Here is a 67,058-nt window from a genome sequence, read left to right on the forward strand (position 1 = left end):
AGGACCCTTTAGAGATCTCATACAAAAGGCAAGACCTTCGATGACCCAGCACTCTCACAGAAATGTACTGGATGGTCAGCTGTGGTTTTTGCTCAAGTCTCTAGAGTGGGACTTAAAGCCACAATCTTCTGAATTAAAGGTGAGACAGCCAAGTAGTTAAGGGAAGTGATGACCTAATCATATTATCACTGGACTCTTAATCCATAAACCGAGGTGATAAAACATAGAACATAGAAAAGTACAGCACAGAACAGGCCCTTAAGCCCATGATGTTATGCCAAGGATTAATCTTAATGTAAAATATAACAACTTAACCTACGCACCCCTCAACTCACTGCTATCCATGTGCATGTCCAGCAGTTGCTTAAATGTCCCTAATGACTCTGCTTCCACCACCACCGCTGGCAACGCATTCCATGCATTCACAACTCTCTGCGTAAAGAATCGACCTCTGACATCTCCTCTCTACCTTTCTCTGAATATCTTAAAACTATGACCCCTCGTACCAGTCAATCCTGCCCTGGGGAAAAGTCTCTAGCTATTGACTCTATCTATTCCTCCCATTATCTTGTATACCTCGATCAGGTCTCCTCTCTTCCTCCTTCTCTCCAGAGAGAAATGCCTGAGCTTATTCAACCTTTCTTCATAAGGCAAGCCCTCCAGTCCAGACAGCATCCTGGTGAACCTTCTTTGCACCCTCTCCAAAGCCTCTGTATCTTTCCGATAGTAGGGCGACCTGAACTGGACACAATATTCCAAATGCGGTCTCATTAGGGACTTGTAGAGCTGCAGCAAAACCTCGTGATTCTTAAACTCGATCCCCCTGTTGATGAAAGCCAAAACACCATATGCTTTCTTAACAACCCTATCCACTTGGGTGGCAACTTTGAGGGATCTATGTACTTGCACACCCAGATCCCTCTGTTCCTCCACACTGCCAAGAATCCTGTCTTTAATCCTATATTCAGCATTCGAGTTCAACCTCCCAAAATGCATCACTTCGCATTTATCCAGGTTGAAGTCCATCTGCCATTTCTCAGCCCATGTCTGCATCCTGTCTATCTCGCGCTGCAGCCTGCAATAGTAATGTTCTGGGGACCCGAGTTTGAGTCCCGCTGTGGCAAATGATGGAATTTAAATTGGATAGACATATGGAAATAAGAAACGAATAATGGCAGTGTCGATTGTCAGGAAAACAACCCATTTGGTTCATTAATTCCCTTCAGGGGAGGAAACTTCCATCCTTACCTTGTCTGGCCTACATGTGACTCCAGATTCAATGTGGTTGACTCTTAACTGCCCTCTGGGCAAGTAGGGATAGGCAATAAATGCTAGCGTGTCCAGAGAAACCCTCATCCTATGAATGGATTATTGTGACACAACTACAACAGAAAAATACCTGAAAAACATGCAATATAAGAAGTTGAAATCAATAATATTGCATTACCATTCTTATTGAAGCCTTGTGTGCCTATATATTATATATCCAGGAAACATTGGAACGATATGTATGGAATATAGAAACGAGAGATAATAGAAACTATCCTTCATATATATAAATTCAGGCTTTCCACCAAATGCCAGCAAAACGTTTCCACTCTGCACATCTTTGGTTAATAGAGACTATCGCTATTCAATGTGCTGACCTTCAGTTCAAAGCAATATTATTAGTTGTCGCTGTTGCTAACGGCAACTTATGTGGTGAACATAATTGCAGCAATTTGTAAAACACCATGGTGACCTGGATTACAGCTAGATAAATACTTATTTCTTTCACCGTATCATCAATTTCAGAAATAGCTGAAGTCAAAGGCTGCTGGACAAATGAACAAACAATCTGTATTTGTTTTGTCTGAACAGAATGTAAAATTGATACTGACAATCAGAAAAAGCAACCTCTTCTGCAATGTTTAAGCTGATCTATTGCAATTAGGAGCATCTGCAATAAATCCTCATATTTCATCTCAGAGATCAAACATCCATACTTCAAGTCTTTGTCGGTCTCCAGTTTTTTTAACCCTATGAATATGCAGAAATTTTACAGCTTCTGAATGTTGCACTTTAGCATGTAGAATCTTACAGCACAGAAGGGAAACCATTCACCCCATTGAACGTGTGAGCAAGAGAGCTGTCATATTAGTCATCATCCCTGTCTGCCTACCCTTGCAAACGTTTCCCTTGCAAATAGTTGTCCAATTCTCTTTGGAAAGTCATTACCAAATCTGCTACCACCACCCCTTCAGGCTGTGCATAACATGATGTAATATCAAGGAAGGTACTGTACATTGTGAAGTGAAACGAAAGACACATTCTGAATATTAACTGATTTTTTTGTTCGCAGCATTTAATGGTTAACCTGTAAAGTTTGAACATTTTAAAGGGTTAATTGTACTCTTATGTCACCTTCCATCACTCAATTGAACCGAGTATAAGAAATAGACTCTTGCTCTTGGCCAGATACTCAAACCATCTAGAAATACAAAGAAAAATATGAAAATACAGTCACACTTCGTTTTAATGGCAGCACGGTGGCTCAGTGGTTAGCATTGCAGCCTCACAGCACCAGGGACCCAGGTTCAATTCCAGCCTCGGGCGACTGTCTGTGTGGTGTTTGTACATTCTCCCTGTGTTTGTGCGGGTTTCCTCTGGATGCTCTGATTTCCTTCTACACTCCAAAGATGTGCAGGTCAGGTGAATTGGCCATCTAAATTGCCCATAGTGTTAGGTACATTAGTCAGAGGGAGCCGGGTCTGGGTGGGTTGCTCTTTGGAGGGTTGTGTGGACTTGTTGGGCCAAAGGGCCTGTTTCCACTCTGTAGGGAATTTAATCTAATTCAGTCATGGGATGTGGGCATCACTGGATAGACCAATGTTTATTGCCCATCCCTAATTGTCAAGAATTAACCACATTGCTGTGGGTCTGGAGTCACATTTAGGCCAGACCAGGTAAGGATAGCAAATTTTCTTCCCCAAGAGTTATTTGTGAACTAATGTTTTTTTCTTAATATGACAATCGACATGGTCTCCAGCTTTTACTGAATTCAGGTTTCACTCAATGCCACAGTGGGATTTGAATTCCCATCCCAGAACATTAGAGTGGGTTTCTCGATTACTAGCCCAATAACAATATCACTATACCACCACCTTCTTCCATTTTGTATATTTAAAGTTGGCTTTGTCTTTTTGCTGGACGTTTTATACATCCCGTCAAATTCCAGATCAAAATTAGTCTCATTTATCTTGTGTAAAATTATGCAATCAAATTCCTTTTTTAGAAAATTAAAGACCAATTTATGAATCAGCACAGAACTGGATCAAGATTACGTAGCAGCAAGAGGAGAAGACTCTGCATTGCAAACTCTCTTTTCACCCTTTATTTTTAACCTTTCTCTGTCGTCAACCTTGACCAGACATCAGGAAACAGGAAGGACTGTGAAATCATTATATTAGTGACCTCAAGATTATAATATGAGAATTTGGGAATGAGAGGGTCAGTGTTCAGATCACATCTCACATTCACAAGCTTCCTACAGTCCATGAACTTGCTACCCTCAAACTGTTTGTCCAGGAAAATAGGTTAGGGCAAACGAACTGATTGCAAATACATCACTAAATTCACTTTTTGGCAAATTGAGCAGCATTGAGAGTTGGCTTAGCTAAAAGTTAGAGTTTGGGATGAGCAATGAACACTGGTCTTTCACCATTTAAATCTTCATTGGCGAACAAAGGACAATATTTCACAGCAATTTCATTTTCAACACGACAGCCACTTTTTTGCTATGGTTCAACTATACGCAGAAGATTAAATCAGTTTATTGTGAAAATAAATAGAAATGGTCTGAAAAGAAACCATTTATTTTTAAGTCAATTGTTTTGTCTTACATGGCTGGAGCATTTTTATATTATACTCTGCTTTAAGTAAGTGGATTCTTGTCTTGTCAACACTGGTGTTTGAAGCCTGATGTTTGTCGTCATCCGTTTTGTGAAGAACATTCAGAGTGTCTGAGTGGTAATCACAGTCATACTGTGAGCTCTTTTTTCAGTCAGCACCTCATTAACTGCTTTACATCCCAAGTTCTCCCCAAAGAATACTCAGCTCTTAACCCATTAAAATAATAACCTGCTATATGGAAAGTAGTACTGTCAAGTAATAACTTACAGCTGTTTGTGTAACTCCAAAAAAAAAGTGACACTCTTCCTCTTCTAGACCGAGCATGCTGCCATTTGTTAAAACGTTTTAATTTCAACATTATCAAATGTGTTTACACTTAAGGTGCCAGTAATGAAGTGTTTACATTACTGGGCTTGTAATTAATAGAGGGAATGTCAACTAAAATCCCAGTTTGAGAATTTGAGTTTAGTTTTAAAATTTAACAAAATATAAAAACTAGTAACAGTAAACAAAAAATGACCTTCAACTATCATAATTCCCCAACCCCTCTAACATTAGGGGGAGATGATAGCTTAGTGGCATTATCGCTGGACTGTCAACCTAAATAACATCTGGGGACCTGGGTTTGAATCCTGCTCATAGCAAACAATGGAATTTGAATTCAATTTTAAAAATCTGGAATTAGGAGTCTAAGGATTACCATGATCTATTGTTGGGAAAACACCCATCAGGAAAAAGTGAGGGCTGGAGATCAGAGTCAAGAGAGTGGTGCTGGAGCAGGTCAGCCAGCATCTGTGGAGGAGAAGAGCTTACGCCTGAAATGTCAATTCTCCTTTTCCTCAGATGCTGCCTGACCTGCTGTGCTTTCTCACTCTTGACACAAAACACCCATCAGGTGCAGTAATGTCCTTTGAGGAAGGAAACTGCCATGCTTACATGGTATGGCCCGCATGAGACTCCAGACCCACAGCAATGTAGTTGACTGTTACCTGCCTTCTGGGTTATTGGGGATAGGTAATAAATTTTGCCTGGTTAGCGACAACCTCATCTTGTGAATGAATATACGGAAAAAAATGTACTTTGGGGGGGAAATGAATATGGTGTTCCAGCTGGCCCTTTACATGGCTACAGACCGCAGCAAAGTGGTAATGCTTTTATTTGCCACTAAATGGCCCACTAACCCAGTCTCTTTATAATTTCTGTTGATGGACTAAACTTAGTGAGTTGCTTTTAAAGACTGACAACACAGAGAGAGAATGGAGTGAATGGCTTCCTTCTCTGCTACAACCATTCAACGAGTCAAATTTTCATTTGAAATGATTGAACTAGAGGACTCTGATTAAAAATTGGGAGCCACCCTTTTAGGGTGGAGAGAGATGTGCAAATTTGTGACTCTCTATAAAATAAAAAGAGGAGTGGGGATGTTGGAGGTCTGAAACAAAGAAAAACAGAAATCGATGGAGAAACTCAACAGGTCTGGCAGCATTGGGAGAGGGAAAATAGAGTTAATGTTTGCATCTAGTGACCCTTCTTCAGGATACAGAAGAAGGGCCACGGGACTCGTGAAACATTAAGTGCTTTCTCTCCACAGATGCTGACAGACCTGTTGCATTTCTATAGCAATTTCTGTTTACGTTTGTGATTTTCCAATTTGGGGCAGAGGAAATGAAGTGATTGAACATTTTTAAAGTTAAAAATCACACCTCACCAGGTTATAGTCCAACAGGTTTATTTGGAAGTACTAGCTTTCAGAGCGCTGCTCCTTCATCAGACAGTTGTCTGACGAAGGAGCAGCGCTCTGAAAGCAATGCTTCCAAATAAACCTGTTGGACTATAACCTGGCGAGGTGTGATTTTTAATTTTGTTCAACCCAGTCCCAACACCGGCTCCTCCACATTGTGAATATTTTTAAGGCAGGGATAGATTGATTCCCTTGTCTAATAAACATTGAATGTTACTAGGAGTAGGTGGGATTGTGGAATTTGAAACACAAACAGATCAGCAGACTCAAGAGGCTGAGTGGCCTACTCCTCATTCACATGTGTAAAAGAAAAATATCTTCTCCGTGCATTTCTTGCCCAAAATCCTAAATCTGTGTCCCCTTTGTCCTTGTATCATCAGCTCAAGGAAATAGGATCTACAGGGAAAAACTATCTCGCACACCTCCATCAAATTTTCTCTCAACCCCATTTATTCAAAGAAGAACAAAACATAACTTCCCAACTTAACCTTCTGATTCAAAAGAAAACCCGATCTAGAGGAGTTTAATTGATAAAAATGTGAGGTATTGCATTTTGGTAAGGCAAATCAGGGCAGGACTTATACACTTAATGGTAAGATCCTGGGGAGTGTTGCTGAACAAAGAGACCTTGGAGTCCAACTTCATAGTTCCTTGAAAGTGGTAGGCAGGTAGACTGGTCGACAGTGATAGGTAGACAGGGTAGTGAAGGCGGAGTTTGGTACGCTTGCTTTTATTGGTCAGTGCATTGAGTATAGGAAGTCATGGTGCGGCTGTACAGGACATTCGTTAGGCCACTTCTGGAATACTGCGTTCAATTCTGGTCTTCTTGCTAGGAAAGATGTTACTAAACTTGAAAGGTTGCAGAAAAGATTCACAAGCATGTTGCCGGGGTTGGAGGTTTGAGCTATAGGGATAAGCTGAGGCTATTTTCCCTGGAGCGTCAGAGGTTGAAGGGTGAACTTACAGAGGTTTTATAAAATCATGAGAGGCATAGATAGGTTAAACAGACAAGGTCTATTCCCCAGGATAGGGGAGTCCAAAACTAGAGGGCATGGGTTGAGGTGAGAGAGGAAAGATATGAAAGGCACCTAGGGAAACTTTTCCATGCAGAGAATGGTGCATGTATGGGATAAGCTGCCAGAGCAAGTGGTAGAGGCTGGTACAATGACAACATTTAAAAGGCATCTGGATAGGTACATGAATAGGAAGGGCTCAGAGGCAAGGGGGCATATAGGATTAGGTTAATGTAGGATATCTGGTCAGCATGGGCAAGTTGGACAGAAGGATCTGTTTCTGTGCTGTACATCTTTATGACTCTATGACACCATCATGGAAACTCGCTTCTGCAGATTCTCAAGGATTTCTGCATTTTTCTTAATTACTGGCTGCTCACATGATGCTTACAATTCAAGAATAATATTTAAGAAGAAATACCATGATCAGTTGAACAAGTTCAAATCATTCATACAATCATAACCAATCTTTGTGTATGATAAAAGTCATTACTTTCTTGATCCCTACAATAGAGTCTGTTTGTCTCAATTCAAACATAATTAGTTTAGAAATAAGAAATGTCAAAAAATCGAGTACAGTAAATCTTAGCGAACAAAGCTGCTGTCGTTAATTAATCAAATAATTGTTTTGACAAGTAACTGGCACAGGAACAATACAAAATTATACACACATCTAATCAGCTTGTTCTTCTAAAGCCAACGTTAGGTCTTAATAACAGTATACCTAAATTGTAAATGTAATTGTTGCTTATGAGTTTGACAACTGACACATATAAAACTGCCAGGGGACTTGTGAATACTAACAAGCTGGATGTCATTCAGTATGACCTGAATACATTACTCTGAACACTGTTAACATTTTCATCAGCCAATTCTGCTGAGAAAGGTGTCCACAGACTCGGGAGAATGCTTAGTTCTGTTTGCCAAAGGGTTAACTCAATGTTTTTGTTTAGTTTGCTGAGGGTTTGTATCCTGGGTTTTGTCGTGATTCTTATCCTGTCTTTAATTAATATTACTGCATAGCTATACAAAAAAAACCTTGCAGCTAAAATAAATTCAACCCACTCATAACTTTAGCAAAAGAGAAAGCAGCTGAGCATTTATTCATTTAATTTAATACTGTATGCAATGTGCAGTTAGAAATAAACAAAATAAACAAGATGACAAACTTGGCTGTTAATCATGACTGAACACCTGAGTAAAGATAGAAAGGACATGTAGTTACATAATGCCTTTCACAACCTCAAAATTCTAAATTGCCGAACAGTCAATGAAGCATTTGACAGATGTTATTATTGTCATGTATGAATGGCAATAGCCAATTGCCACACAGCAAGATCCCACAAACAGTATCAGTGGTCATTTCTGCCTTTTAATAATGCCAATTTGAGGATTAAATATTCAGGATTCAGAGAAGTCAGGTGAGGAGTGATTGGGGTAGAAATGTCCTAGATTCAAATCCCTCTTCTGTTATTTCTAGTTTGTTTAACGCCCAGACTTGCAAAGTGCAGTATGATGGAGAATGAGCCAGTCTCTATTTCTTTTCAGCTCACAGATACCTCCTTGTGGTCAGAACAGGGATTGGCACCAACATCAGTAATGAAGTTAATCACTGATGTGCCATGTTGCATTCTCCCTGAGCAGAAATAGTGATGGGGAGCATTTGGAAACAAATTAAAATCCAGGCTCAGCCATCCTGCAAAAAATGTCTTCTAGCATCGTTTGTAAGTGATTGCATTATTTATGAATGGACCAAATTCATAAATAAACTCAAACACCAAGGTCATAAACTTCAGCTGTGGCGTGCAGCTGTTTTCAGAGCTACATTAGCTGGGTAACAAAGAAAATGAGTTGGTGCCTGCTACTGTAGGTAGAGTGTGATGTCAAACATTCTATTCGACCTACACCACTCAGCCCCCTGAAGTCAGTGCTAATTCAACACTGAACCAATCTCCATGCAATGTTTATGCTCCAGTTACGTTTTCTCTTATCTTTCCTTGAACTTTCTCTGTAGTTCATTCTCTTTCATTAACTTCTCCACTTAACAGCACCTATATAGAATTATATAATTCCCACACTGTGAAAGCAGCCCATTCGGTCCATTGGATCCACAGTGACCCTCTGAAGAGCATCCCACCCAGACCTGCCCTTCACCCTACCCTTTTAATGCTGCATTTCCCATGGCTAATCCACTTAGCCTGAATATCCCTGGATACTATGGGCTATTTAACATATCCAATCCACCCAGCCAATACGACACAATTGACAGATGATCCACCTGTATGATTCAATTTAACCACTTCCTGTCATAGTGAGTTTGGGAGAGATGATGGTACAGTGGTAATGTTATGGGAATCTGGACACATGGAATCAAATCTTCATGCCTTCTGTCAGAGGGTGCTTAATCTGTGGAATACATTGCTGCAGAGGTCAATTTTTTGAGTACATTTAAGACTACTTCATAGCTTCTTGCTTAGGAAGAGGATCAAGGATGATGGGAAGAAGGCAGGAGAGTAGGGTTAAGAAACATATTGGCCAGGATTGAATGGCAGAGAATGACAGAGAAGCTGAATGGCCTAATTCTGCTCCTATGACTTATGGTCTTACCAATAGTGTACAGGGAAATGGGGATAGTGTAGCTGGAAGAAATTGAAATGTTTGATCAGCATTACTGTATCGATGAGCTCAATAGCATACTTCTGTTCCTCAATACATTCTTCATGATCAACTGAGTTCTCCCTTCCCTCAAAGTGACAGACTTATCTATTTATCTTGTATTGACATCACAAGGAGAGGCAGTGGGAGGCTTTATAAAACATCAGTAAGAAAGTAGTGAAGGTGGAAACACAATTACACAATACATCAACTCAGAGCACAAAAAATGAACAGTTTAAGGACTTCTAAACTATAAATTGCCTTTTACAAAAGTTCTGAAATACAATTAAAATACATTCATTAATAGAATACCACTTCATTGAAATAAATATTTCTTACACTCTGGGATACTGTAGCTTAAAGTCCTTAACAATTTGTGATGACGCTTCCAGCATCTACAAAACAAGGCAATGTAGCAAAGATGTACTATTTTTAAAAAGCAGTTAAGAAGTCTATTAATATTGGTAATTATGTCAGAGAGGTTTTACTTTTTTCTATATAGTGGAAATAATGCACTCCTTAAACACATAGAATATATTGGGTCAGTGAAGTTAAACAAAGATGAGAAATATGTCATTTCATAATAGTACTAATGGTGAATGAGTCACAGTTTTGAATTTCATAAGGACTGATCAAAAATCAATGTTACCAAGTGACACCAAAAGGACATGCTTCCATTACAAAACGAAATCAGGTTAACAGGGCTCAAAGGAATAATGGATTTATTCAAGCTAATGTCATCTTTAGCCTACAAATCTAAACATAAACCATCAAAGTACACAGGAAATATGCGTGCAATAAAGCAAAAGAAATTCACGATCCATATCCAAGCACTTTTAGCATCCATCACCGAGCTGTGCAAATATACATATGAATTCATGTGTTCAAGACAAATTACAGCAATTTGAGGGACATGTTTGCCATATATTGAGCCTATCAGCAGATTACAGTAAAAAAAAAGATATGATTACGTTTGTCGGGATGACGAAAGTACAATTTGACAATCTCGTTCAAAATGATTCCCACTTTATCAGCTAGTCTTTCAGATTAACATTGGCAAAGAGTAGGCTTAATGTGCTGTCATAACTGAGATAAAGTTAAGAAATAATTAACAAATGGCATTGAATGCTGAATTTCTTCTGTCATCAATGAATGTGTCAACAAAAGCTATATTGTCCCATAAGTAATTATAATATGGACAGAGAACTCCAACTTAAAAAAATAATATTAATTTGGTCAAAAAGTTGAAGGTTGGCATCAATTATTTACTGCAGTTGAGAGAGAAAAAAACACCATGTTATATATATACAAATATTATTCCTTAAAATTAAACTCAACAGCTGCTCCAACATCTTTGAATTGTCTGGAATTGAGGGCAATTAGGATTCTTTGAAAACCAGAGCTGGCAAAGGTTTTCACTGTTAAAAAGCAGCACATTGACATCACATCTTTTTTCTCAAGTATTTCATTACAGGTGAAAGCCAAGTCAAACCAGGGCAGTATACATTTGATGGTTCGTAACATCACACTGTTCTATTCTACTGAACACTTTCCAAAATGAATAAAAATCAACAGAAATCACAATGCTAAATAATCATGGTGGGTGCTGTCTCGTCCTACCACCCATTAAGTTGTGACACCAATAAATATTGTGTTTTATTAGACTTTACAAAGCATGAGGATTACTTGAGTGGGCAGAACTGCATTAATATTCAAGTAATGACTAATTTTGTTTTGTATATGAGTAGTGGTTATTTATGTCATCTTTGTTTGCAAATCCTCCCATGGCCGTGTCCATCCTTACCGCTTAAAGTATTTTCTAGTCAAATAACCCTCCAAGATCTATGCATTCTTCCTATTTTGATCTCTTGTGCACCCTCTGTTTTAATCTTTGCACCAAAGGTGGCCGTGCCTTCAGTTATCTGGGCCCTAGCTGTGGAATTCACTCTTATCATTTTCTACATCTTGAATATGATCCCTTTAAAATTCTTCTTTAATTCAACTACATTGACCAAGGTTTTGTTATTTGTCCTAATATCTCAAGTGGGAGAAAGTGAGGACTGCAGATACTAGAGATCAGAATAGAAAAGTGTGGTGCTGGAAAAGCACAGCAAGTCAAGCAGCATCCAAGGATAGAAGAATCGATGTTTCGGGCATAAGCTCTTCAACAGGAACGATGGCATTCCTGATAAAGGGCTTATGCCCAAAATGCCGATTCTCCTGCTCCTCAGATGCTGCCTGACCTGCTGTGCTTTTCCTGCGCCACACTTTTTGACTAATACCTCAAGTGGTCCAGTATCACATTTTAAGATTTCACTCATGTGAAATAACTTGAGACACTTGATATTATTTCCCTTCTACATATTGCACACTTTTCGATTGCACACCTCAGGACTCTTAGCTGAAGTTGAATCTAGGATCCAATACCTAGAGGTCCTGGAATCGCTGAAGCTTACAGTACAGAAAATGGCCATTTAGGCCTTGTGTGTGTACCGGCTCCTGAGCTACCCAGCTAGCCACAGTCTCCAGCCTTATCTCCATAACCATCTAAATTTATTACCTTCAAATACAGGTCCAGCTCACTTTAAAAACCTCCCATAGCTTTTGGCCCATCAAGTCTACACCAACCAATTGAAGAGCACCCCACCCAGACCACCTCCACATCTCTGTTATAGACCAGGCCAAATCTCCTCAAAAGGTACCAAGGAGATAGCCTTTTTATTTAATTTACAGGCAAGTATGAGTGCAACAAAGCTAGTCCCTTTTTTTCCTAAAAGCTGTTCCTTGGCTCAAGGAGACTCTGTCCTTGATTTTTTTTCAGAGGGCTAATAAACCAGGCCAGGGTCCAATCAGTCTGGTTTGCTACAGAGATGAAAAGTATTTTGAAAGGCCTTTTGTTTATATGTCAACAGATGAGACTCCAGGCCAAAGTGGTCATGTTTTAGAAGTGGCCTGTATAAAGACAGGGGAGTGATCAGCTCTCTCGCTGAGCTGAGCAGTTTAGTTCAGTCTTGATCTGGTAAGGAGTTCATCAGGGAGCTGCGTAGAAACTCTCTCTCTGTCTTTCTGTCCTTCAACTTCAACCTGTAAGCATGTGTTCCATTTATACTGTTTTTTTTAAAGTGAGTTTGTTATTGGAACTGTTGTGTATATTCAGAACAGCATAATTAAGGCTAGTTGGATCGACTGAGTTCTGTAGGTGTTCTTTATTCTGTTCTTTGTGTTTCATTGCGTAATTTTGTGAATATATTTTTGTCTGTTTTAAAATCTAGTAGTCAATCTAGGTAACTTAATCCGGGTAATTTTCACTGTACACTTACCAAAACAAATTGCAAAGTTATGGTCTGAGGTGCCTGCTTAAGAATGTTTTGAGTGGTCTTGCCTAGTCCATAACATAAGGCACTGTGTTCCAGATGTGATTTTATTGGTCTACCACAAGGCTTTAAGCAAAACACGCTTTATTCTTACAATATAATTAAAATATTTTTTTATATGGTTATAACTTTACTCTGTTGAAATATTTAATAAAATAGTATTTAATTTAACTAAAAATCATCGTAGTAGCAGCAACCCATAAGTGCACCCTTGGCAAAGGCAAATTTAACAAAACAGGTTTTCCTCACATGCTATTCCAACCCAGGAGAAAGGAACTCTGAAGAAAACAATCTAGCAGCAGAGAGAGACCAACCTGTATCTGTCAGCTTCAGCAGCTCACTCCAAATGCCAACTGGAAGTAAAACTAAAACCCTGGGTCAGTGCAAGCCTGACTCTACCCACCCATGCTCCTTTTGTCCAATTAAAAGAACACTGAAGGAAGTCAAAGTTGTTTATCTGCTGCTTCTGAAGCAGATGTCGCATCACTACTGTGGCAACATCTCTCAGCAAGAGGAACAGCACTGAACAAATCTCTCTCAAAGGCACAGTACCATCATACCCCAACCCTGTAACCCTGCATGAGGTTTTTTACCATAGCTAACCCTGTAACCCTGCATGAGGTTTTTTACCATAGCTAACCCTGTAACCCTGCATGAGGTTTTTTACCATAGCTAACCCTGTAACCCTGCATGAGGTTTTTTACCATAGCTAACCCTGTAACCCTGCATGAGGTTTTTTACCATAGCTAACCCACCTAACCATGCACATCCCTTGATACTATGGGCAATTTTTAGCATGGCCAATCCGCCTATATGAACATCTTTGGACTGTGGGAGGAAACTCATGCAGACACAAGGAGAATGTGCAAATTCCACACAGACAGTCGCCAGAAGGTGGAATCAAATCAGAGTCCCTGGCGCTAAGGCAGAAATGGTGGGTGGCACGGTGACAGAGTGGTTAGCACTGCTGCCTCACAGTGCCAGAGACCCGGGTTCATTTCCCACCTCAGGCGACTGTGTGGAGTTTGCACGTTCTCCCCGTGTCTGCATGGGTTTCCTCCGGGTGCTCCGGTTTCCTCCCACAGTCCAAAAGATGTGCAGGTCAGGTGAATTGGCCATGCTAAATTGCCCATAGTGTTAGGTAAGGGGTAAATGTAGGGGTATGGGTGGGTTGCGCTTCAGCGGGGCGGTGTGGACTTGTTGGGCCGAAGGGCCTGTTTCCACACTGTAAGTAATCTAATCTAATCTAAATGTGAACCACTGAGCCACCATGCTGCCCTTCTTTCTTCATTACCCTAAATTGTTCATAATTTTGAATGCTTCAATAAGGTCACCTCTTAATCTTCTCTGGTCCAAGGTGCTAGCGAGATTTAGGGTGGCACAGTGGTTAGCATTGCTGCCTCACAGTTACAGGGACCCAAGTTTAATTCCAGCCTCAGGTGGCTGCGTGCGTGGAGTCATAGGGATGTATAGCATGGAAACAGACCCTTCGGTCCAACCAGATATCCCACCCCAATCAAGTCCCACCTGCTAGCACCAGGCCCATATCCTCCAAACCCTTCCTATTCATATATCCATCCTGATGCCTTTTAAATGTTGCAATTGTACTAGTCTCCACTACCCCCTCTGGCGCCACATACACACCACCCTCTGTGTGAAAACGTTGCCCCTCAAGTCTCTTCTATATCTTTCCACTCGCACCCTAAAGCTATGTCCTCCAGTTCTGGACTCCCCCACCTCAGGGAAAAGACCTTGTCTATTTACCCTATTTATGCTCCTCATGATTTCAGAGTTTGCACATTCTCCCTGTGTCTATGTGGGTTTCCTCCGGGTGCTCCTGCTTCATCCTACAATCTTAGGATGTGCAAGTTAGGTGGATTGGCTATGCTGAATTACCCATCGTGTTCAGGGATGTGTAGGTTAGAGGCGTTAGCCATGGGAACTGCAGGGATAGGGATGGATCTGGGTGGCATGCCTTTGGTAGGGTTGCTGTGGATTTGTTGGGCTGAATGACCTGTTTCCACACTGGTGATCCTATATCAAAATGTTTCGCTTCTTTGATACTTAAAAGGTAAGTTACTGGGGAGTACAGGTCGGCCATTCAACCCCTTGAATCTACTCTGCCATTTAATAGGATCGGTTTTTACTTCAAATTCCACATTCAAATTTACACCCAATACCCTTTCAGTCCCCCAGTGAACAAGAATTGATTCATCTTCCCCTTAAAAATTCTCCACCATATGGAGGTGCTGTGTACCTGATGCAGGAATGAGGCTCTGAAAGCTTGTTTTCAAATGGACTATATCCTGACTGTATCCTGGTGTCATGTGATTTTTGACCACATTTTGAGTCAGAGTTGCAGAGTCCAACAACCCTCTGAAAAAAAAGTCTCCTTATCTCTGTCCCAAAACGGCAATCCCAAATTTTACAAGTGTCTTCTCCAGTGCTAGACTCACTCTAATCTAGAACCTTTGCCACATCCACCTTGCCAATAATGCTCAGGACCTTACACACTTCATAAAGTCACCCCTCCCTCTCCAGTGAAAACCAATAAAAGCCAAAATACTGTGGATGCTAGAAATCTTAATCAAAGGCAATCAGCTGCTAGAAAAACCCAGCAGTATCTGTGGGGTGAGAAACAAAGTTAATGCCTGGTGGGACTCTTCTGTAGTGAAAACAAGCCCAGTCAGTCCAAATCTCCCTCATAAGACAACTTTTTCATTTCATGCAAACTTCTAAAGCTGATTATCACAGAGTTATTCCCGTGCAGGAAGTAGCCATTCTGCCCATCGAGCCTGTACTGGCTCTGTCCCAATATCCTGGCCTTCTGCTGGTACACCATAACTATCCAAACAATCATCCAATGCTCTCTTGGATGTCTTAATTGAACCTGCCTCCACCACATTTCCAGGAATTTGCATTCTACATCTTAACTACTTGCCACATGAAGAACGTTTTGTCTCACATCACCCTTTTCTTTGTTTGCACCTCCTCCATTGCATTCACATGTTTCCAAGTGGACCAAAGCAACAGTGTTAATAATGTGGTCTCACTAATGTCCTGTACAGCTGAAATGTAACATCCTTACTGGTATGTGCAATTTCCCCTGTAATAAAGAATAGGATTCCATGAAACGCCTTAACCACTTGCTTTATCTTGCACATTACACACTTGATCATGCAGTTGTTCTCCATTAATTTTTAAATTCTTCCTTCCAAAGTAAGCAACTTCACTTTTTCTCACATTGTAACTCAATTTATAAATATCTTGCCCACTCGATCTATCCATATAAGTCTTCGACCTCCTAGTTGCTCTTCCCTGCATGCTTGCCAACCTTCAAAGTTAACCATTGTGCCTTCACTCATCATCTAAGCAATTGATATGTACTGTAGAAGGCTGAGATTCCAAACACAGACCCCAATCATTATACTCAGTTGACCAGAAAATCAACTACTCATGCGTACTCTGCCTTCTGAGGGCTAGTTATTTTAAAATTTCTCCTCATAAGTTACCACCTCTTCCATGTGCTTCAACTTTACTCAATAACTTCAGACTTTGTTCAATGCCTTCTGGAAATTCACTTTACGGGGTCACCTATCGAAATGCATGCTACTCCTTCAAAGAACTCCAATGAGCTAGTTAAACATCACTTCCCCTTCACAAAACTAAAATTAACTCTTCCCAACAATCTTGGTTTTTTTTCCCACCAAGTGGCCAGTCCTCTTAATGACCGATTATAACACCTTCTCCATGACAGATAGCAAGCTAAATGACCTCAACAGTCGCAATTTCCTCTAGTAGCAGCTTGAAGTACTCAGGCTCATCATAATTTAAAGTTAAAGACATTCTCAATTCTGAAATGCAAACCAAATGCTATAGAAATTCAGCAGGTCTGGACGCTTCCGAGGAGGGAGAAAGAATTAACCTTGAGAGCCTGATATGACTCTTCTTCATAACTAAAGAGATCAAAACACTATAAGGTATAGGAGTAGAATTAGTTCATTTTGACCCATCAAGTCTGCTCCACCATTCAATCATGGCTGAGATGTTTCTCAAATCCATCTTCCTCCCTTCTCCCTTTAACCTTTGATCCCCTTACTAATCCAGAACCTATCTCTGTCTTAAATACACTCAATGACTTGGCTTCCACTACTGTCTGCAGCAATGAGTTCCACACATTCACCATCCTCTAGCTAAAGAAATTCCTCCACATCTCAGTTTCCAATGGTTGCCCCTTCACTCTGATGCTGTGCCCTCAAGTGCTCGTCTGTCATACTAGGGGAAACATATTTTCTACATACACATGATCGAGGCCTCTCAGTATTCTATAAAATTCAATTAAGTATCTCTTCATCCTTCTAAACTTTACCACGGACAGACCCAAAGTCCTCAACCACTCATCATATGACAAGGTCTTCACCTCAGGATCATTCTTGTGAACCTCCTTTGCACCCCCTCCAAGGACAGCACATCCTTCCTGAAAAATGGGGCCCAAACAGCGCACAATATTCCAAATGCAATTTGACCACAGCCTTAGACAGCCTCTTGTATACCAATGCTTTTGTATTTTAGCCGTCTCAAAATGAATTTGAACTTTGCAGAGATAGCATCTCTGTTTCTCTCCTCATACACGCCACCAGACCCAAAGTTTCTGGAGCACCTTGTTTTTATTTTGGATCTCCAGCACCCACAGCATTCTTTTTATTTGACTCATTCATTCTTATCCTGGCTGCCTGCTTAACAGCCTTGACTCTCTGGTAGCACTTATACCTTCGAATGAAGCCTCAGAATCCACTACTTCATTGAGGTACGATGAGAATGCCGCACAGCTGAATGTGCAACCACTGGAAAAAGATGTTAAGCTGAGGACAACAAAGTCCTCTCCAGTGGGCTTCGAAGATGGTAAGATTCAAACACAAGGCGAGGTTCTTCTGGTATTATAGACACATTATATCCATCAACATCAGCACCAGATCATTTGACAAATTTTTGTAAGGTATCCATGCACGATTTGACTCCACACATTCTCAAGTGAGAATATCAATGGTTCAAAAACAGACCAAAAAAGATTATGAATGAAGATAGAGTTTTCTTTAAAACATTAAAAACAAACACTCAAATTTTTGAACATCAGTTGTTGAGTTCAATGATCACATAATCAGTAAAAATAAAGCACAATACAGAGACAAAATGATGAATTAAAATGAGGATTGATCTGATCAGGATGCACTCATGCTGATCAATAAGCACACTCAAGCACCTGAGCCAGCGTGGTAAAGTACCATTAGGCTGATCTCTAGCATAAAATGGTCAAGTTGTCAAAAAGCAACAAAAAAAACTTGGATTTCTCGGAAATGGATTTATTGGAAAGCTAACCACACTATGTATTCAAAATAGTAAAGGAATGAAGGTGGCAAATATGGACTTACATAACCTAAAGGGCAGCACAGTGGCTCAGCGGTTAGCACTGCTGCCCCGCTGCACCAGCGACCCGGGTTCGATTCCTGCCACGGGCAACTGTCCGAGTGGAGTTTGCACATTTTCCGTGTCTGCGTGGATTTCCTCTGGGTGCTCCGCTTTCCTCCCACAGTCCAAAGATGTGCAGGTCAGGTGAATTGGCTATGCTAAATTGCCCATAGTGTTAGAGGCACTAGTGAGGTGAGGGGTAAACATAGGGTCTAGGTGGGTTACTCTCCGGAGAGTCGGTGTGGACTTGTTGGGCCAAAGGGCCTGTTTCCATACTGTAGGGAATCTACTCTGAAGTAAGATCACACAGAGTTAAAAAGGGTCAATTGAAGCTTAATATCGAACTGTTCATAAAGGAATGGAGAGTTGCAGGGGAGAGGTTCTGGAACCATTTTGGAAACAATTCAAAGTTACGATGGAGAGGAGGGAATTGTACAGCCTGTCTGATCGGGTGAAATGAGATAGTATAAGTGTCCTCTCTCATCCTTAATTGCTTTGAAATCTTGTTTTCATGCACAACTGTAAGCAATGCACTGTTCAGAAACAGTTTGGCTCAACGAGACCATGCCAGTGCTTATACTCTGTACCCACCTTCTCCTACCTTTCTTCACCAAACCCATATCAACACCAGTTCTATCTAAATTCCCTTTAAATGCACTATGTTTCTCACAGGCAGAAGCTGCATGCAGATTGGACATACTTTTAACTTTTACTTAGCCATTTACTGATGAGTTTTAAAACACATTTAACGCTGACCAAGTTCCACCAAAGATTTCAGATGGAATGAAAGTGTATTAAAATATTCCAACTTGCTAACTGATGTTGAGACCAATACAGTAATTTATATCTACCATGCTTTGAAAAACATGAATTACTATCCGCAAATTTCAAGAAATAGTTCTTGTTTAAATTCACAATCTCTAATTCCTCACAACTTACTTTTAAATTTGCAGAATTTGAAAGGTTTTTGAGAAAGCAGGATACATTCACTTTAAACTTTTACCTTGCCTAATGATAAATAAACAACTCATGTCACAAAACTCAGCAGTTTTGGCAGAATAGTGAATAGTTAAAAAGAAGTATCAGCATATGCACTATTTAAGTAGAATTCTAATATATTTTGAAATAGAGAAATGTGCATTAGGGCTACCTGCTAGAAGCTTGTAAGACTGTAAAATGAATAAAGTGGAAAGCATGCGATGCTCCCCACCTCCCTCCCCCCGCCAACCCCCACAGTACATTCAAATCTCTAGCATCCACAGTGCTTTGTTTTTATCGGACACCACCCAGACTTTGACAGAACATTTTAAATAAATTTTATGTCGGAAATGATCAATAAACTGCTTAAAGCCATCTTTATCTGGATGTAGGTTTGCTCGCTGAGTTGGAAGGTTCGGTTTCAGACATTTCGTCACCATATTTGGTAAAATCATCAGTGAGCCTCCGGGTGAAGCACTGGTGGTATGGCCCACTTTTTATTTATGTGTTTAGGTTTCCTTGGATTGGTGATGTCATTTCCTATGGTGACATCATTTCCTGCTCTTTTTCTCAGGGGGTGGTAAATGGGATCCAAGTCAATGTTTGTTGATGGAGTTCCGGTTGGAATGCCATACCTCTAGGAATTCTCTTGCATGTCTGTTTGACTTGTCCTAGGATGGATGTGTTGTCCCAGTCGAAGTGGTGTCCTTCCTCATCTCTATGTAAAAATACTAGTGAGAGTGGGTCATGTCTTTTTGCGGCTAGTTGATGTTCATGTATCCTGTTGACGAGTTTTCTGCCTGTTTGTCCAAGGTAGTCTTTGTTACAGTTCTTGCAAGGTATTTTGTAAATGACATTAATTTTGCTTGTTGTCTGTATGGGGTCCTTCAAGTTAATTAGCTGCTGTTTTAGTGTGTTGGTGGGTTTGTGGGTTACCATGACGCCAAGAGATCTGAGTAGTCTGGCAATCATTCCCGAGATGTCTTTGATGTAGGGGAGAGATGCTAGGGTTTCTGGATGTGTTTTGTCTGCTTGTTTGGGTTTGTTGCTGAGAAATCGGTGGACTGTGTTCATTGGGTACCCATTCTTTTTGAATACACCCTATAGGTGATTTTCCTCTGCTCTGCATAGTTCCTTTGTGCTGCAGTGTGTGGTGACTCTTTGAAATAATGTTCTAATGCAGCTTTGTTTGTGGATGTTGGGATGAATGCTTTTGTAGTTCAGTATTTGGTCATACATGTTGTTTTCCTGTAAACGCTGGTTTGATGTTCCCCATTGGCTGTTCACTCTACTGGTGACATCTAGGAATGGCAGAGTGTTATTGTTTTCTTCCTCTTTAGTGAATTTTATGCCAGTAATAACATTATTGATGGTCTTGGAGGTTTCCTCTAATTTGTTTCATTTGATGATGACAAAGGTGTAATCCACTTAGCGGACCCAAAGTTTGGGTTGGATGGTTGCCAGAGCTGTTTGTTTGAATCTCTGCATTACTGTCTCTGCTAAGAACCATGATATCAGAGATCCCATGGGGGTTCCATTGGTCTGTCTATAGGTTTTGTTGTTGAAGGTGAAGTATGTGGTAAGGCAGAGGTCCACTAGCTTGACGATACTGTCCTTGCTAATGAAATTAATGGTGTTTGGTGTGTGTGTCTTTGGGTCTTCTAATGGTGTAGTCAGTGTTTCTTTGGCCAGATTGATGTTGATGGATGTGAACAGGGCTGTTACATCAAAGGAGACAATTATTTCATCCTCTTCTATCTTTGTGTCTTTGCTGGTCTTCAGGAATTCTTGGGTGGAGTGGATGGAGTGGTGTGAGTCTTCTACTAAATGTATTAGTCGTTGGTGTAGCGCCTTGGCAAATCTGTAGCCAAGTAGCGAGACTATGGGTCTGAGGAGGGCTCCTGGTTAGTGAATTTTGGGTAATCCGTAGAAGCATGGTATGTTGGATCGATATGGTTTCATTTTTTGGAAGTTGATCTTATTTATTTCTCCAGATTTCTGAAGTTTTTTGAGTAGGGATTTGATTCGGTTCTCTAGTTGAGTCCATCGCCACTTGGTATCTGCAAGCAGTGCGTTCGCTTTCTCAATGTAGTCTCTTTGATTTAAAATGACTGTCAAGCATCCTTTGTCTGCAGTAGGATAATTTTTTTTTGTCCTTCTAGTGCTTTCTTTTCTTGTGTATTCAGTGTGTTTCCTTCCTTCTTCTTGCTTAATGTTGGTGCAACTCTCTGTCCTATGGTTTGCTGGGTTTCTTCTGAGAGTTTGTTGTCTTTCAGTGTTGTTTCTAATGCTGCTAAGAAGTCTGCATCCTGGAAGTTGTAATTTAATCCTCTTACTAAGACAGCTTTTTTTGGCACAAAATTTCCAGGTTGTGTTTACGGAGTCTGTTGTGGGCATCAGTGACCATTTCTCTAAGCATTCTGTGGTCGTTTTGCTCAGCTATTCTTTTGGCTGGTGAGGTATTATGGGGAGGGTTGTACTTAAGACACTTAAGTAGTACCTGTTTCCTTAGACATATGTGCAGGAAGTACAGCTGTTCGCGGGTGACCCTGAGAAAAAAATGGGAAATGACATCACCAACCCAAGGAAACCTACACACTTACATAAAAAGCGGGCCATACCACCAATGCTTCAGCTAGAGGCTCACTGATGTTACCTAGAATGGTGACAAAACATCGGAAACCAAACCTTCCAGCTCAGCGATCAAACCTACATCTAGAACCTCAACCTGAGCTAAAAATCTTCTCAAAACTCACTGCCATCTTTACCATTATACTTGAACTTCCTTCAAATGCAGAAATGCCTTAAAGTTCTTTGAAATGATGAATGCAAAACAACGGCCTTTATTGACATGTAAATAATTTTAATATACTCCAATAGAAAAGAGCAAACTGCAGAATTCATAAAAGATTCTGCTATGCAAAAAAATAAATCCAAAACCTGCATTCATTGTTTTTTTTAAAGACCATGATCACTGTACAATTCTGAACAGGCATAGCAGCAGATATAGTAAAATGGAATGGCCCATTGCTAGACAGTACTACAGAAATCATTGCCACTATTTTCACATTTTCGTAAATTCAATAGGGTGACAAAAATTACATTAAAATATCAAGAGGCAAACTTATATACAGCCCTGCAAGATGGAACTTTCATGCCAATATGTTTAATACCACAAGACATGACTTTTACAACAGCGATTCTGCAGTATTCAAGTAGTTAATTAGTGGTGCAGAGTGTGAGTATTGCTAAAAAAAGAAACATGCCGAAGGTTTTTAACTTGCACTCAGGACAGAAGATCACTAAATTTCAAAAGGGAACAACGTTTTAGACTGCACAGGGTGATTAGTCAGCGAAGGAGATTTCTTGTCAGCCTCGCACTACCCTTTCCACTCGAGCATTATAAATTGTAGGTCCCACTGAGAACTGGTATTCTTGCTTCTGTCCTGGTGAGCACAAGATACAAAGCTTTTCCAAAATGTTTCTCATTTTCAGCAGTATTCAAGTAGTACTGGTTTGACTTTTAAAATGCAATCCCACAACTGAAAACATTCACTATTCCAGTTACTGGACAAAGTAACTCCTATGCTCACAACTGCGCTTGGGCTGGGAGCAAAACATTCATATCCAATGCTCCCCTGAAGACACCAGTCTCATGAATCTATCCCATGGGGTTAACGTCAGCCACACTGCAACACCTACCCTACCTCAGTTGTTGGTTCTTCTGATACAGCCATGTACTGAAATAACTCCACTCTGATATGCAAACTATTATTATTCTCAAATTGCCAGCTTATTACTCTCGCTCTCGCACAGAGATTTTACATACAATTCATTTCCCAAGTTTCACCTGCAGAACTGTTCAAAGAAAACACCAAATCACCCAACTCTTCATCCCAAGCAACAAATAACTCCACCAGAAGGAATAATTAATTTCCCATACATCTAGATGAAAAATTACAGTACAGACAAATCCACACGCAAAACAAAAGGGTTTTGTTTCATCTTTGTCATCTAAAACATCTCAACACATTAGTAAGTCATTTTGCTTAACGTACAAAAGGTATCAGTTACAAGGCCGCAAAGGTTTTAACAACAATGTAACTAGGAAAAAGGCCACCAACTTCTGCTCTTTGGAGCACAGCAATTATCTTTTTAAAATTGAAAGCTGACAGGATCGATTAATGCCTCTGCATCATTTTTCCTTCACACATGAAGGTGTGCAAGAATAATCAATTCCCTTGTGCTTAATATTGTATCCAACACACTTGTTTTGACACTTTTCCTTCATGTTGTTAACGCAATAACCTACAGAAAGTGCTGGACAAACTCTGGTCACTGGACTCAAAATGCATTTCCTCTCCTCAAATGGTGCCAGACATGCTGGGATTCTCCAGCACTTTTTGTTTCAGATCTCCAGCATTCGCAGCTCTTCATTTTCTATTAAGCTACTTTACAGTTCCTCTTATATAGCACTGCATGTAAAATACTGACCTACCACAAAATTTATAGTAAATATTGCACACAGCATATTATTCATCTATCTCCCCTTTACTATACAGCATACATAGCATTGTTGTGGCAAAGAAAAGCAAATCTGGGGTCCAGGGAGACATGAGGGAAAAGATTAGACAAAGAGTCACTGGACTCGAATGGTTAACTGGTTTTCTCTCGACAGATGCTGCCAGTCAGCAATGTTAGAGGAAGGAGAGTCATCGTCATGGCAAATTAAAGACTTTCTCATTAAAAAGCAGCGTTGGCACTGTCTCAGAAGGTTGGACTCATCGATTTGGTTTCCATTCTCAGCCCATATGGCGCCATTCATTACATATAGTGATGGTTCATTGGAGTTATAACTTCCTACTGACCGTAATATTGGAAAGCAGGTTGTGATGGGAGTTGAAATGAAACTTCCTCAATGACCAAGAGTGAATACCACAGCTGGGAAACAGGCGTCAAGCCAATATGAAGGTCTGGGTCTTCAACATAGTCTCTTCAGATTATTCCCCAGTGACAATATCACAAGTGGTCTGTTTGGAGGGAAACTTGACTTTGAAAGTTTTACGTCAAAAAGAAATGCGACTCTCAACAAAATTCTGTTCCAACTATTATATTTTCCCCACTGTAATTATGAGGTGAGACAGGTATTTTCAATAACTGAAATATTCCTTTTTGACTTTCCTTCTCCATCAATTCTTCTCTGATAGAAATCATTGGACTTGGAAGGAATTTCTATGTCATAGCCTTTGCATACGCCGGGATCCCATGTGTGCAATGTGGATAAATGCATAATTTCTATAAAAATGTTAAAAGCTAACTGAGCTAATCATGCAATTTGGTAATGGCAGATAATTACTCCACTGGTGGCAACAATTATTAAACACTGCCAAACTATCCAAAGATTTCACATAATATTTTGCAAGTAAAGCATCAAAACGTGAATTATCTTAATACACATATGTATATTACACAGGCAATATTTCAAATACCACAGTGATGCACAAATAAGGAAATATATTTCCACTAAAATAGTGCACTTCATTTTAGTGCTATGGGAGAATATATTGTTTCAAAAGCACATTGTTGTTGCCAGGTCATTTAGATACGTTATTAACTACATTAGTTTTCTGTACAAATCAGTGTTCAGCAGCTTCATTAAACTTATCGAGATGTCTTAAAAACACAAAATAAGGTACAGAATGTTAAGTTGGAAATGGAAATCATCCCCTTTTGTCTCAAGCTTTCAGCTCCAGTCTTTCGGCTGGATAGTGTTATCATGGATTATCTTTTAAATTCAACACATTTTACAGTTGGTCACATTAAGATGTCTACATCTGCTTCATGGTCTTCCTCTGCCACTTTCACAGAGAGCACTTCCTCATTTAGAAATAAGCCACTCAGTCTCTCTTTCCTTGCTTGTCGCTGCTCTTTCAACTGACGCTTCCGCATGGCTTTCTGTTGCAGCTTACGCTGTTTGGATCGCTTCTGTTGAACAATTGGGAAGGATTGGGTTGAGAAAAGGTAGGAAGAAAGATACGAGTCGTCTCAGCACATTCATCCTTTGTTTTTTAAAAAAATGATTGTCAGCTATTTAAGCCACAGAGTACTCTGTGGACTAGGTTTATTGACTGTCCAAAGATTAGAGATTGCAAATTGCATGTGTGTCTTTCAATAGTCCATTATTTTACATTAAAGTTAAGGCAATAAAAAGCAGAGTATCTCATTGATCAACTTGTCCTGTGCACTGCAGGTAAAACTTGATAGTCCAATGTGACGGACAAAGCTCAGAAAACATGCTGTTCTAAACCACTTCTTCCATGTCGCACCACACAACTCTCACTTTCAGAGCGTACAAACCCCATGTATTCTTCTTTTAAAATAAACCGATAAACAAATCTGATTTCTCCATCCGAAGGAGATCATGATATGCTCCTGCTACTCAAAAGTGCAGTGCTTTGGTTTTCATGACATTGGCTCACATGTTTGAGTTTGGTGCCAAAGGAAGAAGGGTGTTGATTCAGATTTTTCTGACGAAACAAATTTCGCAGCATCTTTCCTGACGGATCTTCACCATATTACTTGTGCAATCAAGGAGAAAGAACCTGTGGGAACATTTGCATGTTTTTCCCGACTTGCTCACACTCATCCTTTTAACTCAGCGATAGAAGTCCAGTTTTTAAACAATTATTGATTTAGCAACATTGCAATACAAATATATTCTTTAAACAAAGGAGTCGGGATCACTAACAATTTTCCCCAACGTACGGATATGAAAGAAAGGTAGTGAAACATTGAATTTATTCGGTCAGATTTTAGTGTCTGAAACTGCACAGTTCTGTACAAATGCTCATTGCTACACAGACATCAAAAAGACAAACTGGATTACATACAGCACCAATGAAAATTAAAAGCACGAATGACCCATGAGCAACATCTAAACTTGTAAATATGATGGTTTGGAATTAATGAACCCCATACCTTTGAGTCTCTTATTCTCTCAGCTGCACTTGAGGACAAGTTACTGTCGCTGTGTGCCCGGCTCATGTTGGCACTTGAAGCAGATGCAGAATTACAGCCACTGGATCCAGTGCTGCTAGCTGAGCTTACCATGCTGCCACTGCTGCTACTGGCTCCACTCAAACCGCTGACCCCACAGCCAGCGTAACTACCTCTTCTCCAGCTTTCACGTACAGAGCGCTGGCGGGCACCATGTTCTTTGATGTAATTTCTTACCTAAACAAGATACAATTGGTTAATTGGAGCAGGACACTTACCACCATGGTCATGAATAGAATTTATGCTATTTTAACTATCTGCTGTGGCTTTTAAAACAAAAAGCTTCTATTTTGAACACTGCAAAACTATTCATACTTCACAAGTTTCACATAATAACTGTTGCTCAAGAATCAAAACATGATTTATCTTGATACATATGTATACTTCACAGACAATATTTCAAATACAGCAGCGATGTACAAGTAATGAAACACATTTCCACTAAAATGGTACACTTCACTTTACTGCTATAGGAATAGAACACAAACCGGAACAACACACGGAACATGCCTTTTGGCCCACGATTATATGCTGAACATGACGCCAAATTAAATTACTCCCTTCTGCCTGCCCTTGGTCCACATCCCTCCATTCCTTGCATATTCATGTGTTTATCTAAAAGCCCCTTAAACGCCCTATCGTGTCTGCCTCCACCACCATCCCTGGCAGCGCGTTCTAGACTCTTACCACTCTCTGTACAAAAACCTTTCCCCCCCTCATCTTAAATACATGCCCATTAGAACAGATATAGTTTCAGAAGGCACATTGTTATTGCCAGATTATTCAGATACATTGGTGATTATACAAAGTTTTCTACCCAAAAATTAGTATTCACACTTAAAACATCTAAGCTTTCAATTCAACCTGTCTGGATGACTTGCAGCTTCACTTTCCAAGCAGGCTTTTCCATCACTGTTAGCTCAACAAAATATCAATTGAACGGAATTGTTTTCTGTCTGTATTACATGCTAAAACAAAACAGATGCATAGGAACATCACCACCTGTAAGTTCCCCTCAGGGCTGCACAATGCCATTCCTTCATTATCACTGGTTAAAATGCTGGAACTCCTTTTCTAACAACATTGTGGATTTGCCTGCACTCCAAGGACTGAACTGGTTCAAGAAGGTGACTTACTACCACCTTTTTTCAGGGTAATTAGGGATAGGTAATAAGTGCTTGCCCAGACAGTGATAGCTATATTACAAATTTCAGATTAATTTATTTTCAAATCATGGTAGTAATGTTTTATAATTTTCAGGTTGAAAACCTCTTCAAAACCAAATATTATCAGTAAGTTATTGTGAAATACTGCAACAAATACTAACTGGAACTGCTGAGATTCAGTTCCAGATCAAATAATATTTGGTCCCTTCCTGCAGGTCACACAACTTACAAACTACTCTACAAACTACCAAAGACTTCCAAACCAAACCAATCCCGCTCCCCCCTCCCCCACCCCTCCAGACCAGCGTCACCCCATTCCACCACCTTAAAATGTTTTTGAGAAATGCTAGAAAATACTGCACTTGTCGGCAGAGTGGCAGAATTTACATATTTGTAAGCAGGAAATTCCAGAAACTTGAACAGAAATTTGCGGCAATAAGAGATTTAATTCTACTCACAAACACAGCACAAGCAAACCTTTACAAATAGTGGTAGCTTAAAAACAAACAGATAATAGTTACAATTATTTACAATATATATTAATGATCTGGATGAGGGAAGTGATCAAGTTTGCTGGTGACCAAAACAGATGGGAAGGCAAGTGGTGGGGCTGACACAGAATCTGCAAAGGGATATAGACAGGTGGGAAAAACTTGGTAAATGGAATATTTGTGGGAAAACGTGAGGTAATGCAATGTGGCAGAAAAAAAAACAGGAGCTGAATATTATTTAAATGGGGCAAAACTGCAGAAAGTTGCAGCACAGAGGGATTTAGAGGGCCTTGTGCATGAACCTTAACAAGTTAGTGTACAGGTTCAGCAGGGAATAGAGAAACAAATGAAAAGTTGGGTCTTTATTTTAAATGGAATGGAGCATAAAAATAGGTAAGGCTTGGTAAAACTATACAAGGCACCAGGTGACATTTTCAAACACTCCTCCAAAGGTTTACATAAAAATTAGATTACTGCAATTGTTTGTTTAACTTGTCAACTGGATATAAAATTAACTTAATGGTATGAGACAGAGAATGGCAATGGAGGGTTGTTTTTCAGACTGGAGGCCTGGGACCAGCAGCGTTCCACTTTTGTAGGGATAGGCAATAAGTGCTTGCCCAGACAGTGATAGCTATATTACAAATTTCAGATTAATTTCTTTTCAAATCATGTTTTATAATTTTCAGGTTGAAAACCTCTTCAAAACCAAATATTATCAGTAAGTTATTGTGAAATACTGCGACTGGATCCACTTTTGTTTGTCATTTATATAAACGATTTGGATGAGATCTTTGATTACTCTAGGTCAAGTTGCCATAAGGAGGGAGGAAGTGTTGGGTATTCTAAAAGGCATTAACATGAACAAGTGCCCAGGTCCGAATGGGATCTATCCCAGGTTACTGAGTGAAGCAAGAGAGGAAATAGCTGGGGCCTTAATAGATACCTTTGCAGCATCCTTGAACATGGGTGAGGTTCGGGAGGACTGGTGAATTGTTAACGTCTTGTTTAAGAAGAGTAGCAGGGATAATCCAGGTAATTACAGATCTATGAGCTTGACGTCAGTGGCAGGGAAGCTGCTGGAGCAGATACTGAGGGATAGGATATATTCCCATTTGGAAGAAAATGGGCTTATCAGCAATAGGCAACATGGTTTTGAGCAGGGAAGATCATATCTTACAAACCTAATAGAACTGTTTGAGGAGGTGACAAAGTTGATTGTTGAGGGAAGGGATGTCGATGGCATATGCATGGACTTTAGTATGACATCTGATAAGGTTCCCCATAAGTAGGGTGATGGAAGAAGGTAAAGTCTCATGGGGTCCAGGGTATCCTAGCTATATGGATAGAGAACTGGCTGGGCAACAGGAGACAGGGAGTAGTAGTGGAAGGGAGTTTCTCAAAATGGAGAACGGTGACCAGAGGTGTTCCACAGAGATCCGTGCTGGGACCACTGTTATTTGTGATACACATAAATGATTTGGAAGAAGGTGTAGATTGTCTTATTAGCAAGCTTGCAGATGACACTAAGATTGATGGAATAGCAATAGTGAAGGGAACTGTCAGAAAATGCAGCAGAATATAGATAGATTGGAGAGTTGGGCAGAGAAATGGCAGATGGAGTTCAATCCAGGCAAATGTGAGGTGAAGCATTTTGGAAGATGCAATTCAAGAGCCAACTATACAGTAAATGGAAAAGCCCTGGGGAAAATCGATGCACAGCGAGATCTGGGCATTCAGGTCCATTGTTCCCTGAAGGTGGCAGCGCAGGTCGATAGAGTGGTCAAGAAAACATAAGGCATGCTTTCCTTCATCGGATGGGGTATTGACTGGAAGAGTAGGCAGGTCATGTTACAGTTATAGAAGACTTTAGTTCAGCCATATTTGAAATACTCAGTACAGTTCTGGTCACCATATTACCAAAAGGATGTGGATGCTTTGGAGAGGGTGCAGAGGTGGTTCACAGGATGTTGCCTGGTATGGAGGGTGCTAGCTACAAACAGAGGTTGAGTAGATTAGGATTATTTTCATTGCAAAGGTGGTGGTTGAGGGGAGGCCCTGATTGAGGTCTACAAAATCATGAGGAGTATAGATGGACTGGATAGCAAGAAGCTTTTTCCCAGAAGCGGGGACTTAATTACTAGGGGTCACGAGTTCAAGGTGAGAGGGGTGAAGTGTAAGGGAGATTTGGGTGGAAAGTTCTTTATGCAGAGAGTGATGGGTGCCTGGAACACGTCGCCAGAGGAGATGGTAGGGGCGGGAACGAAAGCAACATTTAAGATGTACCCAGACAGATACATGAATAAGCAGGGAGCAAAGGAACACAGACCCTTAGAAAATAGGTGGCAGGTTTAGATACAGGATCTGGATCAGCGCAGGCTTGGAGGCCCGATGGGCCTGTTCCTGTGCTGTAATTTCTTTGTTCTTTGAGAATAAAGGAGGCATGATTAGTTCGCAAATGCCACCAAAATTGATGTATTCGAACAGTGAAAAAGGTTATTTAAGATTACAAAGTCATCGTGAACAATTGGGTCAATGTGCTGATGACTGGCAGACGGAATTTAATTTGGATAAATGTGAGGTATGGAATTTTGCTAAAACAAATAACGGCAAGACTTGTACGATTAATGGTCAAGCCTTGGATAGTGTTGTAGAGCAGAAATACAGAGGGGTTCAGGTACATAATTCTTTGAAATTTCAATCACATGCATACAGGATGGTTAAGAAGGCAGTTAGCACGCTTGCCTTCATTGGTCAGACCATTGAGTATGGGAATTGAGATGTCATATTAAGGTTGTACAGGACGTTGGTGAGGTTTCGTTTGGAGTGTGCTGTGTGCAGTTATGGTCGCTATGTTATAAGAAGGATATTATTAAACTGGACATGGTTCAGAAACGATTTACTAATACGTTGCCAGGAATGGGGGGTTTGAGTTATTAGGAGAAGTGGGGTAGGCTGGGACTTTTTTTCACTGGAGCATAAGAGATTGAGGGGTGAGCTTATTGATGTTTACAAAATGAGGGCATAGACAAAGTGAATGACAAGGGTCATTTCCACGGAGTGGGGGAGTTCAAAACTGGGGTATATTTTTAAGGAGAGAGGCATGAGGGGCAACCTTTTGACACAGACAATGGTTCATGTGTCGAATCAACTGCCAGAAAAAGTGGTGGATACAGGGTACAGTTACAATGTTTAAAAGACATTTGGGTAAGTCCACAAAAAGGTGATTTGGGGAGATATGGGCCAGGCACAAGCAGGTGGGACTAGTTTAGTTTGGGAACATGGTCAGTGTGGAGTGGTTGAACTGAAGGCTCTGTTTCCATGCTGTATTACTCTATGACTCTAATTGGACGTGATTGCAAACGGTGATGTACAATTTGCATTCACTTGCTAATACAAAGTTTAATTCTAAATTGCAAGCATAAGGAGAATATTGACTTTGAGCCAGTGACACTCAGACTTATATTACAGAATTGAATGTGAGAGCCAGAGAAAACAAATGAAATAAAAGAAGGCTGTCATCTTCATAAAAAAATTTTAAATACAGCATCTGTTTGAGTGCATTAATCCTTTACAGGAATATACACTTATGGCTTTCATTAAACACACTTAAATCTGATCTTCATAGTTACCTGTTTTAGCTTTTCATCTGTTAGACAGTTCAGCTCAATTATAAATTCACTGTCTGTAGGGGAAATCTGAGCATTTGGATCAATAATTTTAATAATGTCCAGCTGTTCCCGCAGACCCATCTCTGTACTGACTTTACGACTCAGGTATTCAATATATTCAACCTGAAATGAGTAGAAATGATAAGGAGGAAAACATTTACAATCACTCGCAATTAAGATAAATTGTTCAATACATGTTCTATTTGCATTCGGTCGGATAGAGACAAAATTTCATTTTTATGATTTACTTTCTTCTCTTTGTAGTCATGCTTTTGAATTTTAAATCAGTTCTGGGAACTGGTTGATTACTGGATGCAACATTTATCATTGTTTGAGCAATGTCCCAGTTAATGAAAGTGAGCAAGGAATCGAAGTTGATAAATAACAAAGAGCCTTCACAATCAATGTTTTGCTCTAGAACTGGTGCAATGTTTAACTTATGGAACATTCTTATTAAAGATTTTTGAGACATTGTAGAAAATACTGCACTTGTCTGTAGAATGGCAAAATGTACATATTTGTAAACAAGAAACTGCAGAGATTTGAATTGGCACTGCAGCAATGAGAAACTAAATACTAACCATAAACAAACAGCACACATAAAGCCCGACAAAAAGTGGAAGTAAAAAACCAGAAAGAAAATAGTTACAATTATTTATAATTATATATTAATGGCTTAGATGAGGGAAGTGAATGCACTGTTGCCAAGTTTGCCAATCACACAAAAAGGCAATTGGTGAGGTCTGCAGAACTCGCGGACTGTTAATCCAGAGACCCAGGTAATGTTCTGGGGACCAGAGTTCAAATCCAGCCACAGCAGATGGTGGAATTTGAGTTCAATAAAAATCTGGAATTAAGAGTTTCATTCACCATGAAAACCATTGTCAATTGTCAGGAAAAACCCATCTAGTTCACTAATGTCCATTAGTAAAGAAACTGCCATCCTTATCTGGTCTCCATGTGACTCCAGACTCAGAACAATGTGATTGGCTCTTAACTGCCGTCTGGGCCATTAGGGATGGGCAATAAATGCTGGCAGAGCTAAATACACCCTCATCCAAAAAATGAATTTTTAAAAAGTGCAGCAAGCAATAAGCAAAATAAATGTTGGTGTTCATTTCAAAGGAATGGTGCATGAAAACTGGGAAATCATGCTAAAACTACACAATGCACTTGTTGGACCACATCTGTGAACAATTTTGATCCCTTTATCTTAGGAGAGCTATATGGGCACTGGAAGCAGTGCACAGAAGGTTCACTGGATTGATCCAGGTATGGAGGAAGTGAGGACTGCAGATGCTGGAGATCAGAGTCGAGAGTGTGGCGCTGGAAAAGCACAGCAGGTCAGACAGTACCCAAGGAGCAGGAGAATCGGCGTTTCAGGAAAGAAACCTTCATCAGGAATGAGGTTTGAGAGCCGTGAGGGTGGAGAGATGGATGAGAGGGAAGTGAGGCTGGGGGGAGAAAAGGTAGTTGAGAGTGCGATAGGTAGACAGAAATGGGGCTAATGATGATAGGTCAAAGAGGAGGGTGGAACGGATCGTTGGGAAGGAAGATGGACAGGTAGGACAGCTCATGAGGGCAGTGCCGAGTTGGAAGTTTGGAACTGGGATAAAGTGAGGGGGGGGGGGGAAAATGAGGAAACTGGTGAAATCCACAATGATGCCGGGGGTTTGGAGGGTGTTGAGACAGAAAATGAGGCATTCTTCTTCCAGGCATCAGGTGGTTAGGGAGTGGTGATGGAGGTGGCCCAGGACCTGAATATCCTTGGCGGAGCAGGAGAGGGAGTTTAAGTGCCCAGCCATGGGGGGGTGCGGTATTGGTTGGTGCGGGGGTCCCAGAGATGTTCTCTGAAGCACTCTGCAAGTATGGAGGGACTATCATATGAAGAAGGGTGGAGTTGGTTAGGCCTATACCCTTTGGAGTTTAGAAGAATGAATGCTGACCTTATTGAAACATAGAGCTTGACAAGGGAGATACAGAAAGCATTTTTTGCCTTGTGGGAGAGCCTGGGACCAGAGGGGATACATTCAGAGTCAGAGGTTGCCCTGTTAAGACAAATGAGAAGAATTTCTTCTCTCAAGAGAATAGCGAAGCTGTGAAATTCTTTACTACACAGGGTACAGAGGCTGGGTTGTTAAGCTGAGATAGACAGATTTCAGAGCATTAAGGGAACTAAGGGTTATAGATATAAGTGTTATGACATGGGGTAAACTCTCCTGCTTAATTTAAAACCAGCAACGCAGAAAAGGTTTATCCCATGCAATAATCTGTAAAAATCAAGTGGCCAAGAACTATTTAAAGTAAAAATTAACAGCTTTATTTCTGAAAGTATAACAGAATAATTAACTAACCATTATTTACAACTCCCTTCTCTAACCTACCTTTTACTTTCCCTTCTATAATACTAGTCCGATAAACACCCAATTAAGATTTACAAATTTTTGAGAAGATTTGTAGCTCAGGTTGAGGTTCTGGATGTAGTTTTGCTCGCTGAGCTGGAAGGTTCATTTTCATTAATATTAGTATTGTAGTATGCACAGCCTCTTCTCGTTATATTGTTGGGTCACATGGTAGAGGATGAGGGCACAAGAAAAGAGAAATCAAATAATTTAGACATGCAAGCCCTTTAGCCTGTTGATAATACCAGCTTCTTCGTCTTTGAACTCATTTATACAGTCCGGAGGACTGTTAATCACTGCTGGACTTTCCCATACAACAAAATAAATTATTCCAATAGTCTCTTTCATGGGGCGGCACGGTGGCTCAGTGGTTAGCACTGCTGCCTCATAGCACCAGGGTCCCAGGTTCGATTCCAGTCTCGGGTGACTGTCCATGAGGAGTTTGCACATTCTCCCTGTGTCTGTATGGGTTTCCTCTGGGTGCTCTGGTTTCCTCCCACAGTTCAAAGATGTGCAGGTCAGGTGAATTGGCCATGCTAAATTGCCCATAGTGTTAGGTGCATCAGTCAGAGGGAAATGGGTCTGAGTGGGTTACTCTTTGGAGGGTCGGTGTGGACTGGTTGGGCCAAAGGGCCTGTTTCCACACTGTAGGGAATCTAATCAATTTCAAGAAAGAGTTGGAGAGAGCTCTTAAGGATAGTGGAATCAAGGGTTATGGGGTTAAGGCAGGAACAGGATTGAGGATGATCAGCCATGATCATAATGAATGGTGGTGCTGGCTCGAAGAGCAGAATGGCCTACTCCTGCACCTATTGTCTGTTGTCTATGATGTCTGAACTGCCCAAAGACTTTTACACCCAATGAAGTACTTTAGCAAGTTAGTGACTGCTGTAATGTAGGAAACACAGCAAATAATTTGCAAACAGAAATAAACTGATGATCAAATAGTCTGTGATTTAAATTATGGAATGAAATACTGGCCAGGACACTGAGGGAACTTGCTTGCTCTTGAAAGCCATGCAACTTTCAGACTTAATAAAGTTCAGCTTTTTTTAGGAATGAAAACGAGACTCCCAGATGGTACATTGCCTACCAGGTGCTTGGGTCAGGGATGTCACTGATAGGCTACAGAGCATTCTAAAAAGGGAGGGTGAACAGCCAGTTGTCTTGGTGCATACAGGCACCAACAATATAACTAAAAGACGAGATGAGGTCCTGAAAGAAGAATTCAGGGAGATGGGAGAGAAGTTAAAGAGGAGGACTTCAAAGGATTACTCGGGATCACTACCAGTGCCACGTGCTAGCCAACATAGAAATGAAAAAATAGGCAGGATGAACACGTGGCTTGAGGGATGGTGTAGGAGGGACGGGTTCAGATTTGTTGGACATTGGGACCGGTTCTGGGGAAGGTGGGACTATTACAAAATGGACGGTCTACATCTGAACCAGACTGGAACCAATGTCCTTAAGGGAAGTTTTTGCTACTGCTTTTGCGGAGGTTTTAAACTAAAGTGGCAGGGGACTGGGAACCAGAAGAGAAAATAAGTCAGCAGCGAGGTGGAGACTGGAGACTGTAAGAATCATGAAGATAGCATTAATAAGGGGAAGAGTAGACAGAGAATTGCCAAAGAACTGGTGGCCTGAAATGCATCTACTTTAATGCAAGGAGTATAGTGGGTAAGGCAGATGAACTTAGGGCTTGGATTGATGCCTGGGAGTATGACGTTATTGCAGTCACAGAGACTTGGTTGAAGAAAGGGCATGATTGGCAACTAAATGTTCCAGGGTATAGACACTTCAGACAGGGCAGGGAGGGAAGTAAAAGGGGGGTGGAGTTGCACTGCTGGTCAGGGATGATATCATGGCTGTGCTAAAGGAGGACACTATGGAGGTCTTGGGTAGTGAGGCATTATGGATGGAGCTGAGAAATAAGGGTGCAGTTACATTGTTGGGGCTGTATTACAGGCCTTCCAACAGTGAGCATGAAGTAGAAGAACAAATAGGTAAACAGATTATGGAAAGATGCAGAGGCAATAGGGTAGTGGTAATGGGAAATTTTAATATTCCCAACACTGACTGGGATACGCTTAGCGCCAGAGGTCTCGAAGGGGTAGAATTTGTAAGAAGCGTCCAGGAGAGTTTTCTAGAGCAGTATGTCAGTAGTCCGACAAGGGAAGGGGCCATATTGAACCTGGTACTGGGAAACGAGCCAGGCCAGGTGGTAGAAGATGTAGTGGGGGATCTCTTTGGGAACAGTGACCACAATTCTGTAAGTTTTAGAATACTCGTAGACAAAGATGTGAGTGGTCCTAAGGGAAGAGTACTAACCTGGCACAAGGGCAATTATATCAAAATTAGGCAGGAGCTCGGAAATGTGGATTGGACATAGCTATTTGAAGGGAAGTCCACGTTTGATATGTGGGAGGCTTTCAAAGATAGTGCAGGATAGTCATGTCCCGTTGAAGGCAAAGGAGAGGAAAGGCAAGATTCATGAACTGTGGATGACAGGAGAAATTGTACAACTAGCCAAGAGGAAAAGGGAAGCGTACATAAGGTCGAGGCAGCTAAGAACAGAATGGCCCCTGTAGGAATATCGGAAGAGTAGGACAAGTCTTAAATGAGGAATCAAGCGGGCTAAAAGGGGTCATGAAATAGCTTTAGCGAGCAGAATTAAGGAGAATCCCAAAGCATTTTACTCTTATATAAGAAGCAAGTGGGTAACTAGAGAAAGGATTGGTCCACAAAGGATAACGAAGGAAGGCTCTGTGTTGAACCTGAGAGAATGGGTGAGATTCTGAATTATTACTTTGCATCAGTGTTCAGTGAGGAGAGGAACATGATGAATGTTGAGATTAGAGATAGAAGTTTGATGAGTCTGGATCAAGCTGACATAAGTAGGGAAGATGTGTTGGGTAGGCTAGAGGTTATTAAGGTGGACAAATCCCCAGAACCAGATGGGATCTATCCCAGGTTACTGAGGGAGGCGAGAGAGGAAGTAGCTGGGGCCCTGACAGATATCTTTGTGGTATCCTTAAATACAGGTGAGGTGCCGAAGGACTAAAAGGTTGCTCATGTTGTCCCCCTATTCAAGAAGGGTAGTAGGGATATTCCAGGTAACTACAGATCAGTGAACCTGACGTCAGTGGTGGGAAAGTTGCTGGAGAAGGTACCGAGGGACAGGATCTATTTATATTTAGAAAAGAATGGGCTTATCAGTGATAGCAACATGGTTATGTGCGGGGGAGACCGTACCTTACCAACTTAATAGAGCTCTTTGAGGAAGTGACCAAGTTGATAGATGAAGGAAGGGCTGTTGATGTCATATACATGGACTTTAGTAAGGTGTTTGATAAGGCTCCTCATGGTAAACTAATAGAGAAAGTGAAGTCACATGGTGTGCAGGGTGGAAAAAGAATTGGTTGAGCAACAGGAGACAGAGAGTAGTAGCTGAAGGGAGTTTCTCGAAATGGAGAAAGGTGACCAGTGGTGTTCCACAGGGGTCAGTGCTGGGGTCACTGTTGTTTGTGATATACATAAATGATCTGGAAGAGGGCACTTTTGGTATGATCAGCAATTTGGAGATGACACTAAGATTAGTGGAGTAGCAGAAAGCATAAGGGACTGTCAGAGAATACAGGAGGGTATAGACAGAATGGTGAGTTGGACAGAAAAGTGGCAGATGGATTTCAATCCAGACAAATGTGAGGTGATGCACTTAGGCAAGACTAATTCTTGAGCGAATTATACAATGAACGGAAGAACCTTGGGAAAAGTTGATGGGCAGAGAGATCTAGGAGTGCAGGTGCATTGTACCCTGAAGGTTGCTGCACAGGTAGATGGAGTGGTCAAGAAGTCATATAGTATGCTTGCCTTCCTTGGATGGGGTATTGAGTATAAGAGCTGGCAAGTCATGTCAAAATTGTACAAGATATTGGTTCGGCCACATTTACAATACTGTGTACAGGTCTGGTCGCCACATTACCAAAAGGATGTGGACGCTTTGGGAAGGGTGCAGAGAAGGTTTAACATGGATGTTGACTGGTATGGAGGGTGCTAGCTATGAAGAGAGGTTGAGTAGGTTAGGATTGTTTACATTAGAAAAAAGGTGATTGAGGGGGGACCGATTGAGGTTTACAAAATCATGAAGGGTATAGACAGAGCAGATACAGACAAGCTTTTTCCCAGGGTGAAGGATACAATAATGAGAGATCACGCTCTCAAGGTGAGAGGTGAAATGTTTAAGGGGAATACACGCGGCAAATATTTCATAGAGAGGGTGGTGGGTGTTTGGAACACATTGCCAGCAGAGGTGGTAAAGACAGGCATGGTAGATTCATTTAAGATGCGTCTGGGCAGATGAATGAGTAGGTGGAGAGCAGAGGGATATAGGTTTAGACAGTAGATTTGGATCGGCTCAGGCTTGGAGGGACAAAGGACCTGTTCCTGGGCTGTAACTTTTCTTTGTTTTTTGTTTTTGTTCTAGGTACCATTCAGGTCAACAGGTCAGGCAGCATTCAAGGAGCAGGAGAATCGAAGTTTCGGGCATAAGCCCTTCTTCAGGAATGAGGAGGGTGTGCCAAGCAGGCTAAGATAAAAGGTAGGGAGGAGGGACTTGGGGCAGGGGCGTTGGGAATGCGATAGGTGGAAGGAGGTTAAGGTGAGGGTGATAGGCCAGAGAGGGGGTGGGGGCAGAGAGGTCGGGAAGAAGATTGCAGGTCAAGAAGGTGGTGCTGAGTCCAAGGGTTGGGATTGAGATAAGGTGGGGGGAGGGGAAATGAGAAAGCTGGAGAAATCTGCATTCATCCCTTGTGGTTGGAGGCTTCCTAGGCGGAAGATGAGGCGCTCTTCCTCCAGGCGTCGTGCTGCTATGGTCTGGCGATGGAGGAGGCCAAGGACCTGCATGTCCTTGGCGAAGTGGGAGGGGAAGTTAAAGTGTTCAGCCACGGGGCGGTTGGGATGGTTGGTGTGGGTATCCCAGAGATGTTCTCTGAAACGTTTCGCAAGTAGGTGGCCTGTCTCCCCAATGTAGAGGAGACCACATCGGGTGCAGCGGATACAGTAAATGATGTGTGTGGAGGTGCAGGTGAATTTATGACGGATATAGAAGGATTCCTTGGGGCCTTGGAGGGAAGTGAGGGGGGAGTTGTGGACGCAAGTTTTGCATTTCTTCCGGTTGCAGGGGAAGATGCCAGGAGTGGAGGTTGGGTTGGTGGGGGTTGTGGACCTGACGAGGGAGTCGCGGAGGGAGTGGTCTTTCCAGAACGCTGATAGGGGAGGGGAGGGAAATATATCCTTGGTGATGGGGTCTGTTTGGAGGTGGTGGAAATGACGAAGGATGATACGATGTATCTGGAGGTTGGTGGGGTGGTAGGTGAGGACCAGTGGGGTTCTGTCCTGGTGGCGATTGGAGGGGTGGGGTTCAAGGAGAGGAGCAGGAAGTGGAGGAGATGCGGTGGGGAGCATCATCAATCATGTCTATGGGGAAATTGCGGTCTTTGAAGAAGAGGCCATCTGGGTTGTTCGGTATTGGAATTGGCCCTGCTGGGAGCAGATGCGGCGGAGGCGAAGGAATTGGGAATATGGAATGGTGTTTTTACAGGGGGCAGGGTGGGAGGAGGTGTAATCTAGGTAGCTGTGGGAGTCGCTCGGTTTATAGTAAATGTCCGTGTTGAATCGGCCGCCTGAGATTGAAATGGAGAGGTTGAGGAAGGAGAGGGAGAAATCAGAGACGGTCCAGGTAAATTTGAGGTCGGGGTGGAAGGTGTTAGTAAAGTGGATGAACTGTTCACCCTCCTCGTGGGAACATGAGGTAGCATCAATACAGTCATCAATGTAGTGGAGGAAAAGGTGGGGGATGGTGCCAGTGTAGCTGCGGAAGACGGACTATTCCACATATCCGACGAAGAGGCAGGCATAGCTGGGGCCCATGGCTACTCCTTTGGTTTGGAGCAAGTGGGAGGATTGGAAAGAGAAGTTGTTCAGAGTGAGGACCAGTTCAGTCAGTTGAAGGAGAGTGTCAGTGGAAGGGTACTGGTTGGTTTGGCGGGAAAGGAAGAAGTCCCTCCTCCCTACCTTTTATCTTAGCTTGCTTGGCACACCCTCCTCATTCCTGAAGAAGGGCTTATGCCTGAAACGTAGATTCTCCTGCTCCTTGGATGCTGCCTGACCTGCTGCGCTTTTCCACAACACATTTTTCAGCTCTGATCTCCAGCATCTGCAGTCCTCACTTGCTCTACCATTCAGGTCAACCTCAATAATATTATTTTATTTTGAAAAATCACAACTCCTAACACTTTTGGAAACTGCATCACTAACTGAATGAAAATTACAACATTTGCATGAGAGATGTTTAAGTTCTGCTCACATTAATTTTAAAAGCCGTACCTCCTTCAAGAAAATCAGGTTACATGACTGTGCTGTGATACTGATATGGAAGATAAAATACTAAACACATATACTTTATTATATTATTATATAATTATACTTTATATATTTCTAAGCCAGCCTTTTATCAAGTGGAATTGTCTGTTCTCATTCATTGAAGATCAGCTGGGTCAATTTAGCATAAAACCTAGCAATCTCCACATTAAACAATAATCTTTGAAATGAATATCACAACCCCTCCCCCGAAATACCTGCTCATCATTAGACATTGCACTCCAAGGAAGCTCATCTAAACTTCTGTGCTGTTTGCTTCTTCGCTTTAGAACAGGGCAAGGAGAACTTGGAATACTCGGAACCACATCAGACAAGACATCACTTCCACTTGCAAAATCACTACCAGGCAGCTTTGAAAGGAAACAGAAAACCTCAAGATCAAATTAATTTGAAATAGCTATAAAAAAAGACACGCCTTACATTCAGAATAGTATCAGCGTTTAGATTTAATGCACAATCTCATGAAGTGCAAACTCTGCTAAAGACAAAACTATGATTGTGCATCAAGTGAAAAGGACTTTTGAAATCTTTCAACTCTTCAAATCAGTAAGGCAAAGCTAAGGTGGAAAAGTCTCTGGCAACGTACAGTAACATGCTCAATAAAAATTTCATAATCACAGCTCATTGACAATTTGCTATAACACTCACTCACATTGTAAAAGAAAACAAGACAACATCCCAATGCTCCCCATCCATCTTTTGAAGGCGTTGATCTCTCACTGGACTACTGTTGCATTGCTGGCTACCTTTGACAGTAAAGTCAGCAAGCTATTCCACCAAGGGAGCTTTGCAGCATGAAATGAGATGCATTTCTTCAAGCAGACATTTTAAGCAGAAAGGAGGGGCTGGAACTCTGAATCATGTTCTCTTGCTTACCCAGGTTGTCCAGACAGCAAACATGATCTGAGATGGGCTTGCAAGCACTGCTCCAAATCAAGAACCACTGCAGGTCTGAGATTGCCAGCAGCACATTTGATGGTTTGTTTTAAGGGGAAAGAGAACAACAACGAAATCACCCACTAAAACATCCGTTAGCCTTTTATACGTGATCTGATGTTAGCAGCAAGGCGTCTGCCAACCCACGCAACACAATAACCTGAAATTCTTGTTTTAATAAGCAACTGAGTATTGCTGCAAAGATAAAGTGATGGGCTGTTGAAACTTTCCATCTTGCATTCACCAGGACAGATGCAAGAATAACAAATTTCAGGAGGAGGAACAACTAATATCTAACAGCAAGCTGATCTCAACAGATTTGGAATTGTATCTTGGACCTTGTTGATCTTGGCTGCTCATGCAATAAAATTTGTCATGAAAGTGAAGAGTTGAGTTTATTTGCCTAATCTTTTATGGAAAAGAAAAATGCATTAATCACACATTTATCTAAGCGAACTTGCTCAAGGAAAATTGGTAGTAATCGACCTATTCTGGATATGATAAAATCATGAGGGGCATGGGTTGGGTGAATAGCAAGGTGCCTTTCCTAGGGTAGGGGAGTCTAAAACTAGAGGGTTAGGTTTAAGGTAAGAGGGGAAAGATGTAAAAGAGGCAACCTTTCCACCACTTCCACTGGCAGCTCATTGTGTGTATGCAATGAGCTGCCAGAGGAAGTGGTGGAGGCTGGTACAATTACAACATTTAAAAGGCATTTGGATGGGTATATGAATAGGAAGGGTTTAGAGGGATACGGGACAAATGCTGGAAAATGGAGCTAGATCAGATTGGGATGTCTCGTCGGCAAGCATGAGTTAGACCAAAGGCTTTGTCCTCATGTCGTACACGCTGACTCTAAAACAAATTTGAATCAAACCTACATTTGAAATTCCTTATAGCAGGTGTAAGGAAAACCTGCTTCAGACGAACATGACTGTGTACAGCATTGACTCTTGGGCACTCATTCTTGTAAATCTCACAAGAAACCAGTTTTCTGCTTGAAAATATTAAATGCATATTCATTCCTCCATAAATATACTGATACAGAATGAAAGAAATCACAATGCAAATGGGTTCAATTATGTGCTGCCAGCTTTTCAGCTCACAACCAAATCTCTTCTTTTCACTGATATTCTTTATTTTCAAATTCTCATCCAAATCCACCTAAAGGGGTGCAAAACGTGCCTACCATAATGAACGATCAGAGTATATCTCAAAGTATTTCACTGCAAACAGCACAGTAAATTTGAGCATAATAAGATTTCACAAACAGCAATGAGACAGCGACCACATAATCTGGTTTAGGTGGTGTTTAAGTGATAAATATTGGTCATAACATTGGGAGGACTCCTGCTTTGCTGAGTTTTTGCATCCATCAGAGATGAGCAGTGAGTCAAACAGCCATTTGAGAAACAGCAGCTCAAATAATGCAGCACTAATTCATCACTGTCCTTAAGTAAACCACATGAGTGTGAAACCAGTCTGCTGCTTCTCCCAGTGGTGAGTTGTCTCAATTGCCAACTTACCAACAAATTCAACAACTCTTTCACTATCTACTCTCTCTAAACCAAAAAGAAAAATAAATCTAACAGACTTGCCAGCTCTGTAAAATTTTCTTTCTTCAAAACTTCAAATTCTTAGGATGAATTTAACAAATTTTTACTTAATCTTTCCTACAGCTGAGATATACGCAGATATCATGATGCTTTGCGCGAATGAGCCATCAAACAGATTTAATAGATCCTCTCAATATAAACTTGAAAAGGAAATACTTCTGGCTAATTCCTTCAGGAAGCACTGGTGCAAATAGCATAAAGGCTACTTTCCGAGCTGTACAAATATTCAATTCTACAACTGCAGGCAAGAAAAATAATTTTGGCTCACCTGCCATTCAAACTCACTGTCTGACCAATCCCAATAGGTACTGATTGATGAAGATACGTCACTACAGACACTACCCTCTGGAAAGAGGTCAAAAGATGCATTCTGAGTGAATTCCTGATCATCCAGCAGGGAATAGCAGTCTTCCTGATCACCGCACGAAACAGATGAGAAGAGCTCCTCACTGCATTCGGAGCTTGCTACACTTGTGCCACAGGAAGTCAAATTCCACCTATGTTTGAGGAGAAAAAAATGCTTTAATTTCTTGAAGTACTGATGAAAGTTAATCATTCAATTTTAAAATAAAGGCACCTTAAATATACTATACATATTTAGATCAGTGCTGGTTAAGTCAAGAGCTTAAACAAGGAGTTCTGAACTATGTTGGCAATTCATTTCTTCTTAGCGAGGAGGCATTAAAGTGATTGCATAAGCTAGTGATCTCACTGGAAGACGAAAAAGAATTGGAAATTCCTTTTCACTTTTACTCAAAGAAACTATTCTCCTCCCTCACCGATTCACGCCAATCCAGAAACTGCTGGATGCTGCACTCAAGGGTGTAGTAACTAAGACACCAATGTCTGAAGCTAAAACAAAGCTCAAATGCAGAATTTCCACCTCCAGCTGCATAGTTGTGTCTCCACCCCTTGCACAGACCTGATGAGGATTACCGATGCAAGCAGGAACACAGCTGTAGGCAAAGGAGCATTTAGCAAAACAATATGGCACTCATTAAACAACAAAACATATTGCTGGAAACAGTCAGTAAGTGTGCCAGCACCTGTAGAGAGAAAGCAGAGGCAATGTTTCAGGTTGAGGAACCCTTTTGTAGAACTGACACTCATTATGCTATAAATAAAACTTGCCATCAGCTGATCATACTGACACCATATGGACCACATACATGATGGTTGGCACAGTAAATAGTATAGATGGCAGTCAAGTTGCACAGGGAAAGCGATAGATTAGGTGAATGGGCAAAAACCGGCAAACAGAATGTAGGTGGTCACCGACTAAAAGCATTTGCAAGAAAGATTGGATTGCAACCTTCATGGGAAAATAGAAGGAACTGGGGCCCAGGACTATCAATCAAACTGCATCCCAAACCCGCCCAAATCCCCATATAAAAAAAGCCTTTTCATTGGGAAAACCATCCCTTACTCTAATCTTGCGACCCTGTTACCTTCCTCCTCCCAAACCTCTCCCTAAACAGAAAAGGCTGGGGTGAGTTTGTGAGACTGGCACATTCAGGCAATGTTTCAATGTCTCAGAGCTCCTGTCTCAGATTATTTTAAGCTGGGGTCTGGGTTAAGGCCCCCCTACACCTCTAGGTTTATGACCAGGCTCAGAGACCCCACGTTGGGGCAACACGGGCAGAGCAGCGGGGTACTGTCACGCTGCAGTGACCCTTTTGTGGAGCCTCACTGGGACAATGCAGACAGGGGGAATACAATAGGCTCTGGGGCTTGAGGGGACGCATCCTGGGGTGGCCTTAAGGTTTGTAATTTTGTGACACACCTCCCTTCTACAAGGACTCTCACCCCAGTCTCTGCTGGAAGCCATGCCGGCAGTTACTTCCAGCATAGGGCCCATTTGTGGTGTCCCTGGGTGTTGATACTGGTGTTGGGGGTTGGCCGTTGCAGGGGGCGACACTGGGAACTACTGGGGTTATCTTGGCAGCCTCGGAGATGGGGTATTTCTTGCAGACGTACTCTGCCCCCTTTCACAAATGGCACTGCATTCCATCTGCCATCCTACAGGCACTGTAGACAATCGCTTCATGGATAACTATAAACATCCCCTCGGTCTCCTCCTCCAGGGCCAGGCTCATGTAAACCTGGCGTCAGGAAGGAATACACATAGTGAAGGAGGCACTTCTCGAGATTGAATGGGAACAGTGCAATCCCTGGTCTCACCTCTCTGAGTTGATGCAATGGGGGAGGAGGAGTTCACCAACAGCATAGGGCCCAATGTCAGAAATAACTACCCAACGTGGAAGCCTCTATAAGGTCGGCCAGCAAGTCCCACCCATGGTGAGTCCCCTCATGAGGGATAGGTGCACTGCCTGATCGGTCCTAAAAAGATACCAGCCTGACCATACATTTTCAACATGGCAACAACGGCGGCCAGGCTGATGACAGCAGCCATTGCCTTAGAGCACGCCTTGATGCTCTTGCCTGGTTTCATGGAGGTCTTCAGTCTATGGCTCTTTGTAAATAACTGAAATGGTGACAGGATGTTGCCGGGTATGAAAGGTTTGAGTTGTACAGAAAGACTGGGACTTTTTCCCACTGGCACATTGGAGGTTGAGAGGTGACCTAATAGAAGTTTATAAAATAATGAAAGGTATAGGTAGAGTTAATGGTAGTTGTCTTTTCCCTAGGATGGGGAATTTCAAAACTAGGCGGCACATTTTTAAGGTGAACAGAGAGAGATTTGGAAAAGACATAAGAGGCAAATGTTTACACAGAGGGTGGTTTGCGTGTGGAATGAACTTCCTGAGGAAGTGGTGGATGTGGGTACAATTACAATGTTTAAAAGATATTTGGTTGGATACATGAATAGGAAAGGTTTGGAGGAATATGGGCCAGAAGCAGGCAGGTGGGAGTAGTTTAGTTTGGAATTATGGTCAGCATGGACTGGTTGGACCGAAGGGTCTGCTTCAATGCTGTATGACTGTATGACCATCGAGACAGTGGGGGCTGAGGAAGTGCAGCTGCCACCAGTGACTCTGGAATGGAAGTGGAAGTCACCATTATGGAGAGAGCCTTGCCCACCCCTTAAAGAAACAGCTCTAACCAAGTGTAGAGTAGTTCAGATCCAAGTAACAATTCTTCCCAAGCCAGCCCAGCCCAGATAGCAGTTGCTTCTTAACTGCTCTTAGTACAAATAACAATGACTTCATCAAACAGTCATTTGTCTAAGCAACGCTTTCTAGTCCACATAGCAAGGTGTACCAAGTTCTCCAGTCGAAGCGGCAATTGCTTTCAAACAGCTCAAGCCAAGCAGCAACAGATTACAACAGCCCCAGTCCAAGAAGCAGCAGCAAACCTCCACCTCAGCAGGGTGCCACCTGAACTCCAAGGTCTTCTGGGTCAGAGAGAGGACAACTACTATTGCACTATCAGAGACCTACTGAATTCAGCTCTTAGATATTTAGAGATGTCATTCAACACCTTGAGAGCAGATGGGACTCCTGGTTCAGAGGAAGGGATATTACCAATGTGCTCCAAGAGTCCCTGTCCAAATACAAGTTTCAATGAGCATCAATCAACTCTGGAGCTCTTCTGGTTGACCTAAGGGCTCATGTCGCCCAGTGGCAGTGCCCTTACCTTTGAGCCAGAAGGCCTGGGTTCAAGACCCACTTGCTCCAGAGATGTGTCATAATGTCTCTGAACTGGTTCATTTGAAACTTTTTGGCTTTTACCACCAAACCCAGACACCTGACTCCAAATGACATCTGCTTCAGAAATATGTAATAATATCTTCTGAACAGATTGATTAGAAAATATAGTTGACATTCGAGGGCTCTTATGGTGCAATGCTATCAAGCCTATCTCGGGACCAGAAGGTCTGGAGTCAAGTCCCACCTGCCCCAGACATGTGTCATTTCATAATTCAACCCATTCAGGTATCTTCTGGTTGACTATTAAAAGGAACCTGTATTTTGAACACTGAATTTGTGTTTATTGCTTAGTTTGCTTTCTGATCTGTGAGCCTTGCATATTACCCAACTACAAAACAAAAGGGAGACAAGGGACGAACAAAGTGTAAACTGCCAAATTTTTACATTCTTTCATGAGAAGGCAGCTTTGTGGGCAAAGCCATCATTTGATGCCCTTGTTATGGATCAGGCCAAACCCCCTCAAAATATTTTAAGGTAGCTTAGACCCTAACTTTTTCTTATTTTAAAGGCAGATGCGAGTTGGGTATTCCCAGTGTGATGCAGCTTTAAGCAAAATACATTTTATTTAAACACTACAGTTAAAACACGAACATAAGAAAGCGGATTTTAGAATAACTTAACTATTGGAAAATTCAACCAAATACTTATTTCACTAACTTAACTAATTAACTGTTCCAAAGTAGTAACATCCCATAAACACACCCTTTGCAAAAAGGTAAATTCAAATACAGATTCTTACAGGCAGAAGGGAAAAATATCCAGAGAAATTTCAGAAAATGTCAGTTAGGAATCATTTACTGAAGCTTGTAACCCTTCTGGACTCAAAACATCTTGTGACTGTGACAGCTAAAAAAAACTAGTAAAATCTGAACTGGGAGAACTGGACACTTCCCTTCCATTGTTAAACTGCTTTTTTTGAAAAACTTAAAGGCTTTTACACTATTGATTCATGATGTCAGGGTGCTGGTGCTGGACTGGGGCAGAAAACGTCAAAAATCACATGACACCAGGTTGTAGTCCCATTTAGATTAGATTACTTACAGTATGGAAACAGGCGTTTCGGCCCAACAAGTCCACACCGACCCTCTGAAGAGCAACCCATTCACCGACATTTACCCCCTCACCTAACACTACAGGCAATTTAGCATGGCCAAATCACTTAACCTGCACATATTTGGACTGTGGGAGAAAACCGGAGCACCTGGAGAAAACCCACACAGACACGGGGAGAATGTGCAAATTCCACACAAACAGTTGCTTGAGGCAGGAATTGAACCTGGGTCTCTGGCGCTGTGAGGCAGCAGTGTTAACCACTGTGCCACCGTACCGCCCAATAGGTTTATTTGAAACCGTGAGCTTTTGAAGCCCCCGCTCCTTCCTCAGGCAGCTAATGAGAGAGAATACATTGGACACAGAATTTATACATAAAATATCAAAGGGTCATACATCCTAGGTGAATGTGTTGAACAGATTTAGATGGCTATTAAGTCTTTAAGCAGTTAGAATGGAGGTGCAGATTTCGATTGATTAATATGCAAATCCCAGAATTTCTTTCAAGTCACTGCTCCAAGATAACTTTGGGTTTTATTTGAATAAAGGTGACACCTTGGGTCAGACAATGCATTTTAGGTGTGAGGCCATGTTTCAAGTCTGTTTGTTTCTCAACCTGCAGTTAGACTGTCTTTATTTCCAGGTTGAATTTTATTAGGAATAACTCGAGACTAACTACCAAGAAGAGAAAACACCCTGGGACCACAGGGAGAAGACCAGGCAATCATTGTCACGTGGATCAAAATCTAGTATGGTGGTGTATGATCATCCAGAGTTACGTTAAAGCACAAGATATTTAATTAGATTTAGTGTAAATTGTTAAGTTTGTATTTTATTATTATAACATTGTGTTGAATAAAGATTATTATTATTAAGATGCAACTCGTAGTTTCTTTGCTATGTATAAGAGTTAAATACATTATATGGCAAGCACAATGAATTTATAAATTCCTACTTTGGAAATAAAACCAGTCTGACTCCAGGTTGAGAAACAAACAGACTCGAAACATGGCCTCACATCTAAAATGCATTGTCTGCCCTGAGATATCAACTTTATCCTGAAGTTATCTTGAGGCAGTGACTTGAAACAAATTCTGGGATTTACATACTATTCAAGCCCTTCCAGATGAAGGGTTTTTGCCCAAAACGTCGATTCTCCTGCTCCTCGGATGCTGCCTGACCTGCTGTGCTTTTCCAGCACCACTCTAATCTAGATTCTATTTAATCAAAACCTGTGCCTCCATTCTAACTGATTAAAGACTTAATAGCCATCTCGGCTTTTCAATACATTTGCGTAAGTTATACGATCCTTTGATCTTTTGCTTATAAATTTTGTGCCTGATGCATTCTCCCTCACGAACTAACTGAGGAAGAAGCAGGGCCTCTGACAGCTTGCGGTATCAAATAAACCTGTTGGACCATAACCCTCACACTGTGATTTTTGACTATTGATTCAGGCTAGCTCCCCAGCCACTTTGGCACCTCTGCCTTTACACTGCTGTCTTCCAAAAAAAACCTATGAGAAAATTATCTTTTTATAGTGACAGCATTAGCATTATCACAACCTTTCCATAACAGCTCATAAGATGGAGGTACAGATGACAAAGGTAGGTGGAAGAATACATAATGTTGAGGAAGTGGGAGGCTGCAGAAGGACTTGGACAAGCTGGAGAGTGGGTAGAGAGGTGTTAGATGGAATACTCTGTGGGAAAGGGTGAGGTTTTACACTTTGATAAAAAGAATTGCACCACTGTAGCTGGTGAATTTGAACTTAATTAACACAATCTGGAATTGAAAGCTAGTCTGAGTGATGATCACCATGAAATCGTCTGCCATGTTTACTTATTCTGGCCAACATTTGACTCTGGAGCCACAGTAAAGTAGCAAATTCTTAACCTCCTTCTGAAGTAGCCAAGCGAGTCACGCAGTTCAAGGACAATAAACGATGGACAAAAAATGCGTTCCTTCTTGGCACACCCACACTCAGGAAGGAATAAAAGAAAGGTGACAGTGAAAACATTAGCATTTACAAAAGCAGCTTAATTCAGTTGGTAAAGGCAAGGCATAACTTATCCAAATTAAAATATTGTAATGAATAAATATTTTAAGGGCCAGCCAATTCTACAAGAGTAAGAAAATAAACCCGTTTAAGGCCAACCCAAGAAGTCTATTCCATGTACAGGTCGCTTTGCTATAATGTGCATCTCGTTCATGTGAATTTGCTGTAACGCCATTGACGAATTGGGGACACTGTTACTAAAGCACAAACTTTTAAAACAAGTGTTAGCTGTAACGCAATTACTGAGCCAACAACTTAAGCTCTGTTTCTAAGGCACGACTTTTCTATAACACGGGGTTGCACAAGAAAACAACCAACACGTTATAGAAGAACTACCTGTATTTCTTCAAATAACAATATCTGATAAAACAGTTTTAGTTTAACTCAGGTTACGCAAATCTGCTTCTCTTGCAAACATTAAACAGAAATGAGTTGCCTCTCCTTAGGATAAAAACTGCCAAAGGAGATAACAGTTTATACAGTCATCTAATCTTGTACCATACATTACAGACAAATGGAGTAATAAGACCACTTGGCATGAGTGAAGGTAATACTGGACAGTTGACTTGATGTTACCTACCTGTTGGTATGAAGTCTACGCAATGGATCAGTTCTGTGGCATGATGAAAGCTGGCAGCCAAAATCACTAATGTCAAGGCTGGCAACATCACTTGTGTGTCCCCTTTGTGGTAGCAAGGGGAATGGTTCATCTGGTGCTAGGAACTTGCCATACAAATCATCTGACATTTTTATGCAGGTAGGGACCTGTCAAGAACAGATAAAGGAAAGATTTCATACAGTGTTCATGTGAATACGTTAAACCTGCGGCCTACAGGCACTGCCATCAACTCCACTACCAACGAATCATACAGAAGGCTATTTGTTCCCTCACGTCTGTACCAGCTCCCCAAAAAGATACCCGGCTCATCCTATTCTCCAGTTACCACAAATACCACTTTATAATGAGACCCATCGCCCTGCACATTTCCCCCTCATTATGATTATATGCCACGTTTCTATTTCACAGAAGCCTTGTGATCTGCAATTTCTTAACACTGAGAACTCGGTTAAACTTGTAAGACAGTTACTGAATTGGTAAATATCGATTGTAGACCCAGACACTTGAACCGAAAATCCAGATACATACCAAGAGCAGTAGCAATGGAGTGCTACACTGTCAAAGAAATCAGTTTTGAGATGGAGCATTAGGTGGACATTAAAAGCCCAATGGTACTGCTTCAAGGTGAAGGAGCAGATCTCTCCCACTGTCCTGGGTACTACTGATCACTCAATCAACAGCACCAAATTCTGTTACTTGGCGATCAGCATAATATTCCTCCTGAGAATTTGCAGTTTGCAAATTGGTTGCCATCATTCCCACAACAGTGAGGTGTCCATGAATACGAAGGGCGACTGGACTTGAAACATTAACTGTATTTTTGTCTCAACAGGTGCTGCTGAATTCCTCCAGCAATTTTTGTTTCTCTTCCCAATTCAGCCCAATAGTTAAAAATTCCATTCGTGATAAGTAGATATTATATGGGACAGGAGCTTCAGCCCTCACTGTCAGTACATCAGGGAAGGAATTTATTTTATCAACATCTGATCTCTTTTTTAAAAAAGCACGAACACGAAGAACTATTTTCTCCAGTCAGACTGTTCTTACACCAAAATGCTTTTCAAACTAGTTGTATGTGTTCGAAGGTGTAATCAAACTTCAAACCATATGGATTTAAAGAAAATGAAGTTGTGCGCTTACGAACGAAGTGAAAAGCATAGCAGTGTGGATGCTGAATGTCTGAAATAAAAACAGAAAATGCTGGAAATACACAGCAGGGAAATACACAGCCATGGAACAGCAAGTTACATCTTTTGCAACAATGGTCTTTCAACCAGACCCCACTTAATATTTTCCTAATGTCATGATTAGATATTTATTGTCAATGATCTCAAGCAGGCTGACTGTACTCGAGTCATAGTGACGTACAGCATGGAAACAGACACTTCAGTCCAACCCGTCCATGCCAACCAGATATCCCAACCCAATCTAGTCCCACTTGCCAGCACTCGGCCCATATCCCTCCAAACCCTTCCTATTCATATACCCATCCAAATGCCTCTTAAATGTTGCAATTGTACCAGCCTCCACCACTCCCTCTGGCAGCTCATTCCATACACGGATCACCCTCTGCACGAAAAAGTTGCCCCTTAGGTCTCTTTTACATCTTTCCCCTCTCACCCTAAACCTATGCCCTCTAGTTCTGGACTCCCCGACCCCAGGGAAAAGACTTTGTCTATTTACCCTATCCATGCCCCTCATGATTTTGTAAACCTCTATAAGGTCACCCCTCAGCCTCCGACGCTCCAGGGAAAACAGCCCCAGCCTGTTCAGCCTCTCCCTATAGCTCAAATTCTCCAACCCAGGCAACATCCTTGTAAATATTTTCTGAGCCCTTTCAAGTTTCACAACATCTTTCCAATAGGAAAGAGACCAGAATTGCACACAATATTCCAACAGTGGCCTAACCGATGTCCTGTACAGCCATAACATGACCACCCAACTCCTGTACTCAATACTCTGACCAATAAAGGAAAGCATACCAAACACCTTCTTCACTATCCTATCTACTTGCGACTCCACTTTCAAGAAGCTATGAACCTGCACTCCAAGGTCTCTTTGTTAATTAGATATTTAATGTCATGTCCCAAATATTTATGGTCCCAATCTTGTCATAATGATACCTAACAGAGAGGCTAACTTTATGAACTGTGTTAACTCATCTCACCATAGTGACTTTTCAGCCTCAACCATACTCTGCGAATTGGTGTAAGAGCATTCCACTATTCTTATCCCATCCTGCCTTCCACAGACCCCTTGCAACAGATCACCAGTGGTCTTCATGCTTTAACCCTTCCCATGCTTTCATGCTCTTTATTTACCATACTCTCAGCCCCAATTTCCTGCCTTCTCCTAGTAACCCTTAATCCACTCACTAATGAAGAACCTGTTTGTCTTAAAGACACTCAATGATTTGGTGTCTCCAGCCTTCTGCAGCAAAGAGTTCCAGATTCACCACCTTCTGGCTGAAGAAGTTCCTCATCTCAGTTCCACAGGGTTGTTCCTTCATTCTGAGGCTGTGCCCTCAGGTCCTAGTCTCTCCGAATAGTGGAGAGATCTTCTCTCCATCCCCTCTATTCAGGTCTCTTAGCGTCCCATTAGTTTCATTCTTCAGCCTTCTAAATTCTGAGTAGAGACCCAGAGTCCTCAACTGCTCCTCACATGACAAGACCTCAGTTCCTGTGATCATCCTTGTGAACCTCCTCTCGACCCATTGCATGACCAGCATAGCCTTCCCTCAGTCCAGGGCCCAAAACGGCTAAGAATATTCCAAATTAGTCTGACCAGAGCCTCATACATCCCTGCCCTTGTATTCTAGCACTTCACTACTCCCAGATCTGTGCCAAAATCCTTCAGTAATCAGTAATGGTTAGAAAAGTGGCCTTGGGCTTTCATCTGACTCATTTCCCTGCTCCTTGTTCTGTGGAATTGTGTGGCCACATTGCACCTTTGCCATGGAACAGCAAGTCATCAGCAGCCAATGAAAACAGTTTCCAGGTCCTTGCATTACAATCAAATTATGGGAGGTGGCACTGAACGTTTTCTGCTGACAGTCCAGTCAAGAAAAGCTTGAGTAAATCAGAAGCTATACAAATGCCTGAATATTTATTGCATTTTATACTTCTATCTGAGGTATTCTGCTTTTTTCCAATGTAGACATTTTTGGCGTTCTCTGGAGAATGAGATCCCTCCCAGAAGTAACATTTACCTCAAATTGTGGAATGCTTGGAATGGATTGCAATTGTTGTTGCATCATTTAGTTGTAAAGTCTGGCTAATTCTATCTGAAGTACTTCAGCCAAAGTATGTGAAGTCTGCAGAACTCATTTTAATATCTCTGCAAGTTTCCTAACTAACCTGGTTGTGATCAAGATATTGGATCAACTAAGTGGGAACATCTTTAGTATAATCAGATTTATCCAGGTAGACATCTTTGCTGGCAGAGAGTGAAGACAGGGCAAGAATGGGTTCAACCCAACGTAACAGAAAAAGTCAGAACATTGTATTCTTCTATACTTTGATAGTGATCGTCCAACATGGTGTCCACTTGTACATTCTCCACAGGCCATTGGGCTATTTTTACTTGTAAACACATTTTAAAAAAGTTAACATGAGGAAACATTTTCATTAAACTCAATGAGTTACTAAAGATCACAAACATAAAGTCACCACAGAAACTACATGTACAGTAGTCATTAGAGAGACACAACTGGTGGTGGTTTAACCTGAGGTCTCAGAAGAGGGGAGAAGTTAAGAAGGAGAGCCCTTCATGGTAATCTCAGTCATAAACTGAACCCATACTATTGCTGCTACTCTGCATTGCAAACTAGCCATCCAGCCAACTGAGCTAACTGACACCCAATATGATAGAGCAACACCAAGGCAATTAAGGGAGATGGAAATCAGGTGGGGAGTTGAAGACTCGCCATTATCTTGTTGAAAGGCAGAGCGGGTTCGAAGGGTCATTTTGCCCCGTGCTTGCTATTTATTTTACGAAGGGAAAGAAACAAGCAACCCAGGCTTGTGATAGTATGTTCCCAAGGGGCAGAGAAAAACAGGATTGTGGTTTGAATAGGGAGAAAAGCATTTCTAAGGTGGATCGTTTTGAAAGGTGATTGGGGAGTGGAAAGCATGGAGAGTTGGCCTGGGAATTAGCGAGCACAGTGGCTGGCAGGAATCGTTGTAAAGTAAGGGTTCAGATTCAGGGAAGTACCTAGCAGTCTGGAAAGAAAATTCTCTTTTGAACACCCAAAAGAAATAAGACTACCTTGACGAGTCAGTTACAATAAGCTTAGATGTGGCCTACAAATGGGATGAGGTGCTGACATTCTTGGTGCATTAAAGTGAGGGAACCTATACAGCCCACTCTATCGAATGGATCCAATAGTTGGCTTTGGGAGAGTGTGGGAAATTTTACTCAAGGACCCTTTAAATCATTTGCAGCACTTCAGTTAACTTAAAGGATTCAGATATGTGTGAGGGAGACTGAAAGGTTGCTCAGCGACTAGCCAGCTCAGAGGGAACAATGAACTTTGATTTCACCTACACCACTAAACATGGTAAACCAGTTCAACTGTGGATCACTTTACATGGAACAATGTTACCTAATGCTTGCCTTTAACTAACATATCAGCAGCAGCTAATCAATGTTCCTTTGGAGCCCATTTGGGAGTCTCATCAATCTCCTTGTGCATATATTTCATATCAGCCAGATTTTTGACTATTCACCCGCTCTATTCAGGAAATCAAGTGATAAAAAGAATTAAGCACAAAATAATGAGACTGGTACGTTTATAGCACCTTTTATGACCTCAAGCTATTACAGAGCTCCTTACAACTAATGAGGCACTTCTAAAGAATAAGGCAGCAAAAAAATTGCACATAGAAAGATCCCATACACCAGCAGAATTGCTTTAGCTGGTGCTGAGGACTACATGCGAGAGAGTTCAGAAACTCCAACTCCTTTTTTGAGTGTGCGCTCTGGGATGTTTCAGAGCCAGCTGAGAGGTAGAAATGCCACACTTGCACCCTAATCCCCTCTTCCTTCCTTTTTGCTCACCCACTCTCTTTTCCTCACTCCCATCCCTGCACAATCTCTCCCTCGTTTCCTCACTCATCACATACTCTCCCCTCCCCTCCACTTCTTGCTCTCGATCCCATTCCCTGCTGCCTCCATCCCTTCTCTGACACCGACCCTCTCCCCTTCCCTACCTGGCTCATCTCTCAATCATCTGTCGCTCTCTCTCCACCCTCACCTCCCACACTCCTCTAAACATGCTCCCTTATTCCCTATCTATACACTCCCCCATTCCAGTCTTCCACCTTCACTACTCCGCTACTCTCCCCCTCCCTTTCTCACTTCCTGCTTTACACTTTCTCTTCCAATCACTTCCCTCCTCCTCATTGACAACTTCCCATCCTCCCTTCTATTGTACATGCACCACCCCTCTCCCACCTCCCTCACTCCGTCCCCTCCAACCTTTCACTCCCCACTCCCTCTCCCCAACTGCCTTCCAACCCCATCTCTCCCGAACCTCCTCACTCCTGCTCCTCCCTCATCCTCCCACCCTCACTCATACTCCCCAACCTCTCTTCACCTCCTCCTCTCTCATCTGTCAAACCCATCCCTTCTCTTCTCTCCTCTCCCCTCCATCCCTCCCCACTCACCCACAACTACATTCTGCACTCCTCACCTCCCTTCATCTCACCCCCGTCTGCCTCTCTCTTACCCGCACCTATAAGCCCCTCCTCCACATCCTCCTCCTCAACCCCTCCACTCACATTCCTTCCTTTCTCCTCCCACCTACCCTCCCAAACCTTCTTTCAACCCATACCCTCTCTAACCCGAACCCTCTCCTCCTTCCCCTCCCTTCTCCCCTCCTGTCCAACCTCCCACCCTTTACCCCCTTGCTCCTCCTCCTTTTCTGACCCTTCACCCAGCCCTGTCTTTGCCCCTCTCCACTTCACAAGTTCACCTTTTTCTTCCCTATCCCCCAACTGCCCCCCTACCACCGTTACACCCCTTCCCCTCTCTCAGCTCCTATCCCAACATAACCTCCTCACTCCCTATTCCAACCTCACCACCCCCCCATCCTCAGCCACACTATCCCTCACCCTCAAATCCCTCTCCTCTCTAACCCCCCCAGCCTCAAACCCTCCCACTTCCCTCAAACCTTACCCTAGAGCCCTCATTCCCCTCACCCCCCTCATCCCCTCACCCCCCTCATCCCCTCACCCCCCTCATCCCCTCACCCCCCTCATCCCCTCACCCCCCTCATCCCCTCACCCTCCTCATCCCCCCACCCCCCTCATCCCCCTCATCCCCTCACCCCCCTCATCCCCCTCATCCCCTCACCCCCCTCATCCCCTCACCCTCCTCATCCCCTCATCCCCTCCCATCCCCTCACCTCCGCTCCTCCCTCTCTCTCTCTATTATCCGGATCTCTGTGGTTTTTATCGATTTTTAAATTTCATTTCTGTTTTTTACCTGAAGCTCCTTCGGCTCCGGCCTTCGCTCCGCGACGTCACTTCCGCCGCAGTATCTATTTCCGGTGCCGCCCCGCGGTTGTGTGTGGAACTACAGATTCACAGCCTCAGACTGTCCACGCTGCATTATTACTGCCATTACCCCAGTGTTACTGCGTTATTACTGCACTGATACTGTCCTTACCCCAGTGTCACTGCGTTATTACTGCACTGATACTGTCCATACTGCATTATTACTGTCCTTACCCCAGTGTTACTGCATCATTACAGCACTGACACTGTCCACACTGCATTATTACTATCCTTACCCCAATTTCACTGCATTATAACTGCATTGATACAGTCCATACTACATTGTTACTGTGCTTAGCCCAGTGTCACTGCATTATTACTGCACTGATACTGTCCATACTACATTTTTACTGTCCTTACCCCAGTGTCAGTGTTATTATTGCATTGATACTGTCCATACTACATTATTACTGTCCTTACCCCAGTGTCACTGTGTTATTACTGCATTGATACTGTCCACACTGCATTATTACTGTGTGTACCCCAGTATCACATCATTATTACTGCATTCATACTGTACACGCTGCATTATTACTGTCCTTACCCCAGTGTCGCTGCATTATTACTGCATTGATACAGCCCATACTGCATTATTATTGTCCTTACCCCAGTGTCCCTGCATTATGACTGCATTGATACTGTACACACTGCATTATTACTGCGCTTACCCCAGTGACACTGTGTTTTACCGCACTGATACTGTCCACACTGCATTATTACTGTGCTTACCCCAGTGTCACTGCATCATTACAGCACTGATACTGTCCATACTGCATTATTATTATCCTTACCCCAGTCTCACTACATGATACTGTCTATACTGCATTATTACTGTGTTTACCCCAGTGTTACTGCATTGAGACTGTCCATACTGCATTATTACAGTTCTTACCACAGTGTCACTGCATTATTACTGTCCATGCTGCATTATTTATGTGCTTACCCCAATGTCACTACATTGATATTGCATTGGTACTGTCCATGCTGCAGTGTTACTGTGTTTACCCCATTGTCACTGCATTATTACTCTGTTTACCCCAGTGCCACTGCATTATTACTACATTGATACTGTCCATGCTGCAGTTTCACTGTGCTCACCCCTGTGTCACTGCATTGATACTGTCCATACTGCATTATCACTGTGCTAACCCCAGTGTCACTGATCGTTACTGCACTGATATTGCTCATACTGCATTATACTGGTGCTTACTCCAGTGTCACTACATCATTACTGCACTTATACTGTCTATACTGCATTATTACTGTGCTTACACCAGTGTCACTGCATCATTTTAGCACTAGTACTGTTCATACTGCATTATTACTGTCCTTACCCCAGTGTCACTGCATTATTACTACACTGACACTGTCCATACTGCATTATTACTGTGCTTACCCCAGTGTCACTGCATTATTACTACACTGACACTGTCCATACTGCATTATTACTGTCCTAATCCCAGTGTCACAGCATCATTACTGCACTGATACATCCATACTGCATTATTTATGTGCTTACCCCAGTGTCGCTGCGTTATTACTGCACTGATACTGTCCATACTGCATTACTATTGTCCTGACCCCAGTGTCACTGCATCATTATTGCACTGCTAGTGTCCATACTGCATTATTACTGTCGTCATCCCAGTGTCCCTGCATCATTACTGCGCTGATTCTGTGCTTACTCCAGTGTCACTGCATTCCTACTGCATTGATACTGTCCATACCACATTATCACTGTGCTTACCCCACTGTCACATCATTACTGCATTGATACTGTCCATACTGCATTATTACTGTGCTTATCCCAGTGTCATTGCATTATTACTGCATTGATACTGTCCGTACTGCATTATCACTGTGCTTACCCCACTATCACATCATTACTGCACTGATATTGTTCATACTGCATTATTACTGTGCCAATGCCAGTGTCACTGCATTATTGCTGCGTTGACACTGTCCATCCTGCATTATTACTGTGCTTACCACAGTATTACTGCATTATTACTGGACTGATACTCTCCATACTGCACTGTTACTGTATTGATACTCTCCATACTGCACTGTTACTACATTATTACTGCACTGTTACTGTGCTTACCCCTGTGTCACTGCATTATTACTGCATTGATACTGCCCTTATTGCACTGTTATTGCATTATTACTGCATTGATACTTTCCATACTGCACTGTTACTGCATTATTACTGCACTGTTAGTCTCCTTACCCCAGTGTTACTGTAATATTATGATACTGTTATTGCCCTTAGCCCATTATACTGTTTTTACCCCACTGTTACTAACTTTACCCCAGTGTTATTGCTCTTCCTGCACTGTTACAGCCCTTACCCCAGTTTTTCTGCCCTTACAGCATTGTTACTGCATGATTACCACAATGTTACCCCAGTGTTACTGCTCTGATACTTACCGTACCCCAGTATTACTACATTATTACTGCAATGTTACTGCCATTATGCCACCGTTACTGTCCTTACCCTAATGTTACTGCTCTTACTGTACCATTACTGTTCTTACCCCAGTGTTATTGCACTGATAATGCCCTTACCCCACTATTACTGTCCTTACTGCACTGTGAATAAATAGACAAACTCTTTTCCCTGGGATGGGGACAGTGCAGGGCATAGGTTTAGGATGAGAGGGTAAAAATATAAAGGGACCTAAGGGGCAACTTTTTCACGCAGAGGGTAGTGCGTGTGTGGAATGAGCTGCAAGTGGAAGTGGTGGAGGCTGGTACAATTACAATACTTGAAAGACATTTGGATGAGTATATGAATAGGGAGGATTTAGAGGGATATGGGCCATGTGCTGGCAACTGGGATTAGATTAGGTTCGGCTATCTGGTTGGCATGGACGAATTGGACTGAAGAATCTGTTTCTCTGCTGTACATCTCTATGACTGTATTACCCCAGTATTACTGCCCTTACACACTGTTACTGCCCTTACTCCAGTGTTACTGCTCCTCATGCACTGTCACTGCCCAGACTCCAGTGTTACTTCTCTTACAGCGCTGTTACTGTCCTTACCCCAGTGTTACTGTCCTTACCCCAGTATTACTGCCCTTACACCACTTTACTGCAGTGTTACTGCCCTTATAGCTAATCAGTGTTACTGCGCTTAATTCACTGTTATTGCCATTCACTGTTACTGTTCTTACTTCAGTGTAACTGTCATTCCCTGTTACTGTAAAGAGGCAGGAGGCTGGAAGAACACAGCAAGCCAGGCAGCATCAGGTGGTGGAGAAGTTGACACTTTGGGTGTAATCCTTCTTCAGGACTAGGGGTGGGTGTGGGGGGAGCTGCAGATAAAGGGGGTGATGGGCACAGGGTGGTGAAGTGGGGATCGGTGAAGACATGTAGAGGGAATGACCTGATTGGTCAATGGGAGGATTGAATAGAGTTGGTGGTGGCAGGGTGGAGTGGAAGGGATGGGGAGGGGCTTGGAAGGGAATTGGGGGATGGGAAGAGGTTATTTGAAATTGGAGAACACAATGTTGAGTCCAGGCAGAAGGTGAGGTGTTGTTCCTCCAGTTTGTGGTGTGGTTCATTGTGGCAATGGAGGAGACCAAGGATGATCATGTTGGAAAGGGAGTGGGAATGGGAATTAAAATGGGCAGTTACTGGGAGGTCCAGTCAGCCCCTGGGGGCCAGGCTGTGATACTCAGCAAACTGTTCCCTCAGTCTATATTCAGTCTCCCCAGTGTAGAGAAGACCACATAGGGAGCACCTGATGCAGTAAACGAGTTTGGAAGAGAGGCAGGTGAACCATTGTCTCACCTGCAAGGACTGTTTGCCACCCTGGATGGAAGTAAGAGGGGTGGTGTACCAGTAGGTTTTGCATCTTTTGGGTCGCAGAAGGAGCTATTTGGGGGCTTGGAGGGGGTGGTCCTTGGGGTGAGTGGCGCAAATCAAGGATTGTCAAAGGGAATGGTCCTTGTGGAAGGTAGAGAAGGGTGGTGAGGACAAGATGTTCTTGGTAGTGGAGCCTAGTTGGAGTTGGCGCAAGTGGTTCAGGATGATACATTGAATGCAAAGACTAATGGGGTGGTAGGTGGGGAAAAGGGAGACTCTCTCTTTGTTGCCTTGTGGGTGTTTAGAGCAGTGGAACAGGGAATGGTGGTGGTGTGACAGAAGGTTGTCTGGATGACAGAGGGAGGAAAAGCACATTGTTCGAAATAGGTGGACATCTGGAATGCTCATGAGTGGACTGTCTCCTGTCCAAGCAGATGCGGTGGAGGCAGAGGAATTGGTCGATTGGGGTGGAGTTATTGCAGGATACTTGGTGAGAGGAGGTGTAGTCCAGATAGTTATGGGAGTCTGTGGGTTTGTAGTAAATGCCCATCTGGAGATTGTTGCTGGAATTACTGTCCTTACTTCAGTATTACCGCTATTTACTGTTACTACCCTTAATTCACTGTAACTGTCAATGTTTTACTACAACTACCATTCGCTGTTACTACCCATACTTCCATGTTACTGCCATTCAGCGTTACTGCCCTTACTTCAGACTTACTGTCATTCAATGTTATTTCCATTACTACAGTGTTACTGCCATTCAGTGTCACTGCCTTTACTTCATTGTTACTGCCATTCACTGGTACTGCCCATACTTCAGTGTTATTTCCATTCAGTGTTACTGCCCTTGCTTTGCTGATACAGCCATTGTTTCACTGTTAATGCCATTCACTGTTACTGCCCTTACTTCACTGTTCCTGCCATTTAGTATTACAGTCATTCACTGTTACAATCTTTACTTCAATGTTACTGCCAGTCAGTGTAACTGCCCTTACTTTAGTTTTACTGCCATTCACTGTTATTGCCCTTACTTTGGTCTTACTGCCATTCATCATTACTGCCCTTACTTCACTGTTACTCCCATTCACTGTTACTGCCCTTCAATGTTACTGCCCTTACTTGTGTTACTGCCATTCAGTGTTACCGCCCTTACTACAGTGTTACTGCCTTCGGTGTTACTACCTGCAATAAGATAACTACCCTTATGTCAGTGTTGCTGCCTGCAATTCAAATATTACTCATGGTGACTCAGTGGTTAGCACTACTGCCTCACAGTGCCAGAGACCTGGGTTCAATTCCCGCCTCAGGCGACTGACTGTGTGGAGTTTGCACATTCTCCCCGTGTCTGCGTGGGTTTCCTCCGGGTGCTCCGGTTTCCTCCCACAGTCCAAAAATGTGCAAGTTAGGTGAATTGGCCATGCTAAATTGCCCGTAGTGTTAGGTACAGGGGTAAATGTAGGGGAATGGGTCTGGGTGGGTGCGCTTCGGCGGGTCGGTGTGGACATGTTGGGCCGAAGGGCCTGTTTCCACACTGTAAGTAATCTAATCTAATCATATTTTACTATTGCAGAGATTGACCCTACTTCAGTGGTACCACCTAAAATCCAAATATTACGACAAGTTAATAGTTTTTTTCTATTCCAAAAACTGCCCTTCTTTCATTGTTACCACCTGCAATCCAACTAATACTGCAACAAGATAAAGTATTTCACTATTGCAGAGATTGTCTACCCTTCACTACCTGCAATTTAATTATTGCTGCAACAATTGTAAAGATTGCAGAGACTGCCTTTCCTTCAGAAATCCAACTACTACTGCAAAAGTGAAAGTATTGTACTGTTGCAGAGACTGCCTTACATCAGTGATACTATCTACAATTCAAACATTACCGCATGATAAATAATTTTACTTTTCCAGAGGCTGCCCATTGTTTAGTTTTATAACCTGACATCAAACATTACAGTGACAAAATTAAGTATCTTTCTATTGCGGAGCCTGCCCATCTTTCTCACTTTTACCACCTGTAACCTAAGCTCATGACAACCTCTTATTACAAATGTTACTGCAAGACAATAAAGTATGTTACTGTTGCCGTGCTGGCTAATGGTAATCCTTCTCAGTGTTGGCACTGGTAATGCAATCTTGCGAATTACAATATCTTTATTGCAAACATTAAAGCCAGAAGACAAAGCATTTTGTTCATGCAGTGATGATAATTAAGGTAACTGCAACCAAGAACATTTCTCATAAAAGCAGCATAAATAAAAACAGAAATTGTTCCAAAGAAGACACATGTTGGACAGGAAAAATTAACCCTCTGTTTCACCCCACACAGCTGCTGCCAATCTTGCTGAGATTCTGCAACATTTTTGTTTCTATTGAATAATATTTCTTGATGATTTTTGTAGGATGTGGGCATCACTTGCACGTCTAGCATTTATTTGTCGTGCCTAATTGCCCCAGTGGTCAGCTGCTTCTTGATGCGCTGCTTTAGTTGTATTTTTTGCTGGGCTCATAATTGAGAAACTAGGGTAAGGCTGTGGTTTGAATCCGACCACCCCATGGGTTGTGAAATTTGAGTTTTTAAAAAACATATGGAATTAAATGTCAAATGATAACCATGAAATAATTGTCTTAACCTTCCATCTCATTCACTAATGTCTTTTAGGGAAGGAAATCTGTCCACAGCTATTCAGGCTGATGTGATTCAAGACCCAGCACTGAGGTCAACTCATCGTTGCCCCCTGAATGGCCGAGTAAGTCAATCTGCATCAAACTGCTAAAATTCTTAAGGTGATAAAGATGATGCAATAATTAGTGTTCAGTTTTCTTAACATGGAAGAACCTTCTTTAACATGAATATTAGAATTAATAGAAAGACAGAAAATATGAGAAGATCTCTTGAGCCCGATTCACCATTCAATGTGGTCATTGGTGATCATTAATCTTGACATTTTGATCAGATTCTCTCCCTTCACATCTTTATTCTCTTAAACTCTATCTGCTCCTCTACCCTCAACACTCTCACACCCAGTCTGCCAGGATTTTCGATATTACAATTATATCCCTTCTCATTCTTGTAAAACATCTGTAAACTAAGGTTCAGTTGACCTAATGTCTCTTCATCCCAGGAATCAATCTGGTGAACTTTCCCTGCATTCCCTCAAAGCAAGTATGTTTTTCTTCAGTAAGGAAGCCGAAACTGCACATGATCCAGGTGTGATCTCACCAAGATAAAAACAATGACTGCAGATGCTGGAAACCAGATTCTGGATTACTGGTGCTGGAAAAGCACAGTAGTTCAGGCAGCATCTGAGGAGCAGTAAAATCGACGTTTCAGGCAAAAGCCCTTCATCAGGGTATCCTGCTTTTGTACTCAAACCTTCTCACAATGAAGGCTTACCTATCATTTAACTCCCTAACTGCTTGCTGCAAAGGCTTGCATGCCTTCAATCACTGATGTACAGTGTCACCCAGGTCCCTTTTGTTCATCAAAATTTCCCAAACCCACAATTTACATTAGACTTAACCATTGTGCTTTTCACATGGACAACTTCACATGTTACATTGTATCTGCATGCTTTTGCCCAGACTCACTCAATTTGTCTCAAGTGTGTTGAGGGCTCTTTATGTTCTCCTCACCACTCACAATTCCATTGCTTTTTGTGCACTCCACAAAATTTGAAATATTACATTTGATTCTCTCATCCAAATCATTGATATATATTGTGAATAGCTGAGGCCCCAGCACTGATTCCTGTGGTACCACAATAGTCTATGCCTTCTACCGAGCAAAAAGGAAAATGGTTGTTCAATGCTAATCATCTCTACCCCAGGACATCACTCAAGGAGTTCCTCATGGTAGTGCCAATGAACTTTAGCCTCTTCTTTAATCACTTTCTCTCCTACATATCAATAGTAGGACTGTTTGTAAATGATTGTGCAGTGGTCAGTACCGCTCACAAAGCTTCAGATACTAAAGTGTGCTCACATGCAGTAAGACCTGGACAACATTCAATTCTGAGCCGTTAAGTGACACGGAACAGCTATTTGACATAAAGGCCAAGTAGTGACTATCTCGAACAACTGAGAATCTAACCATCACACCTTAAAAATCAACAACAGCTGAATCTTTCACTAACAACATCCTGTGGTACAAGAGGAGGTTATAGAGTCATAGAACCATTAGCGTCATGAAAACTGACCCTTTGGTCTAACCAGTCCAAACTGAACATAATCCCAAATTCAACTAGTCCTACCTGCTTACTCCTGGTCCATATCCCTCCAAACTTTTCCTATTCTTGTACTTATCTAAGTGTCCTTTAAACATTGTAACTGTGCCCATAACCACCACTTCCTCAGCAAGCTCAATCCACACATTAACCACACCCTGTGTAAAAAATTTCCCCCTCATGTTTTTTTAAATCTCTCTCCTCTCACCTTAAAGATGTGCCCCTCTAGTATTGAAATCCTCCATCCTGGGGAAAAGACACCTACCACGACTCCTATCTATACCCCTCATTATTTTATAAACTTGGGTAAGGGCACCTCTCAATCTCCCATGCTATAGTGAAAAAAGTAATGTCATTGACCAGAAGTTTAACAAGCCATACAATGAATGCAAGTCAGAGATTGGGAATTCAATGGTGATAGAAGAAAAATTGTGAATATTCTATTTTTAATGTAGCCATCAATGCTTTAATGATAAAAATATTTATTGACATAAGAACGATCTTCAGAGCAAACTCATATTCATTTCGAGATAGTGTCTCACAGTAACTAAAAATTGTTTTACCACAAAATGTTGGACATGCACCATAACACCTTCTGAGTATGCTTTCCGATAGTAAATATTTGGCTGTGCTACACTTTGAGAGATCTTGTGTGTGTGCAAGACTCTTCACAATCTGGGTTATTTTGTTTGCATTTCACCATAATGAATAACACGTAACAGTTCAAGCTCAAGTGGAATGTTGTGTCCAGTTCTGGACACCAGGCTCAGACACAAATATTTAGAGAGAATGGTGGAAAGATTAATGAGGATGCTTCAGAGGTTGATTTATATAGAGCCATTAGAAAAGATGGCACTATTATATTTGAAGAAAGTTGGGAGGAAGTTTGATAAAGTTTATCAAAATTCTGAGAGATCTGCTCAAGGTGAGCAATCATCCCAAATTTTCCAATCTGCCCCATAATTAGCTGTAAGGTATAGGGTTAAATTTGTGCAGAATAAGGGAACAGGTGTTGCTTTTGCAAAAGCTTACATTATAAAATTAGGCTGCGCATGCCAAGACTAAACAGTGAGAAGCGAAAACAGGTAGAATTATCTATGACTAATAGGGCAAAGCAAGCATGTAGCAGGATGTACCAGGCATAGGAAAACAGAAGAAACGTAAACAGGTAGAATTATCTATGACTCATAGGGCAGAGCGACCGTGTAGCGGGATGTACCAGTAACAGGAGAATAGTATGCCAGTCGCAGGGGGGGATGTGGCCAATGGATGGAATTTAGTTTGGCAGGATGATTGCACGAAGACAGCAAACTATGCCAGGATAGTCGCATATAAGGAATGAGATAAATAAGAGTCGGGGCGACAGGCTTAGAGTAATGGGAGAAGTAAACAGAGGCGGAGAGAAGCTAGACATAGGTGGAGTGAAGCTAGAGCTTGTGATAGGCTACGCTCTACAGCAAAAGTAACCAATGGGGTGAAAGGGGAGGACAGCTGAAAAGCATAAATCAGAATGTAACCCTCAGATCGGGGTGCTTACCCGTTAGGCACCCATTCTTGCAAGTACGTATCAATAAATTTCGCTGCTTCATAATTTGACTCGGACTGAAATTTATTAATATGTGAGTTTTATTTCTCACATTAGCCATTCCAGCCTGGGCCACACCTTCCCAGGATGTGTTTGTCCTGGTTTTAATCTTGGTCAGTGGGCTGCATGTGACTACAGGCTGCAGCTGTTTGATGGTTGCTTAGACTGGGCTGGGCAAACCAATCTAACATTAGTCAACGTGAGGGGGCTCCAACACCTGCTGTCTGGCAGCATCTCTCCACCCCTAGCACCCCCCCCAAGCCCCTGAGGCTGGATGGAGTAGATGGGAACAAACTGTACCCATTGCTGGAAGACATGACGTGAAGGTGCCGGTGTTGGACTGGGTTAGACAAGGTCAAAATCACACTATACAAGGTTTTTGTCCAGCTTATAGTCTAGCACCTGAAGGAGGAGCGAGGCTCCAAAAGTTTGTGTTTTTAAATAAACTTATAACCTGGTGTCATGTGATTTTTGACATTGCTGAAAGAATGAAGGGGCAGGTTGGAGAGCACAGTTTGGAGATGATTCCAAGAAGCAATGGAGATATGGAAGAGGAACTGTTTCACCCAGTGCTGGCAT

The 67,058-nt window shown here is 42.0% G+C and overlaps 1 protein-coding gene across 1 annotated transcript; it reads right to left on the minus strand.

Annotated features, from left to right (window-relative positions):
* Positions 1-21,814: 21,814 nt before the first annotated feature.
* fam199x (family with sequence similarity 199, X-linked) lies at positions 21,815-56,832 on the minus strand. The gene is made up of 7 exons (XM_072595581.1): positions 56,777-56,832; positions 50,252-50,436; positions 43,160-43,388; positions 40,540-40,692; positions 31,464-31,625; positions 26,097-26,351; positions 21,815-25,103 (listed from the first exon to the last, which is right to left on the minus strand). Exons 2-7 carry the CDS (start codon positions 50,416-50,418, stop codon positions 24,933-24,935), a joined length of 1,137 nt encoding a protein of 378 aa, XP_072451682.1. The 5' UTR covers positions 50,419-50,436; positions 56,777-56,832; the 3' UTR covers positions 21,815-24,932.
* Between the last annotated feature and the right edge of the window lie 10,226 nt (positions 56,833-67,058).

The sequence above is a fragment of the Chiloscyllium punctatum genome, chromosome 25, assembly GCF_047496795.1.
Source record: "Chiloscyllium punctatum isolate Juve2018m chromosome 25, sChiPun1.3, whole genome shotgun sequence".
Classification (NCBI taxonomy): domain Eukaryota; kingdom Metazoa; phylum Chordata; class Chondrichthyes; order Orectolobiformes; family Hemiscylliidae; genus Chiloscyllium; species Chiloscyllium punctatum.

Excerpts from the sequence above, each read along its gene's own strand:
- fam199x (XM_072595581.1), bottom strand. The coding sequence starts at position 50,418 with ATGTCAGATGATTTGTATGGCAAGTTCCTAGCACCAGATGAACCATTC. Across the intron at positions 40,693-43,159 it reads ACAGTGAGTTTGAATGGCAG|CTGCCTGGTAGTGATTTTGC; the intron begins GTGAGCCAAAAT and ends TTCCTTTCAAAG. Across the intron at positions 25,104-26,096 it reads AGAGAATAAGAGACTCAAAG|AAGCGATCCAAACAGCGTAA; the intron begins GTATGGGGTTCA and ends ATTGTTCAACAG.